Source organism: Elgaria multicarinata, chromosome 2, assembly GCF_023053635.1.
Source record: "Elgaria multicarinata webbii isolate HBS135686 ecotype San Diego chromosome 2, rElgMul1.1.pri, whole genome shotgun sequence".
Lineage (NCBI taxonomy): Eukaryota > Metazoa > Chordata > Lepidosauria > Squamata > Anguidae > Elgaria > Elgaria multicarinata.
Genome location: NC_086172.1, coordinates 119,736,154 through 119,808,242, shown reverse-complemented (window position 1 = coordinate 119,808,242; position 72,089 = coordinate 119,736,154). Strand labels below are relative to the sequence as shown.

The 72,089-nt window shown below is 43.2% G+C and overlaps 2 protein-coding genes across 2 annotated transcripts; one reads left to right on the top strand and one right to left on the bottom strand.

Annotated features, from left to right (window-relative positions):
* The first annotated feature begins 17,422 nt into the window (after positions 1–17,422).
* On the top strand, positions 17,423–36,420 carry LOC134393404 (astacin-like metalloendopeptidase). The gene is made up of 11 exons (XM_063118432.1): positions 17,423–17,494; positions 17,629–17,653; positions 19,986–20,126; positions 22,227–22,344; positions 23,782–23,960; positions 25,586–25,667; positions 28,290–28,417; positions 29,528–29,643; positions 32,887–33,112; positions 35,013–35,131; positions 36,193–36,420. Exons 1-11 carry the CDS (start codon positions 17,423–17,425, stop codon positions 36,418–36,420), a joined length of 1,434 nt encoding a protein of 477 aa, XP_062974502.1.
* Positions 36,421–44,286: 7,866 nt separating this feature from the next.
* LOC134393403 (astacin-like metalloendopeptidase) lies at positions 44,287–58,751 on the bottom strand. The gene is made up of 9 exons (XM_063118431.1): positions 58,703–58,751; positions 57,346–57,405; positions 56,211–56,351; positions 51,875–51,992; positions 50,713–50,891; positions 48,835–48,919; positions 46,925–47,052; positions 45,406–45,530; positions 44,287–44,589 (listed from the first exon to the last, which is right to left on the bottom strand). The coding sequence occupies exons 1-9, from the start codon at positions 58,749–58,751 to the stop codon at positions 44,287–44,289; spliced, it is 1,188 nt and encodes a 395-aa protein (XP_062974501.1).
* Between the last annotated feature and the right edge of the window lie 13,338 nt (positions 58,752–72,089).

Genomic DNA, 72,089 nt, shown 5'->3' with positions numbered 1-72,089 from the left:
CATTTTTCGGAGCTCCTAGTTCAGGCGGAGCGCTCCGGTCGCCATCTTGAAAACATTTCGCCATAGGATTGCATTGCGGCAAATAATCGCGGATAACTACGTTCTTTTTGAAGCTATCGTTCTGGAAATTCTTGTGCTCAAAGAGTCGTGGATGGGGGTCATTTTGAGACCACTCTCACCTCTCTGCATCGTGCGGGTCGCGTGCTATATTTGTTTGAAAATCGGGTCAACCGCGCGGCTCAAACGGCGTTTTCGGCTTTTCGCCCATAGGATTGCATTGAGGGAAAGACTCGGGCATAACTGGGTTAGTTTTTAAGCTATTGTTCCGAAAATTCTTGTGCACAGAGAGTCGTGGATGGGGGTCATTTTGAGACTACTCTCAACTTTCTGCGTCGTGCGGGTCGCGCGCTAGAAGTTTTTTAAAAATCGGCGGGAAAAATATCTTTTTCAAAGGGCTGAGGGGCAGAGTCAGCTCCCGGTCATGATGATCCCAAAGTTAGAGGAGGGCATAGGCAAAACAGGTAACTTGGGATTCTGGGAAACTTCTCTTTCTTCATCTGAACGGGCTTTTCCCCGTGTTTTTTAAAACAGTAGCCCCACCAAATGCACAAACACAACCTGAAATCATATACTAAGCCAAGAATAAGAGATAGAAACACAGCACTGCTACCCACCCTAACTTTGGGGAACAACTGAAAAGATGTGGTGCAAGGGGATGAGCTCCCCTAGGGCATCTCATCGTGGACGTGCCCCCACTCTCTCCTGCACTGGAAGGCCATTAGAGCCTTCCAAAGAGAGTAAAACGGTGGAGCAATGCCTATCATGAGTCGAAGTGAGCGTTCATTTCTTAGTGGTGGAGCGATGCCTGTTATGAGTTGAAGTGAGCGTTTGCTTCTTAGAGCTCTCGTGGTGAAGCAATGGCTGTCTTGAGTTGAACTGGCAGCTACTTCCCCCTCCCCCGGGCACGTCCCCCTATTGCTGGTAAAAGACAGCTATAGCCTTTTTAAAAAAATTCTTCTTGCTGTTTATTGAGCAACACTGCTTCTTTTAATTCCACCCCTCCTTTGTTTATTTATTGATTTATTCTATTTTATATGCATTACTGGCTTATCCTTGGCTCACTTCCTTATGCCCCCAGAAATGCCAGCTGCATGCCTGCCTGCCTTCCCTCCCTCCTCCCCTGCCCACCTCGCGGGGATGTTGTGTGTGTGTGGCTTTGACTCAGGGGAGAAGTCCTTCCTGCACTCACTTGGAGTTTTGGAAGTTCCAAATTTTGCAGGTTTAAGCCCCGCCAAAAAACAGGGGATGATGGGACTGCCTTGAGTCTCGGCGTGCATATGTATCCCTGGATAAGCTGTCATGGTGGTGAGTTTGAGGTTTTTTTTTAACGTGCAAAATTGACGGAGCTATGGAAAGGGGTGTTGAATTTTCATAAATTCCCCAAAAATCAGGGGATGATGGGACTGCCTTGAGTCTGGGCGTGCATATGTATCCCTGGATAAGCTTTCATGGTGGCGTGTTTGAGGTTTCTAACGTGCAAATTGACGGAGCTATGGAAAGGGGTGTGAATGGGGTGCCCGATTTTCAAAAATTCCCCAAAAATCAGGGGATGATGGGATTGCTTTGAAACTTAGCGTGCGTGTGTATACCCCCATGAGGTGTCATGGTGCCAAACGTGAGGTTTCTAACTTGAACAGAAAAAAAGTTGTATAATTTTTTAGCTTTCAATGCAAGCCTATGGGGGGGAAAAAACGGAGCTCCGGATCCGGATCTGGAGCTCCGAGCGGAGCGGAGCGGAAGTGGGCGGGGCGGGGGCGGGGCAGAGCAGCCCGATCCGGAAAATGGCGGATCTGCAAGTGAAGCGGAGCGGGGGGTCCGTGCACACCCCTAGCACCCAGTACATGCCACTGTTTAAGCTGCAGTGATCGTGCAAACTGGACAATTGTCTATTTATGAAAAAGAATTACATCCCATTGAAGTTTGAGTATTTCTCTCCCTTTCCCCCCTCCGCCCCATATCTGGGACATGAAAAGTCAAAATGACTTTTAATGTATCCTGTCATTTTGCATTGTAACATGTATGAGGAATGTAGAAAGAAGTTAATCTTTCCATTATTAACAGCCTTTTCTGGATGTAACCCCACACCTTTGGTATTAATTTGTTTAAGGGATGTGTCTTCCCATATTACTGAAAGGGTCTCTGAGTTTCTTATGACCTCAAAGCAAATTAGAAAAATAGCATTGCAATCCTCCTGAGAGAAGGAACTTCACAAAGCTGTATTTTGGCTTTATGTCACTTTTTATTTATCCCTTGTATGTTTGATATTGATTTTGCTGGTCTGCAACCGTAATAAATAATAATTGAATTTAATCTATCCTTTGTCATAGTGGATTCACTATTTTAACTCTTTGGCATGGTGAGCTCTGTGGATGTCACTTTCTACCCTTCAGTGTGATTACTGCCTTAAATTTGTGCGTTTTGCTATTTCAAGCAAAAGTGCTCTCATGATAGCCTCATAAGTCACGTCAATAGTTCTAAAAGCAAACACTTATATTCCTTTTAGAGGGAATATACTGGCATCTCTAAACCCGTGACTGATGAGGCATTTCCCTGTTGCATACATATATGATGGTTATTCCCTGGATACTTATTTTGAGTCAACATCACCAAGGGCTCTTGAAATATGCTTTTTAAAAAACAATCTCCCTGACGAGGCTCGCCTGGCACCAACATTGTTATCTTTTTGGCACCAGATCAAGACTTTTCTCTACTCCCAGGCAGTTAACAACATATGCTGAGTTGTTTTAAATGGATATTGTTGTTTTTATGCTTTTGATGGTTTTAAATTTTTGTATATTTGTTTTTGATGTTTACTGTTTTTGACTTTTGTAAACCTCCCAGAGAGCTTTGGCTATGGGGCAGTATATAAATGTAATAAATAAATAAATAAACAACACAGCAATATACCCATAATCATAAAGTGCTGCAACAGCATTACATTATGGAAGAAAAAGAGATGGGTTTGGGGTTATAATGATAAAATTGGATTCGGGAGGGGGGGTGTTTCAAAGTTCAAAATGTTAGCAAAATGAATGACCACATTCATCATACAAAACCATGTGCACTACAAAACGTGATAGTTTTGTACACACTGAAATGCAGAATAAGCTGTTCAAGCTGCCATATTCCACATACCAGACACTACACTGTCATAAAGATCACCATACTTCTAGAATGCCAGGATTGGCCTTTACATTTTCACACACCACTTAAGACTGTTTCTTTTAGTGAACACAGAAAACACAGCTAAAAAGCAAGCACACATTTAAGAGTAGAGATGTCACTGAGTTCAGAATATGAATTGATCTGGCATTTCCTCCAAGTTCTTCTCTGGCACAGAAGGGAAAACTAGTTTCTTAGGCCTCAGCTAGACTTATGGGTCTAGCGCAACGAAGGGGTGAGGATCTGGAGATATTTTTATCACAAGATCTCCCCCTCTGTTTACACATGGCATGTGACAGCCTCGGAAGAACAGGACATTGTGCCTGCCATTTTGTTGTTTTTTTCTTAAAGGAGACGAGTGCCTGAGTGCTCATGTGCAAAAGATGAGGTTTTTTTTATTTTTAACAATTTTTCCTGCTCCCCCCACCCCACCCCTGTGTGCAGTTCCTGGCTCTTCGCAAGTAATGGCGAGGAGCCAGAACAAACTGTGATGCCTGCCCACATGTTCCACAGGATCATGGATCTTGGGATCATCCCGAGTCTACAGAAAAAGTGGACTGAAAGGGTAGGGTGATATCCCGGGGAAAGGATATATGGACACACAGGGACGATCCCGGGATCGCTCTGGGATATCACCCCATCTAGCTATGGCCTCAGTGTGCAGGGTCGGGTGCCCAAAACCAACTCTTTGAGAGCACATGAGCCAAAGTCATTTAATATTAAAGCCCTCTCACATTAATTGCTATGATCTATATTACATGAGCAAGCTGTTTTTTATTTGGTGAGCATCTTCTAGATCTAAAGCTCTCTCTTGTTCCTCGATGTTTTTATTCAGTGGTGGTGGGTGGCAGAAGAATTCTAAATTCTCCACCACAGTTGGTGCTAGGAACTATAATTCCCAGCAGGCAACAATGTGCACGTGTATAGTACCATCAATGTGCCTGTACCAACATTACTAGGTAGGAGAGAATTCTCAGAAAACAGATAAGTCTCCCCCCAAATGTGCATTGAAACAGCTGGCAATTACTAACTAATTGGAAATCAAGGCAAGAGGAGTACATCAATCATAGAGAATGTTTCTTTAGCAATTATCGAGGCTCTGGGGTGAGATCAAACATACTCGTATCTGCAGTATCACACAGCTACATTACATTTCTATTGTATATTCAAATAAGGAAAATTGGTGTTCTTACATTCTCAGTTTACTAAAGGTTTCAGCAACGCAGAATTGAAATACTTGCTTTGCTTCAAATCATTTAGTCACTGTCTATACCAAGTTTTCTTTAAAATAAAATCATTAATATAATTATCTATTTTATAGGAGCAAGGATCTGCATTGACATCAGTGTTGGGAGTAGCAATACCACAAATATGTGTGACTTCTGTTTTTATAAGCAGTGGTGGATGAGTATCCTGATTAAGCAACAAGATTCAAAGCAACTGTTCCACTAAAAAAGAGGCTACGTTACGTGCTGGAATATTGCAAAACTAAGCCTACTGAATTGAGTGGATAAGGATGTAGTCTATAGCTCAGTCTATTCTTTGAAATGGGGAATGGACTGCAATAGTCAGGACTATGCTTTTAAATAGAGAACTAAGATACATATATCCTGAAACAATAGTGTGTTTGTTTGTTTTGAGGATGCAAGGAATGAACAAGGAAAATGTGTACTGAAAAGAGGAAATGAATGAGGAAAATGTGTACAGAAAAAGGGAAATGAAAGAGGAAAATTTGCACAGAAAAGGGGAAATGAAGAGCATCATCAGATGGGTGGAAAATCGCGGCCCCCTACCGTCACTTCTCTGCCCCCACTCCTGTCCCACAATACTTTCTCTTTCTTCCCAGAGAAGAAGGAGGAAGTAAACAAAGACTACGTGGCCCATTCATGGACTGCTTTTATCACTCTGCTTTTCCTGCACACAGCAGGAAATGATGGCACATTCTGTTTCCCCCCCAAAAAACAGTCAGATTAAAAAGGTAAGAAGGAGCAGGAAGCGGATGCCGTTGTCGTCTAAAGGATGTGCGAACAACCGTGAGTGGGCAGTAGCGAGAATGTGATAAAACACTCATCTGATGAACCTTGAATAAACAAAATGTGTGCAGAAAAAGGGAATGTGTGCATATATACACTTGGACCTCTAAAAATAATTAAAGGGGAAAAAATCAAAAGCTACCTGCTTACTTCCCAACAAAAAGGATGCACAATTAAGTCAGATCTGAGCCTTTAAATGGAGAATAACAAGCCTTACTGATCACACTTTCCTACCTTGTCTGATGATATTCCACAGAGATGACTGAAATTCATTCTTTATCCATTTAGCAGCCAAGATTTTTGTATTCACATGAGTTTATGAATCTCTTGATAGATATTTTGTTTTTAATTTTGCAAAACCAAGTGTTTTAACGAGAGCTTTGTTGCTAGGTTTTATCCCACTGGGAAATGGAATACCAGAGTTAGAACACTACTCAGACCAGGCAAAGAAAAATAGAATGCATTGGAAAACAGTGAAATTTAATTAAAAGAGTTTTGGGTGGAACATCTATAAAAATGCCAGTTACTGATGTTTTCTATTCAGAATAAGATATAATTAATAACTTAACAATACTTGTAATCAATTTTAAATTAAAATAGCCCCAACTGACCAGACATTAACCCTGCACCAGAGCGCTTGCTCCCTGTGCTGCGGGATATTGTGGTCTTCAGCTTGGACAAGCTCCATTCTGGGCAAGGGATATGAAGAAGCATAGGGGTGGAGGGAAGAGGAAAAAGGAGTACACCTCCACCAGCCACTGAATGAGACGTGGAGAACAGTCCCTGCTACCTCTCTATGCCAGCAACATCAACGAGCCCTTCAGCTACAGTTGGAATGAGTGTGGCAGGTACAACATTTGCCTGTTTCATTCACTTGGCCCAGCCCTAGGTACTGTCACCATGGATGACTACATCAGTAACTTTTTTAAAAAAGGGACACTGTTGCTATCCTGGTGGCCAAACTCAATGAAACGGACAAGAGTAGCCAAAGGAGGTGGAACTGTAGGAGATAGCAGGATGACGCAGTCCGTCATTCATTGAGAAGCAATCTGGGCCAACCTCAATCACCACTTTTGCTGTCTGGGGCCCAACCACAGCCATTCTTTTGGGATAAGGCGTTATTGTGAAGCTAGTCCGGTACAGGACATATTTACATTGCTGCTCTCTATTCAGTACTTGGAAATGCTCCGAGTCCTGGGGAGATGACAAATTTCCCTACTGCAGCATTAAGAACATGCTCGGGGCAGAAGGTGCTCCACAGCCTACCTTGGACTCTTTAAAAAAAAAACCCAACCATTTCCTTTTATGGATGCTATCCAGATCCATTAAAACCAACGTCAGCTCCTTCACGGAGGTGGATGACATCTTATACCTGTATTTAAGATGCAGATCTTTAAAAAACCTACATTTGTATCTTTATTTATTATGTCTCACAAACGTCCGTTTAGGTTTTGCTTTGTCTAAGGTGTAGCTGGGGGAACTGGGCCACATTGTGCATGAAGAGATTGCAACAGGAAGGGTGCTCACTCAAATAAAGAACACCGTGTCGTTTTTGATCATAGAAGTGAAATCATTTTTGAACATATAAAATTGAAGTCATATCAGACCAGCACACAGTGCGTGGCATAATCAATTATTTGTTTATTTAGGGTGCAATCCTATGTATGTTTAGACAGACAAAGTCCTAAATGTTGGGAGTTGTAGGACTTTTTTCAGTCTAAACTTGCATACGATAGTGCCCTTAAAATATTTTTATTCTACTCCTGGTCAAAAAGACTCATAGAGTGGCTTACACGCAATCAGTCAAACAAGGGAGTCCCTGGCTGCAACATTCTAATCTAAAAAGACACACAGGAAAAGGGGATGAGAAGGGAAGAGGGGGGGAATGTCTTTCAGCAGGACTGAAGGAATCATCCTGCTTTCCCTCTTATCTCCTTCTGGAGCCTGCTGGAATGGCTGCTGGTGATGACAGCTGAGGAAGGACAAGGCTTAAGAGGTGAGGTTTTTCAGTAGGGCTGTGCATAGTCCCCCCGATTTGCCTCAGAGGCTGTTTCAGAGCCCCCAAAATGGCTCCAATTAGATTCAGAGTGCTTTGGAGGTTGCCTGCCTTGCCTCAATGCTGAAGCTGAGGTGAGATTCGGGGCCCTGAGGCCTTGTGGGTCTCTGGTTGCCGGCCACGGAGCCTGCACCCAGGAAAGCCAGGAGCAAGGCTGGCCAGGAGTCCATTGGACTCCTGGCTCCCTCCCTCCCCACACCCTCCCCACTTCCTCATCTCCCCAACCCAGAGCCACTGCCACTGGGACTTACCCGCTTACCTGCTGCCGCTGCCATTGCTGCCTGCCACAACCAGGAAACGCAGAATCCTCCTGAGAGCCAGGCCACAATTTCAAGATATCTTGAGGGCTCTAGTTTAGTATATATATGGCCGCAAACTACAGCAAACACAATGGACCATTTTCCCTTTACAGTCGCTGTAGTTTGTGGCCATAGATATACAAAATAAAAAGATCTTGAAATCGCAGCCTGGCTCTCAGGAGGACTTAGTGGTTCCTGGTCGTGGCAGCAATGTGGTGATGTTATGGGTGGCAATGGCAGCAGTGGCAGGTGAGCAGGTTGAGGGAGGTGAGTCCAATGGACTCACAGCCAGCCTCATGCCGGCTTTCCCAGGAGAGTGGGATGGGGCCCCCAGCACCGCTCCAAAGTGGCCCTGAGGTGCCCCAAAGCTTTGGTACCGATCTGCTTCAGCCTCGGGCCAACCTGGAACTGACTTGGAACTGAGGTGAGGCAGACTGAATCAGTCCGTCTTGCCTCAGTTTTGTGGATTCGTCCTGAAGTGGTGCACAACCCTATTTTTCAGCAGGGCTGGTGGAACACCCCCACTTTGCCTCTCATCTCCCTGTAATCTACCCAATATGAAGGTGCTTGCCAACATACCTGAGTTATGCCCTGTTGCTGAAACCCTGTCCACTTTGAAGTTGCCGGCTTTTTAATTACACACATACATTTGGGGAATGATTGCATCACACATCACAATGAGCCATGAGCCGCACTTGCCCAGGTGCATCCCCTGAAGCTCCAGCACTTCTTCAACCTTCTACTCTGATGCCTCACTTATTCCCAAGAAGATGGTGCCAAGAATAACAAGAAATAGAGAGAGCAGCCTTCCCTCACCTGATACCCTTTGAATGTTTTGGACTTTGAATCACATCAGCACCAACCAGCGTGACTAATGATCAAGAATTTTGGGTGTTGCCGTCTGAAACATCTGGAATGCACCAGGCTGGAGAAGGCTGACACAGAGCATATAAACATGTAGAGTGAAAAAGAAAGAGTGAAAAATAAATCCTGAACTTAGAAGAATTGCAATTAAAGTTTATAGTAAATGAATAGAAATGTGTAATATTGTACACACACTGAGAAAGTTCGCACTTGCGTTCCTTCCCGTGCAGATGTCAGGAAGGAACACAAGTGTGGGTGCAAGGTGCCTTGTGGTGCCGTAAAGACAGGGGCATGGATGGACCCACAGTCTGGCACAGTAAAAGTCATCTTCCTCTGTTTCTGTGGAAGCACCCTCCAACCAAGGAAGTAAACATATCTAAATGCAAGCAAATTCAATGGAGGATCTGAACAGGAGATTAATATAAAAGCAGGAGTGCAGAGAACATGCAAAAGAATGGTGTTAAGAGGACTATGTGCCATTGTCACAGCAGTAGGCAATAGAGTGGATTGATTATACAGTATCTAGTGATTGCCAAGTTTACTAAACAAAACACTAATCTGTATATCTGCAATTAATCAAAAGAAGTTTGTGGAAAAGTAATGAAGAGGGGGGAACTGTAGCCTTTAGCAAACTACTTGGAATAAGGTACGGCAGCTGCTTCACAAAGATCTCTTTCCCAGCCAACATCGTTTCCATTCCAGGGTCACTCACACAAACTCCTGCTGGACTGGTTCCTGTTAGACCAAACCAAGTAAAGGCAACAGAATCACAGCTGCCAGGGGTCAAGCTGAACCCTGTCCCAAACTAACAGCCACTTTCGGTTCACTTGGCATACGGAAACCAAATTAAATCTATGCCAAAGGAATTAAAAAGGTAACATGAAATGTGTACAGCATAAGAGCATCTGAAACAATTTTTTGTGAGGACAGGAAGGGTGAAACCATATGAAACCACCAAAACAAATCTAGAAATAGAAGAGCTTATGGAATTATGTGGGTTGTTATGCCTGAACTGTATTCTTCATAGGAGTGGAAGAGGGTACCAATATGCTTTGACTGTCCCTCACTGGAGCATCCTTCCCCCCCCCCAAAGGATAACAGAAATAAACTCTCTGGATGTTTGATTTAAACACCACGTGGGGAAGGAATTCCATTTCTGGGGGAGAGAGTAACCATCTTTGGGGGAGAGAGGGGAGTGAGAGGACAAGCCCCACAGGGATATAGCTTGGTCAGGAGGAGGAGGAGGAGGCGGGCACCCACTCACCTTTGCGCCGGCGCTCCCTGGTTCTCCCGCCGCAGCTCAAGAGGACCAGCAGCTTGCTCAGGGGGTGGTGTATAAGGTCGCAATGACCTGCCCAGCCTTTTCCTGGCACTGACTCCTCCCCCCTCGGAATATAAACATGGAGCAAGGGAAGGACGATGGAGGGGTTTCAGCGCCATGGCGACCCAAGCTACAAGAGGAATGAGCCACTGGGTCAGGAATGCCTCTGGACCTCGCCATCTTCAAAGGGGATAGCAAAGGACTTTACAGAGTGGAGTTGCCAGTGGTGGTGCAGTCTTACAACTGCGTGGTAGCCGGAAAATGAACAGAAGCAAGTTTTCACTATCGCTGCATCTCCATGTCAGGGAAAATTGCTCTATTGATTTATTTGTTAAAAAATAAACAAACATGTAATGCGTAATATCCTATATGCTAAATTGTTTAACATTCAGCATATAGAAAATGATACTGACGCCAACCCTTGGCAGTTCGGCAGGAAAAACCAGGGTTTCAGCATGCATGTGGGAAGGGGGACATATTCATGTCTGCATTTAACTTTTGAGATATGTGGTTCTCTAGAATATGCCTCTGGCCATTAAGCTGCCATTTCTGGCATATTATGAGGCTGTGACTAGAAAATCTGAGCCTAGAATCCTACAGTCTTTTGAAAATTAACAAGCATATAGTGCAGCTTGCACAATATGCCACTAGAGTGCAACATGAGACTACGTTTTAGGTTCCTGTTACATGAACCGATCCTGGAACCGCATTATTGGGGGATAAAGGGAGTCACTTTGACTCAGGCAACCTGAGTAGGAGACACAAAGCCAGGCTGATTTTTTGTTTGTTTACATAATTTATATTCCAAACCTTCAATTTGTTCCCAGGGTAAGTAGTAAGAAACACTAAAATGTAGTAAGAAACACTAAAATGCAATTTTAAAAATAGAAAACAAAAGAAGTCATACAAACTAATATGTGACAATCCATTCAAATAAACAGTAAAATCAAGACTATGCTGAGTTATAAATGCTAACTAACATTAACAGTTCTTAAATGCCTGAGGAGAATTAGACACTTGTGTCCTAGGTATTAGAATAATAAAATTGTAGAGTTGGAGGGGCCTACAAGGCCATCGAGTTCAACCCCCTGCTCATTGCAGGAATCTACCTTAAAGCATCCCTGACAGATGGCTGTCCAGCTGCCTCTTGAAGGCCTCTAGTGTGGGAGAGCCCACGACCTCCCTATGTAACGGGTTCCATTGTCATACTGCTCTAACAGTCAGGAAGTTTTTCCTGATGTCCAACTGGAATCTGGCTTCCTGTAACTTGAGCCAATTCTTCCGTGTCCTGCACTCTGGGAGGATCGAGAAGGGGCACAATCCTATGCATCTTTGGATAGAAAAAGTGCTACAAATCCCAGGTTGCCCAAGTATGTCTAAACATGCATAGGATTGCACTCTTAGGTTTTTAAAGGGTTAAGACCAACATTTTGAGTTGAGCTTGGGAACCACTAGAGTTGTTCCAATACAGTGAGGAGATGTGAGAAAGATATGACCTACAGAAACTGGTGAAGGTGTCACTGAAAGCTGCAAAGAGAGAAGGGCATCCCACTGGCCTGGCTAGGCATGAGGACAGCAGAACAAGCCTGAACAGCAGCACTCACTTTGTTCGGGATCGCACTAAGCCACACAGGACCGTGCTGACTGGAGTATTCTCTCACAAGGAGCTGCTGCCACAGCAAAGGACTGCAACCAACTGAGGCCTGGCAGAGCCTGATCTTTCAGTGGCTCCATCCCTGCAGGATGCTGAATGTAGTTCTGGTGCCTGTTTCTTCAGTCTCATGTTCCTGAGTGGCTGACGAACAGGAGAAGTTGCTGGGAGACATCCGCAGAGCCAGATGAGGGGAGAGCTACATCTTCAGACTGGGAATGTATATAAGGGGTGCTGAGAGCTCCCCCTAAAGTGGGGTGGCCAGTGACCCATCTGAATCAGCATCCTCCTTAGGATAGTGGGGAGCCTTAGAACCAGGTACATCACACACACACACACACACACACACACACACACACAAACACACACACACTCACTCCACTAGTGGGAGCATTCTGAGAAGAACTCCACTTAGGTAACGTTCCTGTGAATGGAAAACAGCCTGGATCCAAGCCAAGAATAGTCCCATTAACGCTCAGCACCAAACAACTGGAAAATGTTTTTAACTACATGCTTGCTTGCTTGCTGCTGCCGCTGCTCATTGACTTGTGCAACAGGCACACAGGAAGGATAAAATGACTGCTTCAGAATTTTGCATTCCTCAAGATCCCTCCCATCTATGCAGCACAGTGTGACTTTGAGTTCCTAAAAGACACCTTGAAGGACCACATTAAAAGTACTAAGAAAGAACTTCAGTAAGGGCTCCATCATACCAGTGTTATAGTCTGCTGTCGAGGTGAAATGCATGCAAAGGACTCAGATGATGCTGACCATGTCCTGCTGTGATTGTAGTTCTCCCCCCCCCCCCTTAGTGACGTATTTTGGCACGTAGAAAGTCCAGTTCTTCCGGTAATGCGAAAGCACCCCATTCAAACTTCTAAGTGTATTTTATCCATCGTTTTCAATCTGATGTTCTGTGGGCATGTTTTCAAGGGGCGGTATTGCTGAATTTAAAAACACCAGCAGGTGTTTTTAAATTCCAATTCAAATCCTTTTCTCCTGCTGCTTCCTGGCTGCTGCTCCACCTTTTCTTCATGACTTGCTTTCGGGGGAAGCGAGAGAGGGGATGCCTTGGTAACATCACAGAGGGGTGGGGCTGCGTAGCTTCTCTCCCCTCCCCTTTCCCTCTTGATTGGAAGTGCATGACAAGGGGAACACAATGCAATGTGGTAGATTATAGGAGTTTTAGTTTATTAATCAATTGAACTCTATGGGATGCTTACATCTGAGTAAGTTTTAAAGCTAAAGAGATCAAAATTGGCACAGTGATAGGTATTAAGGAGTAGGGATGTGCTCCGCTTCTAATCGGACCGGAGAAGCAGTAGCGGAGCGGGGGGCTTCGCCTGCCCTTAAGGCGGAGGCGAAGAGGATTGGGGGGCCGGCGGAGCATGGCGAAGAGGATCGAGGTGAAGGCGGATCCTTCGCCTCGATCCGGAGCTCCGCCGGAAAGGTAAATGGGGTTTACCGGGCCCTGCCGCTGTCGCTGTCGCCCATGCGGCGACGGCAGCAGGGCCCGGTAACGCCCCCCGCCCTCCTCTCCCTTACCTGCCTCCGTCCGCGGTCCGTCAGCGTCTCCAATTGAGCCCGTGGTTCCAGCAGGAAGTCTGGGCCGCACTTGAGGCCCAGACTTCCTGGTGGAACCACGGGCTCAATTGAAGATGGTGACGGACCGCGGACAGAGGCAGGTAAGGCCCCCCTTCCCCTTGGTCCTTTACCGGGCTCTGCCGCCGTCGCCGCATGGGCGGCGATGGCAGCAGGGCCCGGTAACCCCCCCGCCCTCCTCTCCCTTACCTGCCTCCGTCCGCGGTCCGTCAGCGTCTCCAATTGAGCCCGTGGTTCCAGCAGGAAGTCTGGGCCGCACGGCCCAGACTTCCTGGTGGAACCACGGGCTCAATTGAAGACGGTGACGGACCACGGACGGAGGCAGGTAAGGCCCCCCTCCTCCTTACCGGGCTCTGCCGCCGTCGCCGCATGGGGGGGGACCAGAGCTCTGATCCAGATCCGGAGCTCCGAGCAGAGTGGGCACAGGCGGAGTGGGGGCGGGGCGGAGCGAGCCGATCCGAAAATGGCAGATCTTAAAGTGAAGCGGAGTGGGGGGTCCGTGCACACCCCTATTAAGGAGGGCTTTCAGCATAGCAAATTTGAATCCGATTGGGTCATCCATTGATTTTTTTTAATGATTTTTAAAATTTCCTCCCTCAAACTCTTTGGAGCTTATAGTCCCCCAGTGCGAAGGATAGTAGGAGCGTAGGAACACAGGAGCACTCTTCCATTCCTTTGATCACGTGAAGCTCATGAAAATTGTTCAGAAACTGGGGAGTGGGGGATGGCAGGAGAGGCAATACACAAAAAGGGGGAAGCAGGGGAGGAAAGTCATTCACCTGAGGCATAACGATACAGAAATAGGGGGGAGGAGAGGGAAATCCTTGTAATGGGGTAGAACGATACCCAACTTGGGAGTGGGTGGAAAGAAAGGGAGGAGAGGAGAGGACAAGGATGAATGGAGGGGGAGTTGTCCCACTTCCAACAACCAATAAACTGTAGGGGGAAGTACAAAGGAGATCAATGGGCAGAGGCGATGGCAAAAACAACACGGTGTGGGAGTGAACCTCAGAGGGATAACAGCAAGCACTACAGGAGAGGTGAAAAGACGTTTGGACTTACAAGCGCACAGGTGTAAGTTTGCAAGCTTTCATATGCTATTGAAACGAGGCTGGATAATTCGAGGGAAAATGGGTAGGTGTGATAGAGCTTTAAATCAACATGATAGGTCAAGCACATTATGTCCAAATGAGGGAAAAACAGGAATGGTGAATCAGAATCGGAGTCTGGGAAATGGGCTGGGACTGTAAACTTGAGCTTGAAGCAAAATTGTTTTGATGGGAATTGGAACTTATTCCTGAAAATTACTGATAATGTTAAAGCAGATGGGCAGAAAGTTGCACAAAGAATGTCCTTTTGGGGAGAGATGTTTGTTTATGTAGCCCTGGGTTACAGGTGCCTAACCGGCCACTCATTAGTTGGACAAGTTTCTAATGTTTTGAAATGCTTCAAATGGAATAAATGACTTATGTAACTCCAATTCTTAATTTCATCATCCATTTCAGCCCCCAGTCAAGCAGAGTTAAACACAGGAATTGTATTCCACAAACTCATCTGGCTGAAGTCCAAGACAGAGCTCTGAAATTCCTCTCCCCACCCCCAGTCCTCAGCTGTGAAGGGTGACCCATGTTGTGTTCAGTGCAGTGACCTGTTTTTTCTTTCTTCTGTTTTTCTTTCCTAACCATTTGAAATGGGCTGGCCTGCTGTTTTATAATGTGCAGCTGCAGAATTATGATTCTCTGTCTCCTTTGGATGTAATTTGTAGAGTCTCAGTCTGAGCCATGCGTCCTTATAACTTCTATAATAAGAAGGGTATTAATTCCTTGTCATCACTCAGGGCTCACCTATGGTTTAGTATGGATAGCAGTAGTACATCGTTCTAGTAAGTTTAAAAGCATAGATCAATGCCACTGCAATAAATCACACATTTTTTAAAAAAATCTTTCTTCCCAGTCTTCAACAGAAATGTGTCAGTATAATTGCAAACTAAAGATCCATAGCCTGTAAAGGGGGGGAATCTATAACTACCACTCCGAACATCAACAGTGTGCTAGGTGCTGTACAGGACACAGAAGGCTCATTCTTTCCCCAGGGTTTTTAAATTTTAAAATACACAAGCAAAATGGGACATTAACTGTGCAGAGAGGTGTGTGTGTCAGGGGGAGGCTTGGGAGAATCCTAACAATAAAACAAAAGTTAATATCAGAAGGGGAAATGGAGTGTTCCACCAGTTGTACTGAGAAATTTCATTTTTCCTCTTCCCCATTCCTTTTTCCATGTGTGTCATGTGTTTTTAGATTGTAAATGTGTGAAGCAGGGACTGTCTTCTTTTACTGATTACATGTAAGATAAGATGAGAGAAGGGTCACGGAAGAAAAATATTAAAGTTCTGGAACTTGAAGTGAGAGTGAGGCCTTAGCTAGACCTAAGGTTTATCCCAGGATCATCCGGAGGTCATCCCTGTTCATGTAAATGACACACAGGATATCCCGGGAGCAGGCAGAGACAACCCCGGGACAATCCCAGGATAAACCTTAGGTCTAGCTAAGGCCTGAAAATGGAAAGGAAGTAAACCTGGGCCAGATCGACACCTTGCGTCAAATCATGATCTTATCATGGTGACACTATACCCTTTTTGAGCATTTATATGTTGTAGAACAGAATTCTGTTGAACCACAGCGCTACCTAGTGATTGTGTAATGGAACATATAGAAAGGCAGAGAAAGAAAACTCCTAGAAAACAACACATGTAAAGGAGCCTACCTTAACCCTGCAGAGAATCTGGAAGCAAAAGCCCCGGTAAAGATGTGAGTTGTAGACATGCCCCTGAAGACAGTGATGGGGAAATTGTTCCATGCAAAGGAAACAACCTGCTAGAAGAATACACAAACAAGGAAGGGGGAGAAGTGTTCAAAGAATCCTAGCAAGAGATGAGCTTCAGCAGACTGGAAGAACTAGAAAGGAAAATAAACAAGAGAAGGAATGTGTCAGGGTTGGTGGCCAGCAGATGTCTAGTGGCTAGCAAGCATCAGAGCAGGTATGCAGGCAAAGAAGCACATCTGCCTGTTCTTAAGGAAGACATTTCTGAGATAGAGTTGCCAGCTTCTTAAAGATAAAATGGAACCTACTGGTTTCTTGTGGGACCTGAGCTGGAAGCTGCAGTATTAATCTCCATACATGTGAGATTAATACAGTGACTGAGGGAGAAAGGATCCTGATATTAAAATGGCAAGGAATGATTTTACCAGGCCAGGATCTACACTATTGCTTTTAAATGGTTTATAACAGTTTTGCCAACTCTTGGGGCCCATGACACACTCCATATACAGTTTTCAAAACGTTTTCAAAGTGTTCATCCTGCTTGGTGTAGATCTGGCCCAAATGTAACTTCAGGCATAGCCCATGCCCAATGCTTCTCCTCCTCTTTGTTGCAGAGGAGTGAACGGGGGTGGGGGAGGTTAAACCATCACTGTCAGTACTGTCTCCAGAGAGAAGAGAAGAATAAGCCACAGCCCAGTCAGCTTAGCAGTGAGGAAGAGCATCAGAAGCATGGGACTAGCACTAATAGCTAATTGTGGTTATCAGAAGATGCAGCCTCTGAGGCTGCAATTTGGTTCTGAGATGTTTATTTCTTATTACATTTATATCCTGCCTTTTTTCCTCATGCAAGGAGCTCAAGTGGCTTACAGTGTCCTCCACCTCTCCATTTTATCCTCCCAACAATGCTGTGATGTAGCTTAGGCTGAGAGTCAATGACTGGACCAAAGTCATGCCGTGAGCACCTTGGTTACCTCCTTTAGAGTTCTGACTGAAACCTAGAGTAGATTCACTGTCCCACTGACATCGGAGCCACCAGCCTCCACTGTCCTCCTGCCTATAAAAATGTTAAGAATGTGGGCTGTGGAACCTGAGTGAATAAAACAGCTTCCTGCTGTCAGCAAATGGTGATCAAAGGGAAAGGGAGCAGTTGCCTTGTCCTCCTAAGACAGGAGGACAAATGCACCCAGGCCCATTGAGAGGGCTCATGATCCTAATACTCAAAGCCAGTTTTTCTGTTTTGTTTTTAATCCACACTCATTTTTAGATTTCTCTCAGTTCATTTGCAGTCACCCAACACTTAGCTCTGCTCATATTTCAATGTTTCCTTGGTTTTGTAATGATAACAGTAACATAAAATGAGACTCAGCCAGCTCCGCTGGGAATTCTCACAGCTTGTTTGTTTCTGTTTTTTAAAATAAATAAATAAATAAATCTTGTTATCTAGCTGTTCGACACAGATTAAAGCCAGCACTTTTCATCAAAAAAAACCATCATCCAAGTAGCAAATAAGCAGAGCTCCTGAGAACCTACAAGAGCTTATGAAGAAAACTGGAGATGAATTTTCTAGGACTGTCAACCACTTTATTCCTGTCTTTTCACAGGTTTATACTTGGTAAACCTATTGAGGTGTGTTCTTGGTCCAAGTAAAGATGCTACCTAGACCTCTCTCTTGAAGAACTCACTTTCTGCATGCCTGTTGTAATTGCACACTTTAATGATAATTATATTTACACACTAACAAGACGCTCATTCTTTTGCAGGGAATCCACAAAAACAATGACACAGGTGAGCTTGATTTACAATTATTTTATGAGATGTTACGTTTTCAGTTCTGTACTAATGCCATACTAGTAGTATCCCCCCAAACTGTAGTACGTTGTTTCTGTTTTATGCTGTTGTAACTAAGAGGATAACTGTCCTGTGGAGGCTGGTAGCCAGAATACCCCCAAAATTGATTTGGATAGATCCTGTAGCATTCTGGCTGAAGCCCAGAATGGATGCACAGCCCCACCGGAATTTGAGCCACCAGCCTCCACTATAAAACTGTCAATCTTGTGCATCAGTCCCAATCTGGCCTTCTGGGTTCCCCAGATGACCACACCCTCTTCCTCTTGTCCCACCCCCATTCGTCTGACTAGCAATCATTCAGTGGTTTCCTGGCTGTTTTGCACATTTTTGTTCCTATTCTAAAAAGGGCAAAATGCTACTTCTGAGGCTTAGTTATTGGAAGTAATCTAATGTATGCTGTTGGTTTCCCCATTTTGCCTTTGACCCCAACCACCACTGGAATTTTGATGAATTTAGCTAGCATGCTAAGGAGATAATATAATAATCGAAGAGTTCATAGTACTTCTTATGAAGTTCTAGTAAACTTGGGTCTGCAGTGTAAGGGTGGCCATGGTCAGATCTACACCAAGAAGGATATAATACTATGAAAGTGGTTTGAAAACGATATGTGGAATGTGTCATGGGCCTCAACAGTTGTCTGTGCACTTCAATGCCATTGTGAAACAGTACTGTAGATCCTCTCCTTATGAAAAGGAGGACAGGGCTCCTGTATCTTTAACAGTTGTGATGCAGAGGGAATTTCAGGAGATATCATTTGTATGCATGCAACACCTGGAGAAATTCCCTCTTCATCACAAAAGTTAAAGCTCTAGGAGCCCTGCCCTCATGACCAGATACAAAATAGGGCCAGGCTCCTGCAGCTTTAGGAGTTGGGATAAAGAATGAATTTCACCAGGTGCTGTATGTATACAAATGACACCTGCTGAAATTCCCTTTTCATCACAACTGCTAAAGATACAGGAGCCCTGTCCTCCTTTCCATATGGTCAACCTACACAGTGTAACTTTCTTTTAACCCTTTGAATTGCCTTTTAAAAGGCAGCCTGGTCACAATCAGACCCAAATGTTTTCATGACCTAGTAATTGATATTGTTAAGCATTTCTTACTTCCCCAAGCCGCGAGAAGTGCAAGACAGTGCTACAGGATTTAGTCCCATACGAACAAGAGACTATTGGGAACTTAAGGTGCTTAATATTTTAATTCATTTAAAATTATTTCTAGATTGCCTTTAAGGGTGGAACATATATCTGCTTTATTTATATATATAAATACAAACACAGCATAGTGGAACATCACACCAGCAGGACCTGCTGCTGGTGCAATGGAGAGCTAGCGACGAATGGTCCTAGACTAGCTGGCAGCAGCTGGCACCCTAGGTGAACTATGCACTCAGCGCCCCCAAATATTTACATTTTTATGCTGTATTTTATGTTGTGAATTGTTATGAACCACCCAAAAAGCTTCAACTATTGGGCAGTATAGGAATGAAATCGTCATCATAATCTAATTTAACTTAGGGGGAAAGGAAACAAAAGCTGAGACACCATCAAATGATCAGTGGTTGGGGAAAGGAGGTGGGGCAGGGGCACAGATATCTGGGAAAGTCCAGAGGGCCAGATTTGGCCCCCAGGTCTGAGGATCTGCATGCCTGCTTTAGATGCTACATCCAATGTATAAGCTAGAACCTTTTTATAGGCATATTGCCAATGGGAGTTTGACATTGCCACATTCAGTTCATTTTTAGTTCTCTTTACTTTTACTATCTCCAATTTCACAAGCCTTGAAAGATTGCATAGCAAGAAGGTATTTGTGCTCACTTAATATAATTCATTTCTCAAAGGCCATCAAAGGTCTATTTCTATTTATCCCTCTCGTAACCTTTGATAACTTTTGATCTTGAAAAAATGGAAAACTGAAGAGTTGTTAGTTCTGACTAACTGCATATATAAAATGCTAATCTAGCAAACCCTTTATAAATGAAGAAGAGAAATATTCCTCGCTTTTTGAAACCCTGAATTCTTTTCCAAGTGGATGGGTATATCCCTAGATTTCATGTTTGCCTATATTTTTTTCCTATGGTTCCATGACTGTATATCTTATCCAATTCAGCGTATCACATTGATCACACAGTATCAATCTCTGATCAGATTTATCAACCCATGTTCAGTAGATCCAGGGAAGATGTAAACCTAATTGTTCTGTTGTCAAAACAAAGTTCTATTTAAACTTTGCAATCTCTTCTCTCCCGTTGCCACTTCCATCTTTGAAGGAGAAGCTGATTTGCAGCAGGATGATGTTGTCTACAGAAGAAGAACACCGCGCAGCGCCATGACATGCAGTTGGGGTTGCTATTGGCCCAGATCAGAAAATGGAGTGGTCTACATTCCAGTTAACGTCTCTACCGAATTTTGTATGTCACTTCTAAACTTCACACTATAGAAATTGTACCTGTACCTGCTTATTATAGATAATGAATATTCACCATACAAAAACCTGGTTATGGAACTCCCTGCATAGGTTTGATTAGCTCCTATACTGTTTGCATTTAGGTGTTAGTGAAAGATGTACTCGGTCTTGCTGGCTTTTAGACTTCTGTGAATGTAGCTGATAGTTATTTAATTCTGCTGGTGGTTGGTGTTGTAGTATTTGTGGTTGTTCTGTGGCTTTATTTGTGTTTTTAAGAATGGTTTTAATGTTGTTTCATTGAGATTGTTAGTTGCCCTGGGGTCCTTCGAGAGGAAGGGTGGAATACAAGAATGACAGGTAAAACTAGATAGCTGTTTTCCATAGATATCAATGACTAGGGTAGCATCCACTTTTTAATCTGGCCAGCAGTCAAGTTCCTGCTGAGCAAGGGCTGAGGAGAGCTGCCCCTAATCAGAGGGCAATCATTGCCAAGACACCGTGGTTCTGGAGTAAAGAGCAGCTTACAGTCAGAGTGAGGTCCTGCAGACCCAGGAGCTCCCAAGTGACAGCTGATCCAGTCCAAACCTCAATGGAGTCTTTATACCCCCAAGCATGTTTTGATGATTGCCAGAGCTCTGGTTTAAGGAGGGGGCACTCTGACATGCAGTCTGCATTCTTTCATTCTCTCTCTCTCTCTCTCTCTCTCTCTCTCTCTCTCTCTCTCTCTCTCTCTCTCTCACACACACACACACACACACACACACACACACACACACACACACATAAACACAGGTCTGGTGGCAAGGGTAGGCATGGCTGGACACTTAATGAGGGCCTATGTGTCAGCAGGGGCCCACTGGCAATCGCCAACTGTTCTTATCCCCCATTGTACCCTGCCTGTTCACCTGCCTCTAGGGATGTACAGATTGTGTAAAATCCATTCAGTCTGTGTTTCAAGGATTGTTAGGCACCTTTCCTTCCATTGCCCACTCATTGCCAGAATCAGGTGGGGGGGGGTTAGTTTCTGAGTTTTCTCAAATTTGCATGTGCACAAATTTCCACGTGCGCAAATGCACAAATTTCCCCAGAATGTGCAGTCCTCCAAATTGTGCATTTTCAAGCTTTAGCCTCTGGGGGAAATGCACATTTTGACTGTTTTTTAAAATTTTGTGTATTTTTCTACAATGAAATTTGCACAAATTCCTGAAGGTTAGGAAACCCAACTGCAAGACCATGGAACTCCACCCATTAGGGGAAAATCTTGTCCATTGCGGAATCTGTGGGGTCGGATTCATAAAAATACAAGTTCATTTGTTTCTATTGTGGATTTCTCCTACATCCCTACCTGCCTCATGCTCTGGCCCAGACAGCAGTGGTGGTGGTGAGAAGCAAGAGCAGTAGAAGCCACTGCCTGCTTGCTCAGTGTTTCTCTGCCTGTTCAGCAAGCAAGTGGTAGAAATGATGAGCGAGCAGATGAGGCACAATAACAATTAGTGACAATGTTGGTGAGAAGGTAGACTCACTGATTGAGGTGAGGGCATGGAGGGCGTATTGTCCAAGGAAGCTCCAAAACCTGGAACTGGCATTGCACACATATACACACACCCCTCGCACACACAGCCCATCCATCCTCCACACATGTACGTCTCGAACAGTTGTAGTGGCTCTTGAAGTTTCCTCTCCTCTAGCCTTTCCCAATAAAAAGACAGTACAGAGAGCACAGAGATCCTCAGCCGGTTTCCAGTGTTCTCAATATCTTTGCAACTAGGTCCTTTGCCATTACTTTACTACTTCAGCTGATGGGCAATATAAAAATGTAATAAATAAATAAATAAATATTATGCAATAAATGGAGCAAAGCTATGGTGGGTGATTCTTAAAATAAATAAGTGTATTAAAGCAACATCCACCATACACAGAGTTCGTCAGGATATTGGGCGGTATAGAAATGTAATAAATAAATAAAATAAAATAAATAAATATAATTGTAAATCCAGTAATGAAGGAACTTTTTGCAAGTTGGCAGAGAAAATTCTCTTTGAACACACTTAATACAGGTTATTTCAACGTATTCCATCATCTTCCTTATAACATTTTTTTTTAGCTGTGGAGCAGAGGCTTGTGATAGCTGAAGCTATGCAAGAATTTGTCACACTGACCTGTGTCCAGTTTATCACTCACACAACAGAACATGACTACCTAAATATTATCCCTGGAGATAAGTAAGTTTCATTTCTCCTTATGATATCTCCGAATATACTAATGCTTAGAAATAGGCTCCTACTGACTTCTGCTTTCATAGACCCCACAAACTGGATTTTTTTTAAAAAAAAAACCCTGACCCTTCTAGAATAAATAACAAACTTTTCTCCAATATACACTGTTTTAAAGTAATATGAAGAGCATATAGTATGTGGGATGAGCTCTCTATATTTTGTAGCCAAGATAAGCTGGCTTCTCAAACCAGCTTCTATAGTTTTACTGAACATCTATGCTGGGCATTAGATGTGCACATCTCATCCCATGGGATGTTTGCATTTTAAGACACGGATCTCAAGATAAATGTCTTTTTAAAATCCATTTATTATCAGTAATCATTCTTAATTAGTTTGGGATTTTGCTCCCTGAATGCTAGTACAGCACAGTGTTTGAGATGACAAACTTCAGAATAGCACACCATGTTGCAATCTATTTTACCTCCCTGTAAAAAAGGTGGAGGGATCAAAGAAGTGGTCAAATTTCATTTGGAAAATCAATGTATATATCACAGTTCAAACATGAAATAGGGTTCAAACATGAAATATAGAACAGTGTTCTGAATATACCTACCAGCTTTCATTTTAATAGTCTTCCAGGCAGGTAATGTAGTGCCAGATAGATAGATAGATAGATAGATAGATAGATAGATAGATATTCCCACTTAGAAAAAGAGTATTGAAGTTGGCATTGAAAATTGAAACTTAGACCATGGCTAGACCAGGCCTATACCCCGGGATTATCCCGGGATACATCCAAATGACACACAGGGGATACCGGGAGCAAGCAGGGATGACCCCTCCATTTGCCTGGGATAATCCTTAGGTCTAGCTAAAGCCTAAGAATGATGTCCAAAATATGTGCTCCAAATTTCATTCTGATATCTCAGTGTTCAAGAGACTTATAATATTAGAAACAAACAAAATGCTGAACAGGCCAGTCAGCCATTTAGGACTCAGCAGCTTCTTTTGGAGTAAGTCCCCTAAGAAACTGCAGTAGGAATTATACTTTTCTTTAATAAGTGTTTGTTGCTCAATATTACACATTATATTACTTGTATTAACAAATTTCCCTCCTGCACCTCTTGAATTTCTTCTTGTTCCTGCTTTGTGTTGCACTGCCCTTTTGGTGTGTTCTGTTTAGTTAAACCAGAGGCTTTAACTAAACAGCCAGCAAGGCAATTTTGGCCTCAATATTCTTCACGCTAACTTGGAAATATGGCCCACTAAATACAGCAGAAGTTATTTCTGAGTAAACATGCATAGGATTGCACTATTAATCTTGTATTTGCAATTATTTTCAGTTAAACTCATGCTACAAGCCCATGTTTGGTGACTTCTGAAGAATATGTCGTATATATTTTAATTAGATAACACTGCTTTTTTTGCTTTCTGTGTTCTCAGATGCTGGTCTTACTTTGGGAAGATTGGCGGAAAGCAGCAATTGGGCTTGACGAAATATGGCTGCATATATAAAGGATTAATTCAGCATGAGCTCAACCATGCACTGGGCTTCCTACATGAGCAAGCCCGGAGTGACCGAGATAAGTATGTCAAAATCAACTTGGAGTATATTACAGCAGGTATGCACCCGCTAGTGCTCAAGTCACTAGTTTAGCTCTTGCTTGGTGTCTATCAGGGACACAAAATCTCAAGCCTAGGAGCTAAATCCATCCTACCTGGGTTCCAGTACAGCCCTCCGAAATTCCACAGGTGGCCATGCTTTCCCCTCATCCCCTGGGCCCTTTCCCCCAACCTCCTCTCCCCTCCTCCAACTACTCTAAAAGGTTGAAATGCCTCTTATCTCCTAAGGCTTGCTTACTGGCAGTAAATGCTTTCAGCTACTATATGGTGGCAGTGGAGCTCGTGGCTCCACTCCGTGGGGCTGTCTTCACAGTGTAGAATTGGCACCGCTCTGCTGCCAAACCCCACAGTTCCACTGGTGTAGGGTGGCAGCAAGTTATACAAACAGAGTGAGGCAGTGTGGTCTTTCTGGTGGCCATTAGGCTCGCCCGGCCCGCCCATCCCAGGGCTTCCGACGACCAATGGCAGGGCACCTTCTGCCCCCCAGAGCAGCACCTGACTGAGGACAGACAAGGAAGGCCTATGCTGAACTCACTTGAGCAGGTTAAGTCTCTGACTTTTCTGCTTCGCATCTTCAGCTCTTCGCCCTGGGGTGGCTCTGAATCGATGGCTGCATCATGTAAGCGACACAGCATGGGCTCGGACAACGTATAGATAAACCAGTCAGAACCAGTCAAAGCAACCCAAGATGCTGAATCTAGTTGAGCTTGGATTCAGCAACTTGGATAGCTCCTTTAGAGTTCTGACTAGTTCTGATTGAAACCAGGAGCGGATTCACTGTCCGACTCACATCTGAGCCACCAGCCTTCACTGTATGGAAGTTTGTTTGTCTTTGGCCCTGCCCCTTCTGCTTTGAGCCCTGCCGACCACTGGAATGTGTCTCCCCTCCAGCTTCTTTGGACAGCGTGTGCATTCAAACAATGTGAAAAAATAAACAACTAAAGGAAACAATCATCATGCAACATAAAGCCATTCAAGTTAGAATAAAGGAATAGCGTCAAATGGAAGTTACATAGAAATGTCTAATATATTCACTCAATTGAAATTTAGTAATGATGTGTAAAGTACCATTTCCGCATCTTTTCTAAATACCTGCAGTGAAATGGGTTGGATTCCTTTAGGCAATGCATTCTGGAGTACTGAGAAATCCCCGCTGTGGATCCTCCACATTTCACTTCTCACCACAAAAAGAGCTTAAACAAGATTATCTTTTCAGATGTTAATGGACAGGAAGGGGAGAGAAACTCTCAGAGGTACTGTGAGCATAGGCAAAATGATGCTTTATAGCCCTCAGGTGCACCGGCTGATATTCTTCCACAGCCTTTCTTTGGACCTGGCCTTTTGCGCATTAAAGCTTAAAGAGAGTTGGAAATTCACAAGCACTTTGGCAATTAAGGCTGCAATCCTATGCACATTTTAGACAGAAAAATGTCCTACAATTCTCAACATGCTGGGACTTTTTGTTCTTGTTGTCTAAACATGCATAGCATTGCGTCCTAAAATGTTGCTATATTCTCAATTGTTTTCTTTTCAGAAGACTAGTGCCAGTACAAATGATTCTTCTCTCCTCTTCTCTTCCTGTGTCTTTGTTAGTTTCTGATGCAATTAATCTCATATTTTACAGGAGAACAGGGGAATTTTGAGAAAGTGAACTCCAGCAATCTGGGTCTTCCCTATGACTATGGCTCAGTGATGCACTATGGCACGTAAGTTATGTTTGGGGGCATCTTCCCAGTTGGAATTGCTAATAACTGTAGGGAAGGGTTCATAATTGTTTACAAATTAGGGTCCATCCTTTAAAACTAGAATCATTTTAGTCTGGGGTTTATGGATAATCTCTCTCTCTCTCTCTCTCTCTCTCTCTCTCTCTCTCTCTCTCTCTCTCTCTCTCTCTCTCGTGGGGGTGTGAAAGATGTACAATTTCTGCAAAGTTTGTGTGCTCCAAATCTCAACAACCCATTTCACAATTGTCCTTCAGGGAGGGAAATGCTAGCTCCATGGGCTTTTGGCTGAGAAGCAAAGAACAAATGATAGCTGTTTTCAGCCACTGTTGTACAAAGTGCATAGCTTTAGGAATAAATCTTTGCATCAGAATAAGCCTGGGCACTCCGGGACCACATGAATGTAAAGTGCTGTGTATATTTGCTCTCTTTAACTGGAAGGCTATAAAGTAAATGGAGGGAAAATATGGAGACCTTGATTTGTCTGAAAATTGTTTAGCAATTCTTGTGAATCTTCTTCTTCTTCTTCTTCTTCTTCTTCTTCTTCTTCTTCTTCTTCTTCTTCTTCTTCTTCTTCTTCTTTTTCTTCTTCTTCTTCTTCTTCTTATTTATTTATTTATTTAGCGCCATTAATGTACATGGTGCTGTACAGAGTAAAACAATAAAATAGCAAGACCCTGCCGCATAGGCTTACATTCTAATAAAATCATAATAAAACAATAAGGAGGGGAAGAGAATGCACCAAACAGGCACAGGGTAGAGAAAAACTAACAGTATAAAAGTCAGAATCTTCTTCTAAGGTGTAGACTAAGAAGCAATCAGGCACTTGATATCAACCAGCATTTGGTATCATCCAGTATCAGGCATCTACCAGGATGTATTGATGTCAGTTCATCCTTGTACCTCTGATCAGCCAGCTAGTAGGACATACCCAGAGACCTCTCTTGACATATAAGTGTGCATGTATCCCTACAGGATCTACAATATAGGAATCAAATGGCTTTGGAAGTGTAGCTGCAATCTAAGAATTAAGAAGGATTTCTCTCTCTTATTCCCTCTTCTTCGTAAGTGTCATCAGGCAACACCCATACTTTAAATTAAATCCAAACAATGGTTGCTCTTTCCATCTGTCCCACTAGAAATGGCCAAGGAGCTTACATAAGCAGACTATTTCTGTTGCAAGGGGCACATGATAGGCCATTGAATGAATGAGATGTCGATCAGACAACTATTTGCATTGTCTATTCTGTATTTGCATGAGAGAGATCCTTATTCTAAAGATAGCTTAGCAATTTACTCTCATCTGGTCTCTGACACTCTTCTCTGTTGTCCTGTTGAGTCTTAGAATAGTACTGATGCTATTAAGAAGATTGCTAGTTAATTGAATGACAAAGGCTTGAAGGGATTACAAATGGATTCTACCCAGTTCTGTGAATATTGAATTTCTCCACATTTTTACTTTAATGTTAACACCTCTTGCTCAGAGTGCATTTTTATTATAGTGATTGAAGGGGACTTTCAACCCCCTGTGCATAGAGGCGTACATCTAATTCCACCCGGTAGCATACTGTTTCTGGTAACATGCTTAAAATAGCATGCCATTCAAAAACAGCTGCAAATATACTGAAAATATTACTTTAGCTGTGCTACTGGAAATGAACACTTTGGATATGCAATTGAAATGCATGGTCACTAGGCCAGCAGAGGCAAAGTAATAAACTCAGGCCTAGAGACCTGAAGTTTCTGTTGGGAGAGGGTATCCCTGAGAGAAGTATTTTCTTTTCTCCATTTCCTCAAAGTGGGAACTTTACTTTCTGTTTTGGAGGAAGAGGGTATAAAAGAGTGAGGGAGCCAGCCAGGAGACAGACCAGGGCCAGATAATGTCCACAGCTCATGGATAGAGCAGATAGAAGGAGCTTAGGGTAAAGAACTTGCATTTTTGTGACTTTTCTTTTCTTTCAATGTCTTTGTAGCACTTAGCTGTATTGACTAAATACCTTTAGTTGTCATTTGCTTGTTTTACTTTACTATAAACTGTTGTGTTAGGTGACAAGTGTCTGGCGTATTATTCACCCCACATCTACACCTAAACCTCACATTATTGGGAAGAAGGTGGGTCTCCTAAGGAGGCACAGATGCTTAAAGAGTTGCTCAGGGAGTCTAGATCATAGAAGGAACCCTGACACATGTAGAAAATTGCAGACATTCTGCTTTGTAAATGCATTGTGAAACTGCCTTAAGTTAAGGAAAGACTCATCAAACTTGAGACCAGAAACAACAACCAGCAGTTTCTGATTTAATACCAAAAATAAATAAATAAATAAATAAATATCATTGTCTATTTCTGATTTGCCACTTCTTTGCACATTATTGGACATCCATTTAGGATATTTGTCATTGTCACATTTGTGAATTTTTGTTGCTAAACACATATCTCTTGCCTCTATATAGACAACCTGTGAAGTTTTTCTTGTTTATTTTGCTGTGCTTTCCCAGTAATTAATTGTTTTCCAGGGTGATTGCCATGCAGTTAAGATTTAAAATATTACATTATAATAGAATTACTGGATGGGATTCACTGAGCACATCTGTTCCTGTTTCCTGCAGATACGACTTTACTAACACTGCTGGAAAAGCAACCATTGTCCCTATTCCTAATGCATCTGTACCAATTGGGCAGAGACTAGGGTTGAGCAATCTAGATGTGAAAAAAATCAACAAGCTCTACAGCTGCAGTGAGTACTAAAAATGCTACATGGTTCATTTTCCATCTTGACACAGTGATTTTGTAAATAACATTTGGGTCAGCTAATGCTAATCCCAAATTAATTAGCACTAATGAGATAGTTGGGTCTTTCCTGAAACCTTAGTCAATGTGCTTTCTTTTCCAAAAGCTTTGCCTGAAAAACCACAATTTACTGTGCACATAAATGGACATCAATGCAGGAAGGGTCTAAAATGGTACTGATCTTATCATTTATAGCATTGACTGTGTTACTATAGGTTTCCAATTTGAAAAGAAACTGTGCAGCTCTGACATTAAAACACACTAGCCCAATAAAAGGTGTGGTATCTTTATACAATGACCAGCGCCTCATTTCATAACTACTTAACTCTTCAGAGGTGGCAACAACAGCCGACCATACCATCTGACATATGTATTGTTATGCACCCACACACACACTTCTGTGAATGGTGAGACGTTCCAGATCCTCAGGGTTTACCCAGATTTGGTTTCTTGTGGAAGGAGGTCACTGGAGTCTTATTGGGGGGGGGGGGTTGTGTGTGTTTTTGGTCATGTTTGCCAAGATCCACAGTTGGGCAATATCTTATCAGGACCAACCAAAATGCCACAAAAGTATGCATCTGTTTGAATTCTATAAAACTCTTCATCAGGTGATCGAAAAAGCAGGGAATGGGGATGGAACAGAAAAGTCCGTAAATTTTGATTGGTCCAAAGACACCCATGTCGAGTGGGGACTTGAACCCAGTTCTCTTGAGTCCCAACACTCTAACCACTATACCATATCCTTCTGAATATACCTCAATTCATCATAATGTTCAGCATTTTGCAAGAAGCATGTATGTTGGTTTTAAGTAAGCATCCTGATTTGCAATTGATACACTGTTTACCTGGGCCACAGGGCTGGGGTTGGGGATATTGTTAACAGGTAATTTTGGTCCTATTGATTTGAGTTGCTTCGTTCTCTTGCTTACAAAGAACAGTTGAATGAACAATTTATCTCCCATGAATTTGGAAGCCATAGATAAACAGAGGAGCTTATGTCTGAATTTTCCCTTTGCATATCTCTTCTTCCTCACGCCTGTTTTGTTCTGTTATCTAGACAGTTGTAGCACTGTGCTATATAGCCCAAGTGGGAATTTCTCCTCGGGCAACTACCCACGTTCCTACCCCAATGATGTCACATGCCTGTGGCTGATCCGAATCCCACAAGAAAAGGTAAGGATGTTCAAATCTGGTCCTGAACTGATGAATAAATATTATATACAGTAGAACCCAGATGTCATCAAATGCACCCGCAGGTAATGGAAAAAACATTTTCCTAGTGCTATATGTAAACTTTTGCCGTATGGTCCGAAACTAATTTGCACAACTCTGATCTTCAAATTAGGTTCAGGTGACTTTGATTCAAGTGACTCTCTTGCCAAGAGCCCAGATACGAAACATCTTTACGTATATCAAGAATGGCAAACACTTTTCACTTAGAGGGCCGCATTCACTCATGGCTAACCTTCCAGGTGCTGCCACGTCAGCAGTGTGCAGGACCAAAGCAAAAAGTTTGCATGGTCAAAGAAAAAGTGGGCAGGATCACACCACACTCTTTCTGATACATATACACATGGATCCATACACATCCATGCTCTAGACACCCCCATTCATTCATTCACTCTCTCACACATTCAGATTCCCACACTCCTGCCCCACAGCAACTCAGCTCAAGAAAAGCTTCCACTGAAGCAAACAGGAAGCTTTTTTCAAGCATAATTGCTGGGTGGTCTAGGCATCTTGAAGGAGACTGCAGCATGTAGAGAGCTTCCATCTGCAGCTGTAATCTCCACAAAGATATATTCTCTCTCTCTCTCTCTCTCTCTCTCTCTCTCTCTCTCTCTCTCTCTCTCACACACACACACACACACACACACACACACACACAGCAATTATCCCCAAAAATAGGATCAGCACCTTGAATAGCTCTATTATTATTATTATTATTATTATTATTATTATTATTATTATTTCCTGCCTTTTGCCCAATGCTGGGCCTCAAGGCGGCCTTACAAAGTTTTAAACGTGCATTTGGGGGGGGGGGGCACAAACAAACAAACAAAATAAACATTTAAAATACACAACAAAATTATAAGACATTAACATAGATGGAGGGCCAGATTATTCTCCAAAGGCCTGCTGGAACAAAAAAGTTTTAGCCTGCTTCCGAAAGCCCATCAAGGAGGGAGCCAGCCTAGCTTCCCTGGGAAGAGAGTTCCAGAGCACTGGAGCAGCCACTGAGAAAGCCCTCTCCCATATTCCCACCAAGCACGCCTGTGAAGATGGTGGGAGTGAAAGAAGGGCTTCTCCAGAAGATCTTAAAGCACAGGCAGGCTCATAAGGGAGAATACATTCTTTCAAATAACCTGGACCCAAGCCATATAGTTCTGACTGCAACCCAGAATGGATTCACAGCCCCACCAAAATCTGATCCACCAGCCTCCAGTGAGTCCAGCATATCTGGAGGGCACCAGGTTAGGGAAGACTCATCCAAAAGAATGAAACTAACAGCGACACTAAGGTGAAAGGTCTACTTCTTGAAACACTGTGGAAAATGCATTTTAGTATTGGGACACATTGAGCATTTATCCAATGTTCCTTTACGATCTTGGGCTCATGAGCCTGTGAAATATAATTAAGAACATAGGAAGAGCCATACTGGATCAGACCAAGGGTCTATCTAGTCCAGCACTCTGTTCATACAGTGGCCAACCAGCTGTCAACCAGGAACCCACAAGCAGGGCATGGGTGCAACAACGCCCTCCTGCCCCTGTTCCCCAGCAACTACTGTATGTAGGCTTTCTGCCACCGATCTTTGGCTCACTTGTGTTGCAGTTGTAGTATGCGCATTTTCATTCCACTTTACATTACAGCCCTCTGTACCAGCCATTCCTCAAATCTGGAGAAGAACAGCTTGGGAAACTTCCACCCACTTGTTGTGAGCTACTGCAAGTTAAAACCCCAGGGCACATGTGCATGTGTTTTGGGAAGTGCTCAGGGCTCTTTCAATACCAACCCTTGTTAGAATCTACTTCCAGGAGTATCCATAATTGGGACTATTGAAAACAAAATCAAATAAGGATAATACAATTCTTTTCCAAGTAAATTTGCATTAGAGATTCTTTTCTGAAAGTAATTTTCACTCCTCAGTGTTCTGATTTGCCTTTTAAATGTTTGTCGCTTCTGTTTTGAATTACCTGATACATTGGTTCTCGCTGACAACAGTTATTGACAGAGTGCTGTGCTCTGCACATTCTGTGCAAGGAACTAATTGCATTTACTGCTAATTTTGATGTAGCTTTTGCAGTGAATAGCATATTGCTGTTCTGGCACTTCGTCCAGTTATTGGTATGACTCATTAAAAAAAGAATAGCTGGATTAATTTTATTATTGCAGTCCAGTGTGTGTGACTGGCCACTAATGCACTAGAAATCAGGAGACAACACAGAAACATTGTTTGAAGGCCATATGTTGCAAATATGAACAGAAAGGGTTCAGTTCTTTGCGGCCAACCAGGACATGACCTGATGTTGAGATGGAGTGAGGAATTTTAATGAAATGGAGAGTGGGAAAGTGGGAAAGGGCAATTAGAAAATGGAATCTCCTTTCTTTATAGAACTGCACACCAATATGCAGAAGTATGGAATTTTGTCTAGAATACACCTTATATCAATCATGATGATACAGCAGGAAACTGTTTCTACATGATGAGTGATCCCCATTGCACTGAATATAATTACTTGTCATTTAGACGTGAGGCGCAACGACCTTAGGAAGAGAGGCGTCGCACCTGCCATTTTTTATTTTTAAAGGAGAAGCAGCGCATGAACGCTCGTGCGCTGAAAGTAGGTCTTTTTAAAAATGTAACTTAATTTCCCAGCTCTCCTCACCCTTCCCTCGATGGGCGCAGCCCAGCTCCCGACTCCGCACAAGGAATTGTGCGGAGCTGGGTCAAACCGTGGCAACGGGCCACACAACGGGCTCAGCCCGAGACCATGGAAAAATGGGGAGGGCTCTATCCCAGGGCAAGGGAGGGATGATCCCTCCCTGATCCCGGGATCCCCTGTGTGTCATGTGGATGCACAGGGGTGATCCCGGGGTTCGCCCCGTGATAAAGCCTGATCTAGCTAAGGCCATAGACTGGATCCATTGTGTTAAGCATCTCTATGTCACCAGTTCATAATCCTGGTTGCTACAGATGGGATCATGATATGAATTCGACATGGCAAGTAGCACTTCTAAACATTACAGCCAAAATGGGGATTTGTTACCATGAAGCACTCTTTTTCAGCAGCATCTCTCAATGGCAAATGTCACATGTTCAACATCTTTTGGTTCAAGGTAAGAATGGAAGATTCACAACAAATAAGAATCAGGGCCAAGCTAAGTGAAAGTGTTTCTTTTTTTCTGCTTTAGGTCTTTCTGAATTTTCATGTCTTGGATCTCCAGCCCTCCCCAAACTGTGCATCTGACTACATCCGAGTTTACGATGGCATCAGTAGAAATTCTCGTGTTCTCATTGACAAGTTTTGTGGGGTAGGGCAATTGCCCGCTGTGGTGGCTTCTCGGAGCACAATGCTTATAGAGTTTGTGAGTGATGGGGATACCACAGCAGCAGGTTTTTCAACCTCCTATACACATGGTACGAAGTACGAACAGCTTTATGTCTTACTGTTTAGTGAAATTATCAATGTTTGTGGCAGAAAGCAACATCTACATGTGAAACCAAGCATTGGTAGGAGAGTTCTTCAAAATCGTCCATAGTGTACTTTAATCTAGGTAATTCTACCAAGGTTCCTGTATTATCCAAATTCTTTCAATCCATTTGCGCTCAGATCCCGCCCCCCCCCCCCCAAAAAAAACCTCCTAAAGTCAATGGACCTCTAACTAGGGCCATAGCTAGACCTAAGGTTTATCCCAGGATTGTCCAGGGGTCAAACCTGTTCATCTAAGTGCCACACAGGGCATCCAGCGCTCAGGCAGGGACGAACACTGGATGATCCTGGGATAAACCTTAGGTCTAGCTATGGCTTAGGTGCTCATTTTGGCATCTCAGGCATGCTCAAAAGTAAGTCCTGCTGTGTTTGAAGTGGCCAAGATTTAAACATCATTGCTCATTGGAAGGATAGCAGAATTGGGGTGGAATTCTCCCCTCATCCTATTGCTGCTTCTTGACATCTTCATTAGTATTCCACTCAGATGTGATTCCTTAGATTGCATCTACCTACCGATCATGGGGCAGTTGCAGAACTGGTCGAGCTCTCCCTTGTCAGGAACCACTTTTGCTAGAGTTCTCTTTTTTCCTACTTCTCTTGGTGCTTTGTTCCTTTCAAGGCAGAATAGGGGGTTTATATACTTGTTATATTTGTATCTTATCCTTCCTTCAAGGAACTCAGTGGCCTCCCAAATATGGAATGATCTCCCCAATGAGGCCCACCAGGCACCAACATTGCAGTCTTTTCAGTGCCAGGTCAAGACTTTTCCCAGGCATTTAGCAGCATGTGTTGAGTTTTAATTGATCACAGAACTATTTTTTTAGGTGTCTGTTGTATGTTTTTGTGGTTTTAAAATTTGTATATTTTTAAAAATGTTTTAATCTTTTGTAAACTTCCCAGATTGCTTAGCCTATGGAACAGTATAGAAATGTGAATAATAATAATAATAATAATAATAATAATAATAATAATAATAATTCACCAATAGCTGGCCATCAAATTCAACCTCATCAAACAACCTACGTCATACTATACTCACTCACCTGAAACAATCTTGGAAAACGTAGATCATAAAATGTACTGGGACAGAACAATTCATACAGATAAGGCAATACCTTGCAATCAACCAGACATAACAGTTATAGACAAAAAAGGAAAACACATTTACCTCATTAACATAGCAGTACATTAGACAAAAATGTTGTAGAAAAGGAAGAGGAAAAGAGCGGAAAATATACACCACTGGCCATGGAAGTTAAAGAACTATGGCAACAGGAAAAGGTTGCAATTATTCCGTTAGTCACATCAGTCACTGGCATCACATCAAAAAACTATACATAGAACCTTCAGAAACTGGGCCTACCAAAATACATCCACACCAACATCCAGAAAGCAGTCATATTTAAAACATGCTCAATAGTCAGGAAATTCCTGAATCACTGAGACAGCATGACTTGGCAAAGTCCGTCATGTCTGTCTAGAAAAACAGCCACGAGTGAAAAAAGAGATCATCATCATCAAAGCTGTGAGGTATGTTAAGATAAGAAAGAGCTTCACAGTGAGCTTCATGGTTGAGCGAGGGATTTGAAAATTGGTTTCCCACATCCAACCCCAATACTCTAGAAGCTACACCATGCTGGCTACCCACACTACCTACACTGGCTACCTACAGTATCTCAGCAGAGACAGGACTGTCTTCTGGGCAGCCCCATACCAGAAGAGCATCCATTGCAGGATTTCCTTCATTTATAGGTTTGTTTATTTTTATTTTTTATCACTGTTAGTTTTCTTTTATTCCTCTGAAGCTTTTCTTTCTTCTCATCACAGTGAAATGTGGAGGAACTTTCACTGAGGCTTCCGGAGCAGTCGTTTCCCCAAACTTCCCTAGAAGATACCCCCCAAACCAAGCTTGCCTGTGGATTATCAGCGCTCCAGTAGGAAGCAGGGTAAGAGGTCAGGAGCAGGAAGAGATGTCAAAAATTCACTGCCTAATTACTTTAAATTAGCTATGGTCCATAAATCTTCTCCTATATGTCAAGTGTCATCAAAGTGTGAAACTGGAACCTGCCCCAAATCTCAGCAATATCCTGGGCAAATTAGCCCATTGTTCATAATTATTGAGCAGCCACGACTCTCAAAATATCATTGAACAGAGCTGGTACCCTATATACCAAGGGTGGGTAATGTGCAGCATGCATATTCCAGTGTGGTGTGGAGAGCCAGTGTGGTGTAGTGGCTAAGGTGTTGGACTGGAAATCGGGAAATCCGGGTTCTAGTCCCCACTCGGACATGGAAACCCACTGGGTGACTTTGGGCCAATCACAGACTCTCAGCCCAACCCACCTCACAGGATTGTTGTTGTGAGGATAACATGGAGGGGAGGAGGATTATGTACGCTGCCTTGGGTTCCTTGGAGAAAAAAAGGTGGGATATAAATGTAATAAATAAATAAATAAATATTCCTCCCTCCCTCCCTTTTTGGCGGTGCCCAAACTGTTGCCACACCATTAAACTACAGATGAATTTTGGTGGCTTGCAGTGGCAAGAAAAATTGTGCGTTATCCACTTTTAAAACAAGGCACAAGGCATGCAGGAAGCCCAAGGCATGCCTCATAGCACAAAATTATCCCTGGGTGACCCAATGCCCAGTGGAATGCCCTAGGAGCATACAGATGAGCTGCTCTTTCTCAGGGGCATTGAAAAGTCTACTTCTAATGGTTTGGAGAACGGTTCAGAGATCACATTTGCTCCTCTGGAAAGAGATATATTCCATCATGAAATCCGGCCTGCTTGAGAAATTCATTGTTACGCTACGAATATGACAACGGATTTGCTGCATCTGTAGAGCATTGGACCAGATGACCTTTGAGGTCCCTTCCAATGCTATGATTCTATGAAATCCAAATGCTTACTGGTTTGGGCACATATTGTAGTGTTGATTTTAGATAAGTTACTTTCTCAAAAATGCTGTGCTTAGAAATCTGTCCTCTTTTTTTGGGTTTCTCAGATATCCCTAACTATGGCCTCTTTTGAACTGGAGGACATTGACAAGTGCAGATATGATAGGCTTGTCCTTCGTGATGGCGGCCAAAACAGTTCTCCACTTGTTGGCACGTTCTGTGGAAACATGGAGGTCCCAGCTTTCATTTCTACTGGAAGCTTTCTACGTATAGAATTTTACACTGACATTGCTTTTGAATTTTTGGGATTCAGGCTGGACTACTCAATCAGTTAAGTGCTGTTACTAGATCTTTTGGGTGGCAGATGGCACATTTTTGTGTTGATCAAAGTGAGAAACAATGGGTTGTATCCAGGAACTGTTTTCCACAAGAGGACAGGAGCTTCCATGACTGAAAAGACTCCACCCATGGAAGGTTCCTCTGCTCAATTTTTGGGGATCCCCCTCTCTTGACACATACCACACAGCGCACCCCATTCAACATGGTCTTTTGACTCTTTATGTTGCATTTTCAGGTGGGGTGGGGTGGAGAGGCCGCTGTGGAAGAGAGAGGGTGAGGAAGTCCACTTCGACCTGCACAGATGATCCAGCTTAAATCTGGATCCAACCCATTGAGTTGTATTACAGCATCATTGCCTTGACTGAGGGATAACTGGGTCATTTGTGTAACCAGAAGTTTGGTTAAATGGAAATACTCTAGTAATCTAGTTATATTGACATGATGCACAGACTAATACTCACATCAAGCTTAGGCATGGTCAGACACCTGCCAAGGGGCCACATTCCAGAAAGGGGGCACTGACAAAAGCCCTGAATTTGCTCCTCCTTTTGAAAGCTGCTTGTTCACCTGCCTCTCACTCTGGCCCAGACAACGGTGGTAGTGAGGAGGAGCAGTAGATACTAGTAGCAGGTTGGTCATTGGCTCTCTGCTCATCAAACAAGTGAGTGATAGCATTAAGCAGAAGTGGACAGAAAATAGATATCCAGATGTTTTGGACTTTAACTCCAATGAGCCCCTGCCAGCATAGACAATGGTCAGGATGGTTGGAGTTGAAGACCAAAACATCTGGAGATCTACCTTCTTCCCACTGCTGGTGTAGAGGGTGAGAAGTAAATGCTATATTCTATTGTCAGTCCTTCTCTGGTGGTCAAAATGGAATGGTTGGGGGCCTAAGAAGGAAGGACAGCTGGGAAAATCAATCCAAGCCTGGAAATGTTACATCTATGCTGCTTCATTGTAGGTTCACTCTGTATTAAATAAAACACCCTGACTCGAGAGAAACAATCAAGTGTGTTACAGTAGATATGATGAGTGAGAAGTTGAGGAGCAATAACAGTAAGAAGGTAGTTTCGCTGAGGGATGGGGCCCATTGAGGAGGTGCTGCACTCAAAAACCAAGAGCTGGCACTGGCACAAAGTGATGCAGGATGAAGAATGTCAAGTAATTGAGGCTGCAAATAGCCTGGACATTGATGTGAGCCTTGAGCCCATGCGGTGCAAGTATCTCCCACACTGTCTGTGTCACCTGTAATGAGAACTCTGGACTATGCATAGGCTAACAATACAAAACTATGCCCTAGTTCACATCACAGGCTATATGTGCTGTGCAGAGGAATAAGCTGAATCTCACTCCCCATGTCTTATGAAATATGAAATTACCTTCATACTTCTAGTCAGATGAAGCCAATTTGCTGGTCTCAATGTACTTTCATTTGAACATCAGTTAACAAGTGCAGATATCAGGTGCTAGTACTGAATGAACTGATAGGCAGCAGAATTTAGCTCCATCTTTTGTTCTTACTGTCTGCCACTTACATCATCTTTTATGCGCCAAATTTATTTAATGGAACTGACTTGTATCTAACACAGAATGTTCTATTCTGAGTGGCAGAACCTCTCCAAAATCTTTCCAAGCCATACAGCCTGAGATGTCAGAGACTTAACTAGAAACCTACAAAATGTAAAGGCTGTGCTCTGCTCCTGAACTACAGATTTCCCTTCTACCAGGAGTGCACAGCCTTTGCAGCCCCAAGGGCCATATGTGATGCTGACTGGAGAGCCACATGCATGCTCATGAACACATAAGCACAAATATAGACACAGATGTCCTTGCTAGGACTGGGCCCTGGGGGAAGTGACTGGTCAGTCAGGCGTTCAAGTAAGCTCTGATAGAAGGAAACTATGACTGGAAAGGCAAGGGTCACAATTGGTAGGCAGCTATGCTGGCTGCATAAATCACAGCATAGCAAGGCATAGACTGATAGCACCTTGGGCAGTGCTCTGCCGGAGCTGCTAGGTATGGAAGGAGCTGTCATTCCAGCAAGGGGCTAGCAGCAATTGAGGGGTTAAGTAGGTCAGTTCAGCTCAGGTCCCTTAGAAACTCCACCTCCCACTGGGTATTGACAGCAGTGTTAAAGGGCCTGTGCTCCTCTTTGGAGCCTTATGCTCCTGTGTGGCTGAGGGATGCGAGAGGCTTTGGGAGACTCTTTCTTGGAGACTGAGGCTGATGGGAGGGATGTGTTCATGGGTCCAGGGAGTGCATCAAGGATCCCAAGGGTCCTGCCAGTTGACTGGTTTCTCATTGGGCACATCATCATCTTTGAGGTGACACCATGGCTCCAGACCTGGGACCATGGAAGGCTGCAATTGAGGCCTGGGGGAGGCAAGTTGTATAGCTTTATTCCCTACTGCTGAATTGAGAACATGCAAAAAATTTCCTTGAGAAGCATTCCTGTAAACAGCAAACCATGCTTTCTTGGGTCTTTACTCAGGCCCTATATTAATTAATTAATACATTTCTATACTGCCCAATAGCCGAAACAATATTTCTCTGAAGATCCCTAACTGTAGTGCACTCATGCGTAGTGCACCAATACACCAAAAAGATTTGGATCATCAAAGTATTGTCAATATTTACGATTTGATGATGGCTTCAGAACTGAGCCATAATTGGATTCTTCATGTGGTACGACAGCAAACAGCACTGATATTATGTGCTGTGTCTCAAGCATAGACCATTTCAATCCATCAGCTTAGTTTTCAGGAGCATGAACACATGAACAAACTCTATCTGTCATTGCAGTTTTGCCATCGTGAAGAACAGCCTACATGAGAATTGCCTTCATCTGGAATTGGCAACAAGAAAGAGAACTGAAATTGGGACACCAGTTTGTCATTGCCTCTTGCTGACATTGTGCTTTGTTTGGTTTTAAAGATTGATCAAGTTATCCCAGTAATTATATTAATAATATAAACGCAGAATCCTGAGCAGCTGAAGCAGACAAAGGAAAGAATTTGATGCTGCCTCTCTCCTAGTGCTATGTTTACAAGCTGTCTGGTGGCACCAACTTTGAATGAACTTTGCAACAAGATGAAGAAGTAAAGCAGAGGTGGGCACCTGGTAGGACTCCAGATCTTGTGGGACTGCAGCCCTCATCATCCCTCACCATTTACTATGCTGGTTAGGGCTAATGGGACTTGCAGTACAACAACCTCTGGAGAGTCGCACGTTTCCCATCACTAAAGTAAGGTTTAAAATTCCCTTCATTTTTGCACAGTACTTTACATCCAGATTGCTTTGCTCTGCTAGCATTTCCAGTGTGCATGACTTGTATTCCTCATTTAGGTTCACAGGCCTTTTTCAATAGAAAATGTCACCTGGACCCCTGTAAGTCCAGGTGTTTTATCCGTAGGAAGTGCCCATATGGCTGTTTTTCAAGCTCAAAGGGATGTACTTCGCACTGAGGTTTTGCTATACAAATGAGATAGAAAGTTAGTCAGACTTCATGGGCTTCATACTGCTCAGCAGCATAGATAGCCTAACAATCACCAATCTGTTAAAATTAGGGTCAGTGTCCAATTACTGCAATCTGAATCTATTAATGAGTTCTAATTGGTTAATCAATAAATTAATTTAAGTTGGCTTGCATTTGCATGTGAATAAAAGCAATTGTTCTGAATGGGAAAAAAGCACATCACAGACCACATCTAATGCTGGCAAACCGTCAGCTCTAAGCGTGTTACGCTAGCAGAAATGACCACTAGCACAATTTGAAACCAGGGGCTTGCTGGCACAACAAGCCAATACTATCACTTTCAGAGTGGGTCAGGTCAAGCGGAGCTCCCTTCCACGAGAAACACTGACTTGTCCCATTCTGGCATTGGTAGTTTGGGCTAATTTCCAGTTGCACTAGCAGATGTTCCAGCTAGCACAGTGGCAGCATTGGATACTGTGCCTCATATTATCTTGTACAGGCAGGTATCACAGCAAACACCTTCAAAGGGGGCATTTTGTCTCCTATGTGAGAGAAAGAGGAATGTCTTCTCAGATGATTTTTGAAAGTACTTGTATTTACTTCTCTCTTTTTTTGCAAAAAAAATGACAACCCTCCTGTAATTGATCAAACATTGTTTGTATCCTATGCATGCTTGCTTGAAAGTAAGATCAACTATAATCAACAAGGCTTACTCTCTAGCAAGTGTGCATAGGGTTGCTGCTTTAGGGCACACTCCTATACCTGTTTAGACAGAAAAGAAGTCCTACAACTCCTAGTATTCCCCAGCCAGCATGATTAATCAACTCAAATATTGTAGCACTAAGGCTCAAAGTTAAGTAAAGCTAGTATTCTGCAGATTCTTATTGTCTACGGTTTTTAAGAACTCAGACTTATGTTAAGCAGTTTCACAAGCATCGTTATCAGTGCATTTCAATCACAAATATGTCACTTGTATATCATTTGCAGTATGAAATAGAAGTTCTATTAATGTCTAGTCTCAGGTCTTGTTTTTGAGACCTGTGCCTAGACCATTAATGGAACTTGTTCTGAAGGTGTCTCAGATTAAGCTTTGCCCACCTCTTGATATTTGTCCAATGCTTGTCTATGTTCTATATTGAGCATGAACACCAAAAACATGCTGCTGATTCCTAAATATAATAAAATAATCATCAAATAAAGGCAGAATAATATTTTTTTGTTGTAGCTTTATTATGATGTCCACTTTCTGTTACATAGCTTGACCGTGGGATTTGAATTTTAAGGCATTAGTCATGGATGCAAATCTTATTCCATTCCTATTTAAAATGCACTTGTGGGTGGCTGGTAAATGATAGCATTAGTTTATTGATTGATTTATAACATTTATATATTGCTCAATTATCTAATACAGATTCCAGAGCAGTGAACATAGATATAAACAGTAAAAGAAAGATTAAAAAAGCAAATTAAAATTATGCAATTTAAAAAACAAAGGAGCCAGAAAAACAGTGGCTAGTCAGTTGGAGAAGGCTTCTCAAAACAGACATTTTCAGGAGGTGCCAGAAGCAGCCCAGTGCTGACGCCTGCCTGACCTCCAGGGGCAGAGAGTTGCACAGAGAAGGGGCCACTACACTAAAGGCTCTTCACCTGGCAGATTTCAGTTGGGCCACAGGTTCATGTGGAGCCACCAAGAGCATGCTCTACGACGACCTCAGTGATTGGGCAGGTTGGTAAGGGAGAAAGCACTCTCCTAGGTAGCCTGGTCCCAAGTTATTTAGGGCTTTTTCCCTACCCCAATTCCAACTATGAGCCTGGAAAATAACAGGACTCCTACATAAGTCATACCAGAGTTATGTGTTATATGTCATGTCTGAATGAGTTGCCCTGAATAAGTGGACTTCTTTCCTATTACCCTCCAAACATGAGCTGTGCTGATCAATCTCTACCTATTGTGCCTTCCCTCAAGTAGGGACAGAACCGCGAGAGAAGCACAGACACCCTATAATAAGCCAGTCCTTGTGTGAAAATTCTGTGTGCCTGTGCCAAAGCCCGGAAATTGCCATGTATGAAAGCCCTGTATGTGGTTTGATTGTGGTTGTGAGAACATCACAGCTAGATTATAAGCAGAAATACTTTCAAGGAAGCCGACAAGATTAGTCTGTTAAGTAAGAGTTACAATGGGAAGCTCCGGGTTAAAGTCAGGCTGCCCAGAAAGAGCAAAAACCCTGTAAGGAAAACGTGTAAGATCTATAAGAATTGTATGCCATCTAGGTTGAAGTTAAAAAGATTAGTGACCTTGTGCCAAGAAAATTGGCCATTCTTCACCAGAGATCAACCCACATTACCGTGGCCTGCTGAGGGTACATTTGAAACAGACAGGCTCACGCACTTGAAAAATTATTTAGAAGGGGGTGGAAAACCCCTCTTAAATAGCATACTGGTGTTTTTAGGAAGATCAAATGTCCAATTTGTGAGCAGAAAGCATAATAGCCAGCTAGAAAAATAGTTTGAACATGCTAAAACAGCAGTTGGGACTATCAGCCAGTCAAGTGGCTACTACACCTTTGCCACTGCCTCAGCATGACCACACACTGTTCGCAGGCATATCTCACGTTATGCCTGGATGGCCGGGTCCCCAGAGGCCCCATGGCATGTGTTATGATGCCCCCGTAGATCCCCTGGAAGACATTCTACCATGTATTTCAGCATTAAGGCAGCCAGCCCCTTTCCCTGTATACCATGTCAGCCCTACATGGAGCTTATTGCAGTAATCCAGTCTTGAAGTTACTAATGTCCGTACCACTGTGGCCAAGCTATCCCTGTCCAGAAGAGGCCGTAGCTGGTGAGCCAGCCGTAGCTGGTAAAAGGCACTCTGAGCCCCACGTGGGCCTCCAGCAACAATGGATTTCTTAGATTTTGGTAGCTTACTTCAAATGGTCCAGTCTTCAAATGGTCCAACTTTTATAGTATTACATCATTGTTTGTCCTGCAGCCAGGGCAAAACAGCAGCCAATAACAATTTAATAACAGTGAATAATAGATAAACAGGCAGGCGCCAACTTTGTATTCCTTTCGGCGCCTCCTGAAAACGACATTGTTCCAGGAAGCCTTTTCTTAATGACTAGCCATGGTTCACAGTTCACCTTTCATTTTGCTTTAAAAATCTTGTTTAAGGTATTTTATTCTGTTTTTATTGATTTTATCTTGTACACTGCTCCAAAATTTTGAATGAGGAGCGGTATATAAATATTGTAAAGAAAATAAACAAATAAACATTGGGCCTTTGGCATGATTTACAAGGCAACAACTGACTTTTCTAGCATTGGCAAATGTGTTTGTGCAGGTTACAGAGTACAGGATATTTATTTTAATAGACTTTCAACCTCCCAGGCATCCAGAGGTTTTAATGTGGGGTTCCATAGGAAATACTATAAATACAAAAGGTGGCCCAGAAAGTTATTTAAATGTATCTTCTTCTCCCTCTGTGTGTATGTGTTTGTGTGTGTGTGTCACAGAGAAGCAGGAACTCTTGAATGCTTCGGCCATGCCTATCAGTAATGTGTGATGAAGACCATATATATGTGTGCATAAATTACACACATTCCTTCTCTCTCAAAAGTAAGGACACACATCACACTGTGTGATGGAGGCATAGGAACCATTATTATTATTATTATTATTATTATTATTATTATTATTATTATTATTATTATATTTGTATCCTGCCTTTTGCCCAATGCTTTTCCATTAAATGAACTTAAGTCAGCCCAAAGAATATCAGTGAAACAAGGCTTAAACATCTATGGCCCTTTTTACACCTAAGGGTTATCCCAGGAAAATGGAGGGATTGTCCCTGCCTGCTCCCGGGATCCCCTGTGTGTCATTTGGATGCACAGGAATGATCCTTGGATGATCCCAGGATATAGGGCTGGTGTAGACATGCCCACTGTCACATTTCTTGAAACCCTGCACCTGTGGGCATTTGTCCCAATCCTCTTAGGGGCCATATACATTGAGAAAAAGAATTCCCCACTCATATTCCTATCTTGCCCACACATGAATGTTGTGCTAGTGATTCCCAGTCCAATCAGGCAGCATGGGCTGTATATGTATTGCTGTGGGCAAATAAGCTGCAATTGCCTTAATCAACTTTTCAGGGGCAGGAGGGTTGGATTTAGTGTTCCCCTACTAGCTTCTCCACACCAAACAGCTGACTGGAACCATCGTGGCTTATTAATGGCCTATGGGAATTATTTTCAAAAACAGCTCAGAGTTGGCTTTCAATGGGTGTTTTGGAATACTCTTACAAACACATCATTTATAGGGTATACATTAGAAGCAATCAGACCTAAATCTTACCTATAAAATTCATCTGGAGCTGCCCTTTTCAGATGAAATCTGAAACTCCAGAGTTAATCCCATTGGTTAACTGCCAGCCACGTGGGTATACAAATGCAGACTTAGAAGTGTAAGAGGCCCTGAAGCCTGTGCCTTCCACACTGTGATCACTGACAAATTCTATCAGCATAGTATTTTTAGACGAAGTTAAAGTTGGGGGTATCTTTATTCCACAGGTCTTGTCCAGTAGCACCTTGTCCGATTTGCTGATCCCATCATATACCTTCACATAGTCAGCTGTACAACCTTCAGAGGATTGCAGGTCAAACACATCAAATGTCAAGGAAACCAGCTAATGGGTAGAGAAAATGGAAGCATCAAATGTGTTTTACTATTCTCTGATTCATATATTCTCCATTAGAACAAGGCCTAACCAAGCATAACGTTTTGAAGTGGACAGTAACTTAGCTTATCTGAGGAGTATGGGAACTGTTCTCACCATCCCCTTGTAGTGTACAGTAGTGTGTACTTGCTTGGGCCCAGGGGTATAAAGTTGTTCTTTGTGAGATAGTGTGGTGTAGTGGATAGAGTGTTGGAGTTGAGCCATCCATCCATTAAACTTCCTATTTGTCCTTGGCCTTCATCTCAGAGGACCGTTATGCCAATAAAATGGGATAGCCTGGCATAATTCCAAAAGGAAACTTTCATGTTCTGAAAGAATGATGGGATGTTTAAGGTGTTTAAATTCTGCAAGATAGTCATTGTTTGTCATAACCATATCTACCCACATACACACATCTGCATACATTGGATCTGATCCAGAGAACTGTTCACATTGTAGAAGGCTGCAAGCCACTTCACTCTGAGCTCCCCAGTCTGGGGACCAGAAGAATTTCACACTTCTGGTCCCCAGACCATCTCTCTCTGAAAAAGGGATTCCTATCTGAAGCCTTCCATAGCACCAGCTGAAAAGTTCCGGGTGTTCTGAGATTTCCCCCCTTGTGACTGGGGCTCAACTATGTAGTGGGTATGGGGTATTATTTCCATATTTTCTCAATGGCAACCCTGCCATATAGTTACCTCGTTTGCCTAGCGAGAACCTTATTAGGATATAGCTAGAAAAGAGTGCATAGCTGTGCATTACAAGGATGGAAGCATGGGCAATCACCTTTCTGAAGGGGTTTCCTGGGAGTCGAATAAGCCAAAGGCAGTTGGTATCACTTTGGTACTTTGATGGATAGTTGGCAGAGGTCAGTAAACCTTTGGAAGTGTGCAACACAGTACTACAATGACCTGATGGAAGAGCAGTAGCTGTATTAGTACAATGCCTCATCACAACAACAACAACAACACACAACAGAGGCATCTACCATAAACACCCCTGTGGGAAGGATTCCAGTAGAGGGAGGGAGGGAGGGAGGGAGGCAATCAAAATAGACCTCACGGCTTGCTCCAACTGGATCCCCGTCCCTCCATAGGGCCATCTACCACAAAGAGCCCTGTGGGAAGGACTCCAGGAGAAAGGGAGGTAGATGAGGACGATGCCGGACACCTGCTCCTTTTCCAGTTGGACTCTCCCTGCCCCACAGGTCCATTTCCCACCAACTGTCCTGAGGGAAGGATCCCTTTGGTTTTTTTTCTTGATGTGTTAATGTTGTTTATTGTAATTCTATTTTTGTTGTTGCTGTTGTTGTTTCTTGGTAAGATTTGTATCCTGAAAGGCGGTAGATAAACTGTGATAGATCAATCAATCAATCAATCAATCAATCAATCAATCATCATTTGTCTAGCACTTTCAAGTCTTTGAAGTGTTTCACATGCATAGCTAGCTGGATCCTTACAACAACCCTGAAAGCATGTAAGATAAGTATTATAAGGTGAGGAGAGAGACAGTTTCTTCTGCCTGTGGGGTAAGTTCTGTTGCATGAGGGGAAGTCCATCACACAACATTGGATATATATTTACTATTAACATTTATATACTGCCTTATTGGCTTGTTTGCTAAAATGCTATTAAGGTAGTATGCCCCAGGCCTCTATGCTAAATGTATCTTTGCTTTTTTCTCTCTCCAGGGCAGGATCTACACTATTGCTTTAAAATGTTTCATAACAGTAGTGACAACTGTTGGGGCCCAGGACACCCTCCAGATACAGTTTTCAAAATGTTTTCAAAGTGTCATATCCTGCTTGGTGTAGATCTGGCCCTCTCACACTTCTTTCTCTGTCCACGGCTTCTGCCTTCTCCATTCTCTTCCTTCAGCTTCCCTGACTCTGGGTTCCCTGTCTCTTAGCTCAGTTCTTATCTGCTGCTCAGCCTGCATGATACCAGTTCTCTTCTGCCAATTGCTGCAAGAGGCTTTACTACAACAACAACAACAACAACAACAACAACACAATTCCATGGCACATTATAGTTTAGAGAACTTGAAGGTAAAGAACATACTAGGCATGCTATTATGTTATACAAAATAGTGCCACTTTCTAGACACGGTTATTCAGGAATAATTAAAGTGCCTTAGCTAGCTCCTTTAGAGTACTGACTGGTTCTGACTGAAACTCAGAGTGGATTCACCACCCTACAGACATTAGAGCCACCGGCCTCCAGTGAGGTGAGGTTGGGACAGCAAATCTGTCTCTAATATTTTTCTCTGTCAAAACAAGTGCTCCTGTGGAGGGTGAACTACTTACTGCAGTTATACAGCCTGTTGATTTTGGCCACATCAAGGTTACTCAGTCCAGTACTGTGTCCGATAAGTACGGATTCATCTGGAATTGGAATAATAGTGGCCTCACCAGAGGTGTTAGAGAATTGTTTTCTGCAGAAAAATGAAACACATTTCCTTAAATTCAGTGGCTTCTTATATGGTGAAGGTATGGACCACAGTTGGCATTGCTTCCCCCTTCCCTTCCTTTGTTGCCATTGTTTCTGGTATCTGCACAAACTCCAGGGTCATTGGCCAGGCATGTCTATAAGCAGGAATTTTACTGCTCCTCCATCAGATTCCCAGGGAGAGGCACCCCTATACTTCCGGATGCTTTTAGCATACAGTCTCCAGTCCAGTTGCCTCCGTCAGCCTTTCTTTTTTTTAATTCTTCTCAGCCTGTTCAAACGTCATGATAACTTACCTACTGTGGATTGCATTTTTGAGTGATCCAAGGTGTGTTAACATGTCATGGGAGGCATTTCTCTGTCCACCCCCACAGTGGGAGAAGTAACCACCCACATTGCAGTGTTGATAACTGGCCCTGGACATGGTTTCTATGTTGTGTGGCAGGACCATCATCATTTGCTTCAGCCGCTCCACAGCGAAATCCCTTGGCCATAGAGATGGCCGCTTAGAGTGGCTGCCAGTTCTGGTGGCACTCTAGCCAGCGCGGACTTTTTCTATGGTTACTGTTGCATAGTGATGGCTGGAGCAGCTAGTGTAAGCCTTTCCCCTCTGCACTGGCCGCTGGGATAACTGGCGGTGGGATTGCATTTTTGAGTGATTGCAAGGTGTGTCAACATGTCATGGGAGGCATTTCTCTGTCCACCCCCACAATGGGAGAAGTAACCACCCACATTGCAGTGTTGATAACTGGCCCTGGACATGGTTTCTGTGTTGTGTGGCAGGACCATCATCATTTGCTTCAGCTGCTCCACAGTGAAATCCCTTGGCCATAGAGATGGCCACTTAGAGTGGCTGCCAGTTCTGGCGGCACTCTAGCCAGTGCGTACTTTTTCTATGGTCACTGTTGCATAGTGATGGCTGGAGCAGCTAGTGTAAGCCTTTCCCCTCTGCACTGGCCGCTGGGATAACTGGCGCTGGGAGGATATTACTTTATCCACGTGGGTCCCCCTCATGTGACAGACCGCCTTGTAGTAGTTTTCCCCTTCTTCACATGAGCATGTGAGCAAGCCCCCCTCTTTTTCTACCCCTCCCCTAAGTAGTGGTGCAGTGGGTACATTTTGAAGTTCAGATGCTCGTTATGACACTCCCCGTAGCCACGCCTCCAAAGAACAAGGTCGTTGCACTGATCTATATCAGCCAGCCAGTTCTAACAGTATTCATCTCCACCAGGAGCAGGACTTTTGTAAAGCTAATGGGTCTTCATCTCCCATTCAAGACCAAACCCCTGGAAAAACCTTTGCATGGCAACAAGAAGCAATATCTTACCCAGCTACTATAAGAATTGCAACTAAGCTCAGAAGAAACAAAGAAGTCTAGAGGGTTGAGGGGAGAGAGATAGCATCAGTATCCCTGCTAAGAAAAGAAGCCCTGGCACTGCGTCTCCACAACCCCTGGTTCCACTTCACCAAGGAAACCTCTAATCAGGGGAGCTCAGGATAGCTGTCCCACCTCTCTTTTTCTCATTCAAAACATTTAAAAGATTTTTGGAGTGAAACCACCTTTTAAGGAACATCCGCCAGTCATTCTTGCTCATAAACCTCATTTTCAAACCCTAGATTTTAAGCCAGCATTGCTCGAAGTCAAATCGTGATAGCCCTATGCACAGCAATCAGCAAACTGACAACAATGTATTTTTAAAAAAGAGGATTGCCAGCCCTATTTATAAACACCTTCTGCTTGCGGGAAGAACATTTCACATCAACTTACCTGCCATAATGCATTATTGAGGCATAGTCGTACTCAAGACCCAGGTTGTTCGACTTTGTCTTTTTCTCAAAGTTACGTCTAGCACCTGTGATGTATAATATTAAGCATTCAGAGGGGAGGTGGTAGTGGTTTTGGGGCGTTTCCTCCTAGCAAATGATGGCAACTGTTATCATTGATAAAACCAGCATTTTTGTGAAAGCAGAACCCAATTAGAAGATCAGGGATGTCCTAGATTGGGGTGTCCTACACAACAGCTGCTAGGGTTAAAAAAGCAAGTATTCTACATTAAAAGATGCACTTTTGTGTAACATGTCAATACTACATGCATATAATTTGTATACTATTTCTCAGGTTACAAAATTTGAAAATAAAGTGAACATCTGTAGAGGAGCTAAAAAGGAATAGACATTTGTTCTTGTAGAATCATGTAACTATGTCCACAGAAGTCATTGGTAGGACTCATAATACCTCCAGCAGTTATTTAGTACGAAGACTTATCTACCTGCAAATACTGTATCTTAATTGTCATATTTTGCTCCAAAGGAACCTGGAAACTTGGTTAGTCGCCTCAGAATCCCAAAATTTCTCTGGGGAGAGGGAATGACTGTAAAACCAGTTCAGGTATGCAGTGTAGATATGCCCCCAACACTTCTCTAATTTTCAGCAATGTCTAAAAGGGTTTTACTTGTTTTATTTCTTTTGCATAAGGAAATCTAAACAAATCACATTGGAAGGAAACAAACCATATTGGAAGGAGACAGGTGAAAATAAAAATCCAGTATTGGAATTCTGTTAAATATGGGATTTCTGGCAATGATATTATGCAACATCCTCAGGCTCTTCCTTTTCTCCCATCTTTCCCTTTTATCCTAGCTAGATCCTACTGCTGAAACCACATCTCAGAGAAGAGTATTTGCTGGAGAGGGACTAACATCAAGGGCTTGAGCATTTCCACTTGTCTCACACCACCCATCACCTTGGACCCTGAAAAAACTGCTGTCTGAAGACCAGTTCTAGAAGGGGTGCTTGGTAGAAAGAACTTGAGTAATGTCAAAACCGTGGGTAGATGGGGCTTGAAGAAGGACTGGCAATCTCTACCTCCCCAGGTGAGAAATAGTGAAGGAACTATGTGAGAGGATGCAGTTAAGAGCTGGAAGGAAGGTTGCCACAAGTGAGAGGCATGGATGCCAATCTGTGCTGGTAGGCTAATTGTGGAGAACCGTCATGTGAAATGGAAATGTATTTATATTTTTTTAAATATTACTGTATTGTGCTTTATTCTCTCTCTTGGGCCTAATCTACACCAAGCAGGATATTGCGCTATGAAAGTGGCATATGAAAGACAGGAGCCACACTACTGCTTTTTAGCGGTATTGAAGTGCACTGACAACGGTTGGGGCCCATTGACACATACCCATATACTGCTTTCATACCGCTATATCCTGCTTGGTGTAGATTAGGCCCTATTTAGGGCTCAGTTGTTGGATCAGTTTAGTTTATCTGTATGATTTTATTGGATATTATATATGTTGATATTTCTACTATGTATTTGACTGCCAACATTATGGTTATTTGTAATTGTTTTTAATATTGTTATATTTCTTGCTGTTCGATAACTTGTAAATTATATCTATTGTTCATCTGTTACGTTGTGAGATGCTTTGGGCACAATTTTGTGGGAAAGCGGCATACAAATACAAAGAGGAAGATGACACACTGGTGTCTGCTTGATTTCCCGCTCAGCCATTTTACTGAAGCTATGGATAGGGAAAGTATTATAGGCAATCACAATACATGATTTCTTGACTCTGCCTGGTCAAATAGTTATATTGTCAATGAAGTGGCTCCTGGATTACAGCATAATACAGGTATACATACGAGGACTAATGTATTGCCACATGATCTTCACATAGTTGTCTCTGTCACTTCTAGTATGCTCATGGATAAGACCCAGTGAATGTTCCAACTCATGCTCTATGACTCCCATCCACAAGCACCATGGCTTTTTCAAAGACAGTGTTTGGGCACCTCCAGTCCTTCCATGAAAAGACCAGCAGCTGAAAGAGACACAATTTGCCAAAAGAAAAAAGGTACTTATGAAGTATGATAGCAATCACAAACATTAGATCCCTTCAAACCACAGATGTCACAAGAGTATGAAAAATATACTTATTAATGTAATGTAAAGAATAAATGCAATCAAGTCAAGACTCCTCAGGAAGCCCACAGTCCCCATGAAGGTTCAATACTGGCACAATTTGGTATATTGATATAGTAAGCATGGAGTCCACACTGCATCGAAGCAGTATTCAGTAGAACTGTGCACAGGTGGCCTCTTGAAATTTCCCACCCTATTTGTGGGCAGAGAAATGGAAGGGACACAATTCTCAAACAGTTTATTGGAGGTGGAGTTCACAGTTAGCAGTGACTGTAGCACAGCTCCTTCCTTCCTTGTGTTGTAGTGGTGGTGGTGCTACCTCTGGAAGTGGCAACAGCAGCAAATGTGTTGGCAGCCTGGCACCATTTTACATTCTTCACCATGCCCATGCATTCAAGGGCACTGTGGGGAAGGTGAGGAGAAGGAAGCCACCACAGAAATGGGAAAGAAAATTAGGCAGTGGCAAAGGGGGTAGTGTGCGCTTTTTCTTTCTATTCTACATCTCTCCATTGTTTTACAGCCACCCAGGCTGCCTGCACTTTCTAATCTGAAAAAGCTCTATGGGACCAATTGCCTCTTGATGCCTTCCCCTGGAATTTAGTTGTAGTGTGGGAAGCTGAGGAAGTGAAAGACAGCACAGTCACACACACTTCTCGGCCACCTTATAAGTAAAGTAAGCACACAGTCACTGAACCCAGCCCATGAGAATTCCTCTAAAATTTTCTTTGAATTTCTTTTCGAAAGCAGTTAACGAGAACCGTTAAAAAAAGTGGAAGAAATTTTCAGCACAGCTCTAGTATCTAGTAGCAACCATCAGGGGATCCACCATGAGCGTAAACCATGACAATCTCTATTGGGAAGTAATACCATAGTGGGACTTACCCATCACCAGAGATAATATTTAAATAGTCATTTTCTTCTTTTCGCTCCACAAAATCAATGCAAGTCAATGTTTCAAACTCGGTCATGGATTTTTGAATCTTATCTCTGTCTTTTTGTGCTGCAGGGAGGAAAAGAGTTTAACTACTTCAGCCTTCCTGCTTACCAATCCCAAATATGTTTATTCAGAAGTTCAGTGGGTTTTACTGCCTAATATACTGACTTATTCATTCAGTCTTAAATGTATGGATGCACTATTAGGGATTCAGGTGATATAATTTCAGGAATTGACAAATTCCTAATGCTTTCTGAAAACTGGAATAATAATGTGTAATGTGATTTAGTAGCCATATCAGAAATCATTTCTCTTTGCTTAAAACAGTGTCTGAAAGAACTGATTGGAAATGGAGTAGTTCAGTTCCCAAGTTGCCAAGGGGAAAAATGCTGTTAATTAGGGTGACCCTATGGAAAGGAGGACAGGGCTCCTGTACCTTTAATAGTTGTATAGCAAAGGAAATCTCAGAAGGTGTCATTGGTATGCATACAGCATTTTGTGAAATTCCCTCTTCATCACAACAGATAAAGCTGCACAAGCCCTGTCCTCTTGACCGGAGACAAAAGAGGGAAGGGCTCTTGCAGCTTTACCTGTTGTGATGAGGAGGGACTTTCACCAGGTGCTGCATGCATACAAAAGATACCTGGCCCCCATCTTTATGGAGGCACTTTGGCACTGCCTGGCGCCTTGCACCCGCACTTGCCTTCCTTCCTGGCATCTGCACGGGAAGGAAGGCAAGTGTGATTTTTCCTGCCTTGCGCCTCTTGAAAAGTTTAAAAATACTGGGGCGGGGGCAGGAAAGGAACGGGGCCGTTTCTCCCCCACTTTTTTTAATTTAATGAGCTCTATCTGCGGAGCTCCACAGATTCATATAATTAGAAATAAAAACAGGGGAAGGAACGAGGCACCCAGACGAGGACGCGATAAGGACTGGAGACCGAGCAGCGTCTCCTTCCTCTGGCTCTCCATTCCTCTCCACCCACCCACATTTATTTTATTATTTGTTTCTGCAGCACTCTGTAGATAGAGATCATAAAATTTAAAAGGGGGGAAGGAACGGCACTGTTCCTCTCCTCTCCCCCCCCCCATTTTATTTTACTTTTTTAGAAGTGCAGGGCCACCTCTGCTGTCAAAAAAGTCGGGGTAAGCGCCCAACTTTTATGGAGCGGAGTTTCCAGGGTTTGCCCCTGGACGGCTTTGCAATGTAGATGACTTGCCGCTACTGCAAACCCTGGGGCAAACCCTTCGCGTAGACATGCCCCTGCTCATATTTCCTTTTCTATACAACCGTTAAAGATACAGCAGCCCTGTCCTCCTTTTCATATGGTCACCCTATGTTTACTCAGCCAGTGGTCTGAGAAAGAGGAGAGGCCTCGTAGGCCTCTTCAGTCTTTGAGGGGCCCTCCTGGCCTAGTACCTGGTCAGGTGTACTATTTTTTCCATTTGGAGGATAGATATGAGGACAGACATTGGAGGTAATCAAGGATGTGACCACAGAATAGAGGGAGAGGACGTGTGCCTACCTCTATTCCACTTGGAAGAATATGACCACTGGTGTTCACGGAGACTAGCACAGTTATCCCCAACTTGGTGCCTACAGGGACCTCCAACAGCACCCATAATGCCCTCCACTATCTGCTCCCTTCAAAGATTTATTTTTAATAATAAAAAAACCTTGAAAAACATTAGAGTGCCAGGGTCTCATTCCTAGGGTGACCATATTTGGGAAACCAAAAAAGAGGACACCTAGTGTGTGTGTGGGGAAACAGCTTTCTGAGTCCTGCAGAAAGTACGTTATTCCCCCGCCACCTTAAAGAACCCGATTGGAGTGGAGGAAGGGAAAGGATTTCATTCTGCACCACCACCATCCACTCCTTTTCTATAATGTCCATGAATGACCCACTTTCCCCTTTAAGACCTCAATTGGAGCTCAGGGTGGGCGAATGATGTGCCTCAATAAAGCATGTCATTCCCTCCTGCCATGCTAATGGCAGCCTTAAAGAGGAAGGTGTATCATTCCAGGACATTATTGAAAATTATAGAAAATCCCCCCTGACACCATGGAAAGAACAAAAACCAGGACAAATCCGGGGAAATCCTGACAGTTGGTCACCCTACTCATTCCTATCTCACTGTTTTCCCTCCCCACTCCTAGCCTCTAATCATGTTTCTTCTCTCCCCCTTTACCTTGCTATTTCCCCTTCCCTCACAGCCTCTCGCCTCTCTATTACTCCCCCTCCATCATTACTTTTGACTAGCCAGGCCCTTACAGCAGCCATTATGTGTCTAGCTCCATCCTCCAGAGGAGCCATTTTGTGTTGGTGCCCACAACAGTTTCTCAAATCTCCTACCTTGATTCCACTCAGAAGACTATGATCAGGGTGCTCATAAAGGTCCAAAAAGGTTGGGGATCCCTGGTCTAGCATACTGAAGATACATGTTTGCCGCCTCAGCAACAACTAGGGCCTGATAGCAATCATAGTATAGACTTTTTTTCTCCCTTAAAGCTGCACCCTTGGGTGGAGAGGTTTGGAGTTTGGAGCTACCTGACATCTCTGAGCACTAATTCATGGGAAGGGGAGGCAGGGGGTGGTGAGGTCTTCCCTGAGCAGGTGTCTGGATGCTGATGCCCTGCATTGCTGAATGAGGTCAGCACCCTTTGCCCATACAGGACGTTGCTGGTCAGTCAGCTGTCCCAGGCTTCCACTGCTATAGCGCAATGCCTGCAGAGAAGGCTTTCCCCCCTTGTGTTGTTGTTGTTTTTTACAAAAAAACCACAAGCTATTAATATGTAAAATATACAGACATTACAGTTAATTGCTTACATTGTCTCATTATGGGTGGTGGTAATGACACTATATATTATGGTTCACACACACCCTTCCCCATTTATCATTCAGTGGTGGTCCCGGCCCTGCCGTTAGGCAGAGCAGAGCAAGGCAGTGGCTTCAGGTGGCAAATACTGTAGAAAAATGAGCCACAGTGATGGAGGACAGAGCTCTGTGTGTTATTCAGCCTGCTCTATGCCCCCTAAGCTCCCTGCTGCCCTCAGATGTGGTGGAGGACATTGTCCCTTTGCCAGTGTCAAAGGAAGATTCAACTCCCAATTTGGTTGGCCTCTGCACTCATTGTGCCTTTTTTCTCAAGCAGCTAAGAGCTCCATCCAATGAGTGTTTTATTGCATGCTCATTGCTGGGCATTCATGGAGTTTGCTCAGGTCCCTCACATGATGTTGTCTGCCTCCCACGCCCCTTCTGGCCTTCCTTGCGTGACAAAAAAACCCCTCGTTAAGTCCGAAGTTTTTTAAAACACAGAATTGCTGCTCTCTCCTGCTTTGTGCAGAAGAAGCAGCGCCATTAGAACAGCGGACTCCATGGGCCTCCTGCTCGATCTGTACTTCCTCTTTTGAAAGAGGAAGTAACTAAGGAATGAAAACACAGGCGGAGAAGTGACGGCAGGGAGCGTGTTTCCCCCTGGTGTGATGGAGCTCTAAATGTATTGGGTGCTCCTGTTCTGTGAAGGCAGCTACATAAGAAGTGCCCTGCTGGATCAGACCAAGGGTCCATCTAGTCCAGCACTCTGTTCACACAGTGGCCAGCCAGCTGTTGACCAGGGACCAACAAGGCAGGAAATGGTGCAACAGCACCCTCCCACCCATGTCCCCCAGCAACTGGTGCACACAGGCTTACTGCCTCGATATTGGAGGTAGCATATAACTATCAAGGCTAGTAGCCATTGATAGCCTTCTCCTTCAGGAATTTAACAACCACCTTTTAAAGCCAGCACAGATTCCTTGTGCTGGCAGCCATATTGATAGCTTCAAAGAGAAGAAAATTTTGCAAACTGCTGCTGACAACTCCAAGATCTGAGTTAATTATTGTAAGCACACTCCTATGTGAAGACTGTTGCCTAAATATTATGGGTTCAATTGAGACTCAGAGTAGACTCATTGAAAACAATGGGACTCAAGTTAGCTTTGAGTAACTTGCCCCATTTATATCATTGGGTCTATTCTAAGGCAGGATCTACATTACTGCTTTAAAACAGTTTATAACAGAAGTGACAACTGTTGAGGCCCAGGACACACTCCATACACTGTTTTCAAACCATTTTCAAAGTGTCATATCCTGCTTGGTGTAGATCTGGCCCTAAGTCTGGATCCAACCCTATGAACCTATGGGGTAAGTAGACAACTCGAGGCAAAAAAATGTCTTTAACTAGTAAAATCCAGAAACAATACATTATAGGACGGAGTGGGGATAAGAAAAAGGAAAGCAAACGCACCAAAATCAGAGGAGATGATGTAGGGGATCTGAACAATTCCATCGCTGGATTGGGGCCAGTAACAAGCATCAGTTGCACAGAACATTGCGCTGCGGCTGCGTCTCACTGCAATGTCACCTTCTACCAAGTTCTGCTGGCTCACTGTGCAGGCAAGAGAAAGAGCCAGAGAATGTGACTGGAAAATGGATAACCAGAGAGAAGAGAAGTGGGGAAATCTATATAGGAGAAGGAAAGTGAAGGGGCTTAGAGACAGAGAGCTCAGACTGGGGAAAGCAATACATCCTGGGGTAAAGTTCTTGCAGTCTGAAGATGTGGAAGGAAGAATATCAGAAAATAGTGGGAGAAGCAAGGTTTGATCTACGGTAAAAGACTCAGAAGGGGAAGAGGTGGAGAATAATGTATTCTTAGGGCCAAATTAGATGTGACCTTAAATGCATCTTTGCATTTAATGTGTACTTTTTTAAAAAATGCAAATAGCAGCAATGGGCAGGGAGGGCAGAATAATTGTTGAGAATTTAGCAGGCACCAAGGGGGAATTTAACCCTTTCCTCCCTGTTGTGGTCCTGAGGACAATCCCTCTTCTGAGACTTATTAGCTTTTAGGGAAGTAATTTGCAGCAGAGAAGAAATGGGTTAAGTTCCTCCCTCTATCAGTTCCTTCCCCACTTCTGCAATGGCTGCTTTTTGTGTGTGTGTATATGATAATGCATCCATCTAGTTTGGCCCCTAATATGAATATATATTACAAGACTTCCATGCATACATAGCATTTCAGTAATGCGTTTCAAATTACTTAAACGAAAGCATCCACTTAAAAACAAAACAAAAACCTGTACAAAACCATATAAATAAATGGGCACCCAAAGTTATGGCTGGAAATGTCTGCAGAATATTACCATTTGAAATATGATGGGTATTCATAAGCAATTCAGATTTTAATGGGCATGAGCTTGAGTCTCCTAAGGGTCTCTGGCTTTTCTGAGTTTGCCAAGAGGAATGCAGAAGTGGCAGATAAGTGATAGAATTGAGCAAACACAGAAAACACCTGGAAGATGTGAAATGGTAGAGGGGTGTTGTTGGTTTTTGGCAGAAAGGGCAGGATATTAAAGAAAGACAAATTGTTTTCTCACAGTTACCTGCATTAGCGTTCAGAATCAGGCCAAAAACATTATCCACCTCAGCATCTGGTTCAGTCTCTGCAGAGAAATCAATGGTTGCCAGCTCAGTTCAGGGTTTTCAAGGAATATATACAACAGCCTTGCCCAACTTGGTGCCCACCAGATGTGCTGGACTTCAACTCCAGATACCATTGATGAGAACTGTAGTCCAACACATCAGGAGGGTGAAACCTGATATAAAAGCTCCAAGCAGAGAAAGCCCAAGGCACTGGGTTGCCTGGGGCAGAGAAGGTGCCGCCTCCCACCCCACCCTGCCACCTTGTTCTGTTCTAACCAGACTGCTACAGTTGAATCTGACTCCACCACTGGAGGGCCAGCATCCTCCACTGCACAGCGGACTGGCTTGAAGCAGGTTGGGGGGGGGGGGGGCAACCACAGCTCTGTCCTCCAGCACCTTGTTGCCAGTGAAGGCTGATGCTCCAATGTCAGCGGAGCAGGGAATCCCCTCTGAATTTCAGTCAGGGCCAGTCAGAACTCTTTAAGACTTTAGAGTTCTCACTGGTTCTGACTCAGAGTGGATTCAACACCCCAATTACATTCAGGGAGGAAGGAGGACATCACACCTCGACATTTTTTTTTAAAAAAAAGACATGCAAAAGTAAGTAAAAAAAAAAAAGGCCCACCCCCACTCCACTCCACCCCCGATGGCCCTGGACTCTTCCCATACTAGCTCCTTCCCTCTGATGACCCCCATTATTCACAGGGAACAGGGAAGAATCCAGAATGGGCGGCCACACCACCTGTGGTCCTTGGGATCATCCTGGGACCATGGGAAAGAAAGGGTATGGCGATATCCCAGGGAAATGCAAGATCTTCCCTCCCTGCTCCTGGGATCTCCTGTCCATCATGTGGACGGATAGGGACGATCCCGGGATGATCCCAGGGATATCGCCTGGTGTAGACATGCCCAAGGCCATCTAGCCAATGTCTTGGTACCTTGATTTTATCAATCCAATTTCTTACACTGCTTCTGTTTTAATTTGCTGTATGGTCTATGTTTTATTGCTTTCTAGTTTTCAGTTTCTTAAACTGCTTTGTTATGTATTTTATGACAGGACAATGGAATAATAACAACAACAACAACAACAACAACAACAACAACAACAACAACAATACATTGAGGATAAAACTATCAGTGGCTACTATATGCTTCCTCCAGTATCAGAGGCAGAATACCTACATACCCCAGTTGAGCAGAATGTTGGACTAGATGAACCCCTGGTCTGATCCAGCATGGATCTTATGTTCCTACGTTCTTAATTTGAAGCAGAAGCACCCTCACAGTTCACCAATGCCTGCCTGAACCCCCACTTACCAAATACAATACACTTGGCAAGGATCCAGTATGAATTAAAACCAAACATACTTATACATTCATAAAGGGGCAATAATGTCTCTCAAGGTAACTTTATATTGTGTTGACTTTCTCCCAGCATGATGGCAAATTTGATTTAGCCCAAAAACGTATCAGCAAACCGTTGAATGTCATTCTAGGAACTGCCTAGTCATCCCAAGTAAACCATATAGAACTTTCATTATCAACACATTCCTGAGTTTCTAAAAGGTCTTTGCACCAGAGCACAGAAAATATTAGGCTTGGTATATGTTAATCTTGAAATAAAGGTAGAGTCAAGAGATGTATGTCTTATTATTTAATCTTATAGTAAATGTATGCCTCCTTGAAGGAAAGACAGGTCTAACCATTTATATATCCTTTATAACAATTTTACTGTAAATTTATTAGTTAGAATACATACCATGTTCACCTTGTTCATCTTTCTCATCAGAGATCTATAATAATAATAATAATAATAATAATAATAATAATAATAATAATAATAATAATAATAATAAGCAAACTAATGCATATTCCTACAAACACAAAGAGGATTTGTTGGACAAAGATACATTTGCAGAGATTCAAATCCCCTACTCACTAAGAAAAAATTGAAAAGTTTTTCTTGAATCCAGAGAAATGTTTTCGTATGTCAGATGCCTTTCCCCATCAGCTGCTCATAAATACTATATATTCCTGTGATAGTTCAAATGTGTCTAATTTGACACTTTTAAGGTGCAATCCTATGCATATTTAGACACAAAAAGTCCTACAACTCCCAGCATTCCCCAGCCAGCAGATGCTGGGGGTTGTAGGACATTTTTCTGTATAAACATGCATAAGGTTATTATTATTATTATTATTATTTATTTATATAGCACCATCGATGTAGATAAGTTGCACCCTTACTAGATGAACACAAAGAACACCAAATTCATCCATTTAATATGTAGTGATCAGCTAAGTGCCAAGTAGGACAAATCACAATTGCCTGGTCTATTACTATTGTCATGTCTATTGACTTCATTCTCCCTGGGAAGAGCCAGGGCCAAAGCATCACTCCTGACTAAGTTGCCCCTAGAATATAATAGGCTCAAGTGTTGTTGTTGTTTTACCTGAATAGGATTCCCTTGAGTGAAATAGAAGAGGAATTCAAGGAGGACAATAGCAATTTTCAGATGCATCTTCAAGTTAGTAATTTCTTTTTTGCTGAAAGAGTCTTTACTCTCTCTGTCTCGCTCTCTACATCAGAGAGATGTAGTCCAGTAAGTGGGGAGGAAGAGAGATTAAGGAGAGAAAAGGGGGACGCAGAAAGAGAGAGAGAGAGAGAAATGGGAAGGAGAGAGGGACTCGTTTTGGCTCTGGCCCAGCTCACCGGTAACTTCAGCTTGCCTACCACCAGTGTGTCATCCCCCCACAACAGCCTACCCCGAGGGAATGCAACGTTATAGTCACATATATACCTGCTCTATACATTTACATACTGACAAAAGGATTGCCCACTGATTGGTGCTTGAGCAAAGAAGCAATGCTGAATTTTGCACGGAGTGAGAAACCCCTTAGGAATGGCTTCAGGGTTGTGACTTTTTAAAGAACTGAACAGCTCAATATTACTGAATTTAGCAGGAAGTGTTTAAACTGTATTAAGAAGAAAAACAGGATTCCAACATTAAAATGCTTGGATATTAAGTATCTCAACCAACACACCAGTTTATGCAGTTACAGGTTTAGGTACTAATTACAGTGTGGGAATGGATGTTATAATTTAGTACATCGATGGGGGGGAAATCCTGTGTTCAGCAATATATCAAAGTAAATATTTATGTACTCAAGTCCTATGATCTCTGCTTCTAGAGAGAGGGCTCCTAGCTCTGCCAGTCTAAATGCATTGTGCAATTGCTCCCTCTTAAATCTGTTTTTGTTTTTGTTTTTATGGAAAGAAAAAAGACAGAAGAAGGGGGTTTGAAAACATAAGTAGCAATATCATTTCCAATTCCATATATTCATACTTACATTCCATACTTAATCAACTGCTCAGTGACTGATCATTGATGCATGAAAGGTTCTGCCATAATGTGTTCATCTTTAAGAACAACATGACTCAATATTGTTCTTGCTGCAACAAATTCTACCTGTCTGGAAGTGACTCATACACATATAGCTCATTTTAAGAGGACCTGATGCATTAGGGACCTTGATCATGCACCAGGTGGATCTGGAAACAAATTCCATTGATTTCATATGTGTTCTTCAATTACTAACTTAAAATTCATAAAAATTGTTTCCATTTTTAAAAAACCCATTTCAAGATGATATAGTGTTACGGGGACCTTAATTTTAAACATATGTCCTTATTGGAAGTAAATTCCATGGACCCGATTCCCTATGTGTGCTTCAGTTACTAGTACAATAAACATTCATAAAGCAGAGTTCCAATATTTTTTTTTCTTTTCAGAAGTACATGAAGGTGTCACATGCCTTTTATTTAATATGTTCCTGGACCATAGTCTTTCCTGTTCCAAATAATACTGATGACACATGATCCCAGGAGTTTTCCTTTCCCTCTCTCATACAACCTGGCATCAGTACATTCAAATTAACATGCTTTGGCATTCAGTTAGAAAAACAGTGGTTATTCTCTATATGTTAAGGTCCAAATATGAAACACTATGTGTTTACTGCATGCTCTCTGTTTAACTCTGATTTCAGAACATAAAGGAACACTTTGAGCAGGGGTTATGGGAGTTGTAGTACAACAACATCTGAATGGCCACAGCTTTCCCATCCCTGCTCTAAGTTCAAAATCCAAAGAGTCAATCAAAGTGTTCCAAACACAGAGGATAGTTCCTAAGATCTCTACTTCCAAATGCACCCTACCTAGTGTCACCTGATAAGCTACTGTCAAAAGAACCTAAGAAGAGCCATTTAGTCCAGCATTCTGTTCACATAGTGGCCAACCAAGTAGGAAACCCAAATGGTAGACATGAGTGCAACAGCACCCTCCTGCCCATGTTCCCCAGCAACTGGTGTACATAGGGATACTCCCTCTGATACTGAAGATAGCATATAGCCATCAGGACTAGCAGCCATTGATAGCCGTCTCCTCCAATTGCCTTTTGAAGCCATCCAAACTAGTCACCGTCACTATACGTTGCGGAAGTGAATTCCATAGTTTACCTATGCACTGTGTCAAAATATAGGGAAATGTCTGATGATGTCCCTAACATGTAAGAACATAAGTTGTTGTATACTATAAGAAACTCTTTGGATCCAGACATATAACAAATATAACATCGAAGAGTAAATCAGATGTGAACTGAAACAAATGGTTTAGAATCTTGGATAATCATTCCCCCACCCATAGAACCGACGCAGAAAACATTATGTGCTACTTCCTAGTGCACATGTATTTATTTCTAACAATATTTATGTACCACCTTTCAACCCTCAAAAGGGCTCCCAAGGCAATTAAGATATTAGTCATGACTATAGCAATTCTCAATTGTGTCCATCTGATTTACAAGTTATCTGTTTGCCTCCTTGGCTCAATTTATGCTGGAATTACAGAATATCTGGGTGATGTTCAATCTCAAAAAAGAATTGAGTGGGAACCTTGAATTGACTCAGTATAAACATGGCAACAATTTTTTTTATGAAAACATTATGTGACTGTGCTGCAAGTTTGTGGGTCAAGCTCACAGCCAGGCTGGGTTTCCACAAAGGTGCCATTTGTATGAGCATCAATGGTGCATACCTATCCATAGCCTCATTCTGGTGATGAACAAGGCACTTCTTTGAGACTCTGGGTACCATTATGCCAGTTCACATAAAGGTCACCTCCCATGCAATTCTGGTCAGTCCAATCCTGTGAGTCCAGAGGCAATTGTGCAGGGTCTCTGCCCAGCCAGCCATCTTATCTTTCTGCCTATCCTTGTCAAGAGTATACTGCTCTTCTTATCTCAGGCCCTTCTGATGTTTTGCTGCAGGGCCACAGTTCAATGGTCAGTTCCTTTGGTTTCCCTGGCATTTACCCCTCCAGATCTGTTTCCTCACCCACCCACTGTTCCCATTCCAAGGTTCCCACTTTTCAACAGCAGCTAGCATCAACAACAGTACAGGAACTATGAAACAAAACAAAGAAAATATCAGAGAGGTATATTGATAAATTTTACAGGCTTAAGGACAGTCAGAAGAAGAAAGCTTTGGAACAGTGATGAAAAGCCAACAATGAAGGTGGACCTCTCTAGGAAGAGCATTTTCAAGTCTGGGTGTAGCTAATGAAATCTCTCTCTCTCTCTCTCTCTCTCTCTCTCTCTCTGACGTGCCTTCGGGACACAATTCAGATATTGCTAAGACATGTAAGAGGAATGTGAGACATACCATTCTTGTGTCCCCAACCCTGGGACCCTTGGGAATAGAAATCTGGTTCCACATAAGACTTAGGTGGTAGTTATTTATTTTAGTGTTCTTTTTATGCAGGCAGCCGCAGGCAGACTGGCCTTTGCCTTGCCAGTCTTGAACAAAACCTGAGATGAATTAAGGTCATTTAGAAATCCTGGCCTGGATCAAGGATTGGGCCTATCACAAACGCTACAGCCACTAACTTCTACATGAAGTCATTGGGTATGGTCATCTGGAGTTTTAGGGTTGGATCCCATCACTATGCTGATCATGACCAGCTCTCTATCTCGCCTTTTCAATGGATGCCAAGGAAGCTGCAGAAATCCTGATCAGATGTCTGGGTGCAGTGAGGGACTAGATGTGGGCAAACAAACTGAGGTTCAATGCAGACAAGAGTGAGGACATGTTGATTAGTAGCCAGGCCAATTCTGGATTGGGAGGACAACGTGTTCTGGATGGAGTAGCACTACAGATAAAGGAACAGGTATGTAGTTTGGGGGATGCCCTTGGATCCATCACTACTTCCAGATGGTTAGGTGGCTGCAGTGGACAGGCATTCTTTCAACCAGCATCAGTTGGTGCTCCAGTTGCATATCTTTGGGGACAAGGTGGGTCTGGTTATAGTGATCCATGCCTGAATCACCTGTAATGCTCTCTATATGGGGCTCAGAAAATGTGATAGTTAAGACTGGCTAGCTCTTTATAGGCCATATAACACTGGTCTTGAAACAGCTACATGAGGTTCAGGCTTGTTTCCAAGCCAATTCTAGGGACTGGTTCTTACCTGCAAAGCTCTAACTGGCTGGGGCCAGGATATCTGAAAGATGGCTCCTCCTATATGAGCCAGCCCAAAATTTGCATTCATCCTTTGAGGCCCTGTTACATGTCTCACTTCCCAGAAAGGTGTTGTTAAGGTTAAGAGGTATTGAAACAGGGCCTTTTGTGTGGCAGCACCCCATTCATGGCACTCTGTCCCCAGGTAGGTTAGGTTAGCCACCTCTTTATTGTCCTTTAGACATCTGATGAAGACAATATTGTTTACAAAGTTTTTAATAGTTACTGCTGCTCTCTAGTTCTGTTCTATAATCTGGTTTTATTGTACAAAAATAGTTCAGTTTTTTTTTTTTGGTAGCTTATTTTTTTATTGTTTTTATTTGTACATAACCTCAAGCATTCATGGAGCAGTCAAAAAATAGTCATCGTGATCATTCATCATAGATGATGATTTTCCCAGCTTGGGCCAGATCTACACCAAGCAGGATATAGCACTATGAAAGTGTTATATAGAGGTAAGAGCCATACTACTGCTTTATAGCAGTATTGAAGTGCACTGACAACTATTGGGGCCCATTGACACATGCCATATACTGCTTTCATAGTGTTATATGTAGATGTGTCATGGGCCCCAACAGTGCTCAGTGCACTTCAATACCGCTATAAAGCAGTAGTGAAGATCCTGCCTTGGTGTGTGTGTGTGTGTGTGTTTAATTTCATTGATGCAAATATTATGTTTGATTATTGTTTATGAAGCACTAGCTGTATACCCTCAGCTGGTTTCACTGAATATTCATGGTGACAGCTGGATGGGAACTATAATTCAGGGATCAAAATGTTTAACACCACAAGAGGAAGCCTTGAGATGAAAGCAAGGCCCAAGGCAAAGGAGTGATTCAGACCTCGCATTCCAAGTCAATCCCTAACGTAAAATACCCTGCAGCTCTAGCTATACATTTAGGTGCCATAAAGATTGGGGCTTGGTTTGGGGCCAAGAATAATAGAGAACAGGCAGTAAATGAACACATAGGAGAGCATTCCTAAGTAGGGTGGGGAGCAAAGTAGCAGATCCAAAGCTGCCCCTTACCCAGTCCTGCCCTGACCTCCCCACCTCCACCCCGAACTCCCCTTTTCTGGGCTTACTGCTGGTGGTAGATTTACACTTGCAGTGCTTTCTGCAGGCATAATTGGGGCCTCTGTGGTGGGTATGGTGTCTCCACTCCATCCAAAGCCCCACCATCCAGATATACACTGTACAAAACAGAGAAGATGTCCTTTTGCTTACATTACAAATTAAGGACACAATCCTATGCAAGTTTGGACAGAAATGTCCTACAATGGCAGAAATTAGTGCAACCAGTGGTGGCACAAGTTGTCTCAGTGCCTAAGATGGAAGGAGCCGTGCTGACATTCTCCCCACTACCACCACTTGCCTGGTCCATATTATTGCCCACTTACCCCCAGCCTCTCCAGAGAGCTACCCAGCCCTAAATGCCACACTGAGGAGTGGTTCCTCAAAGCGAGGCATTGTGAGGTGGCCCTGAAGACTGCCTGCCTGATTGCTCATTCAGAGGATTCTCCCAGAGTGAGAGATCATGTAAGTGGGCTCTCCAGAGAGGCCACCTGCCCACTTGACCTCTCACACTATGGGAGTCCTCAAAGCAAGAGATTGGGCAGCTGGGCAGGGAGCTCTCTCATCCGGACTTTCACTCTGAGTCCTCTCCCAAAGTGTGAGAGATGGGTAAGCTTCTCCTCCAAGGAGCCCTGCTTGCTGCTCTTCCACTGTAGCATTGGCTACAGTGGCTGAGCAGGGCTGGTGCAGCGGTGGCAATGGCAGTGCTCGTAGATGCATGCTATAATTCACCACCCCTCGCAATCTACCACCTGAGCAGGGAATTCACCCTGCATCATGGAGGGACAGCCCTGAGTACAACAAAACATTGTAGGGTGCAGTTTCTAGCCAGACATACTCTTTAAAGGTATTCCATACCCCCTTCCAGATTTCTGTTTTCCACCAGGCATCAAACAGCCAGCTTTCTGTGGCTACTGAGTGTGCTCATTAGGCTATTTTGGGGTCCCCTGCCTAGATTTTCCCTGCCCTAAAGATTGATTTGTATTTCTGTAAACCTTGGGGTTGCCCCAAGCTTGCTGATGCCTCCATCTGGTATGTGGTTGGTGCTGCCATGGTTACCATAGGATCAGCACTTGGAGAATGTATTTGCTATAAAGGGTGCTACAAGTAGAATTAGGCCAGATCTACACCAAGCAGGGTATGCCACTTTGAAAATGGTTTGAAAACTGTATAGGAATGTTTCCTGGGCCCTGACAGTTGTCACTACTGTTATAAACTGTTTTAAAGCAGTAGTGTAAATCCTGCTGTAGTCATAACATAAAACATATGAATCTAGCAACACTGGTAATAATGTTCTCATATTCCCATGTTCTCTATTAGAACTAACTCAAACACTATTGTGGCACATTGAAAGCTAAAAAAAGTCATTGCAGCACAGTGGAGGCTGGTGGCTCTGATGCCAGTGAATCCGCTCCTGGTTTCAGTTAGAACTCTAAAGGAGTTATCCAAAGTGCAAAGCAGTGACAGTGCATCTTGGATAGCTTTTTTCAGAGTTCTGATTGAAACCCGGAGTGGATTCTCCACCTCACTGATATTGGAACCACCCACCTCCATTATTGCAGGACATTATTTCATGGTCTAGAGACTACTCATAAAACACAGAAAGTGTTTTACAGTATTTCTATACTGTATTTCAGTGAGTTAGAGCCAGACATCCTGAAGAGTGAGGTCGAATGGGCCTTAAGAAGCATTGCTAATAACAAGGCAGCAGGAGACGATGGTATCCCAGCTGAACTGTTTAAAATATTGCAAGATGATGCTGTCAAGGTGATGCATGCCATATGCCAGCAAATCTGGAAAACACAAGAATGGCCATCAGACTGGAAAAAATCAACTTATATCCCCATACCAAAAAAGGGAAACACTAAAGAATGTTCCAACTATCGGACAGTGGCACTTATTTCACATGCCAGCAAGGTCATGCTCAAGATCCTGCAAGGTAGACTCCAGCAATTCATGGAGCGAGAATTGCCAGATGTACAAGCTGGGTTTAGAAAAGGCAGAGGAACTAGAGACCAAATTGCCAATATCCGCTGGATAATGGAGAAAGCCAGGGAGTTCCAGAAAAACATCTATTTCTGTTTTATTGACTATTCTAAAGCCTTTGACTGTGTGGATCATAACAAACTGTGGCAAGTTCTTGGTGGTATGGGGATACCAAGTCATCTTGTCTGCCTCCTGAGGAATCTGTATAACGAACAAGTAGCAACGGTAAGAACAGATCACGGAACAATGGACTGGTTTAAGATTGGGAAAGGAGTATGGCAGGGCTGTATACTCTCACCTTACCTATTCAACTTGTATGCAGAACACATCATGCGACGTGCTGGGCTTGACGAATCCAAGGCTGCAGTTAAAATCGCAGGAAGAAACATTAACAATCTCAGATATGCAGATGACACCACTTTGATGGCTGAAAGCGAGGAGGAGCTGAGGAGCCTTATGACAAAGGTGAAAGAAGAAAGTGCAAAAGCCGGGTTGCAGTTAAACCTCAAAAAAACCAAGATTATGGCAACTAGCTTGATTGATAACTGGCAAATAGAGGAAGAAAACGTGGAGGCAGTGACAAACTTTGTATTTCTGGGCGCAAAGATTACTGCAGACGCTGACTGCAGCCAGGAAATCAGAAGACGTTTACTTCTTGGGAGGAGAGCAATGAAAAATCTTGATAAAATAGTTAAGAGCAGAGACACCACACTGACAACAAAGGTCCGCATAGTTAAAGCAATGGTATTCCCCGTAGTAACCTATGGCTGCGAGAGCTGGACCATAAGGAAGGCTGAGCGAAGGAAGATAGATGCTTTTGAACTGTGGTGTTGGAGGAAAATCCTGAGAGTGCCTTGGACTGCAAGAAGATCAAACCAGTCCATACTCCAGGAAATAAAGCCAGACTGCTCACTTGAGGGAATGGTATTAAAGGCAAAACTGAAGTACTTTGGCCACATAATGAGAAGACAGGATACCCTGGAGAAGAGGCTGATGCTAGGGAAAGTGGAAGGCAAAAGGAAGAGGGGCCGACCAAGGGCAAGATGGATGGATGATATTCTGGAGGTGACAGACTTGACCTTGGGGAAGCTGGGGGTGGCGACAGCCGACAGAAAGCTCTGGCGTGGGCTGGTCCATGAAGTCACGAAGAGTCGGAAATGACTGAACGAATAAACAACAACAAAAAACAATTTCTATATTTATTATATATATTTACTATATATTTTCTATATTTTCTATATATTTCTATATAGAAATACAGTATTTCTATATTTACTATTACATAAATGCCAATTATTAATTCACTATTTACTATCTCCTCTTGGTGGCAGTATAAGACAGATGATATAAGACAATAATGTTCTTACCAGTATCACATTTTGCTATAGCTGGGAGTTTTCTTGCTTCAGAAAGTATGTGTAATGTTATGTCAGACGAGGAAGAAATCAAAAGAAACCCTTTGAGTAGCTTGGCTTACTGTCTGGGCCTAGATTGGGTGGGTTGTAGCTGAGTGGTGCAAGCAGAAAGGCCCCAGTTCAACCCCTGGCATCTCCTGGCAGGCCTAAAGAAGAATCCGGCCTGAAACCCTGGACAGTTGCTGCCAGTCAGAGTGGACAATACTGGGATAGTTAGATGGACCAATGGTCTGACTTAGTATAAGGCAGTTTCCTATGTTCCTAAGTTGGTTGTATGTGAAAATGTAGACACATATTGGAAGATAAATCCAGTCTGAAGCAGGGCACCAGGCAGGCACTTCTGTGAAGTCAAGAGGCACTTGTACAAAACCTCAAGAAATTTGTATTGCCTTTGTTTTCAGAAGTCTGTATTTTGAAACCTTCTGAAATCCTTCTGCTTTTAATCTTCTTTTGCACATTTTAGCACATGGTAATATTCCCATGACAATTTGAACATTGCAAGGGCCTCAGGTAGACATGGCCTATTTGGATTAATATGCAATGAATAATAACTGAGCAATGAATAATTAGAAATGATTTAAAATCTACAGTTGGGTTTTTATTATTATTTTTATTATTATTATTATTATTATTATTATTATTATTATTATTATTATTATTATTATTTTAATATCCCACCTTTCCCCAATACTGGCACTCAAGGCAGTTTATAAGATTAAAACATATACTATTAAAACATATAAATGTAAATTTACAGAAGTTAAAACAGAATTAAACCCAAAATAAAATTCAAAAAATTAAAAAGCAGTAACAATTAAAAACAAAACAAAACATCCAATACATTAACACAGGTCCAGAGTATTTCCAAATGCCTGATGGAACAAAAAAAAGGCTTTGCCTGCCTCCAAAAGTGTAATGAGGAGGAGCCAGTATAGCCTCCATGGGAAGGGAGTTCCAGACCCTTGGAGCAGCCACTGAGAAGGCCCTCTCCTGCGTACCCATCAGGCATGGCTGTGATGTTGGTGGGACCAAGAGAAAGGCCAAAATTCCTCAAAAGTGTGCAAGCGTTTGAGTTCTCCAGAACCCTTCATTAACCTAGTTGGTACAAAAAGAAGGATGAGGGGGAAGACAGAAAAAAGTCCAAATGTTTGGTCAGCTGTTGTGGCCAGAAAGTCTGCAATTCAGACAGACCCAGTCTTAATATGGAGATTTGCCATCTGAATGAATTAGTCAGTGGTAGGTGTTGCAGGCATCAGATTACACCTAGCCATATCTTTCGGGATCGAAAAGCAATGGTTGATCACTGCTTATCCACTGCGGCAGAACTGCACATAAGTTTAATAGCTTGTTGATGCTGTTAGACTCCACCCACATATGCTTGAACTATGCAGTTTCTTGTGCAGTCCATCATGCGCTAATTCCCCCACTCCATCCCATGTATAAACTGCTTTAACTGGCTGTGTGTGCCATGGGAGGAGCAAATTTGAATGGATGAGAATGTGTTTTAAACTGAATCACGTCGGAAAGTATCTTCATATAGATGGGGCCAATGCCTAGCTGTAACTGTGACCTGCCTCCAGTTACAAAGGAACAATTTGTTCTTCATCATCATCATCATCATCATCATCATCATCATCATCACAATTTTGAGAGCATTTCACCTCCGTGCTGGAGCCCTTTCCCAATATTTTCAGATACGAGCGATATGGAGGGAAATAGGGGAGGAAACGTAGTCAAAGGTAGGCATGTGCTCCGCTCCGATTAGAAGCGCAGAAGCAGGAGCGAATTGGCCTGCTCCACCTTGCCCAGAGGCAGAGTAGAAGCAGACCGTGGACCCCTAGAAGTAAGGCGAAGAGAAGCGTCCATTTTCGGAGCGCTCCGGTTTCCGCGGTCCGCTTCTATTGCCATCTTGAAACATTTCGCTCATAGGATTCGATTGCGGAAAAGAAAGGGGGATAACTGTGTTGTTTTTGAAGCTATCTTTCTGAAAATTCTTGTGCTTGGAGAGTCGTGGATGGGGATCATTTTGAGACTACTCTCAGCTCTCTGCGTGGTGCGGGTCGCGCGCTAGAATTTTTTTAAAAACCGGCGGGAAATACCTTTTTCAAAGGGCTGAGGGGCAGAGTCAACTCCCGGTCATGATCACATGATCCCAAAGTTGGAGGAGGGGATAGGCAAAACGGGTAACTTGGGATTCGGGGAACTTCTCTTTCTACTCTGAATGGACTTTTCCCAGTGTTTTTTAAAACAGTAGCCCCACCAAATGCACAAACACAACCTGTGAAATCATATGCTAAGCCAATAATAAGAGATAGAAACACAGCACTGCTACCCACCCTAACTTTGGGGAACAACTGAAAAGATGTGGTGCAAGGGGATGAGCTCCCCTAGGGCATCCCATGTGGACGTGCCCTCACTCTCTCCTGTACTTGGAGGGCCATCAGAGCCTTCCAAAGAGAGTAACCCGGTGGAGCAATGCCTATCATGAGTTGAAGTGAGAGTTCTATTTCTCAGAGCTCTCGTGGTGGAACAATGCCTATCATGAGTTGAAGTGACAGTTCTACTCCTCAGCTCTCGTGGTGAAGCAATGGCTTTCATGAGTTGAACTGGCAGCTGCTTCCCCCTCCCCTGGGCACGTCCCCCTATTGCTGGTAAAAGACAGATATAGCCTTTTTTTAAAAAGTTCTTCTTGTTGTTTATTCAGCAACACTGCTGCTTTTAATTCCACCCCTCCTTTGTTTGTTTATTTATTTATTTATTCCATTTTATATGCATTACTGGCTTATCCTTGGCTCACTTCCTTATGCCCCCAGAAATGTCTGCTGCCTGCCTGCCTTCCCTCTCTCCTCCCCTGCCCGCCTCGCAGGGATGTTGTGTGTGTCTGGCTTTGACTCAGGGGAGAAGTCCTTCCTGCGCTCACTTGGAGTTTTGGAAGTTCCAAATCCATTTTTCAAGTGTGGAAGAAGATTCATATTAGGTTGATGATCTCTACTCCCCAATTCATGGCATGTTGGGATTTCCTTTGAAATGCCCCCCATTGAGATGTCTGCAGGTTTAAGCCCTGCCAAAAAACAGGGGATGATGGGACTGCCTTGAGTCTGGGCATGTGTGTGTCCCCCTGGATAAGCTATCATGGTGGCGAGTTTGAAGTTTCTAACGTGCAAATTGACGGAGCTATCGAAAGGGGTGTGAATGGGGTGTTGGATTTTCATAAACTCCCAAAAAATCAGGGGATGATGGGACTGCCTTGACTCTTGGCGTGCATCTGTATCCCTGGATAAGCTATCATGGTGGCGAGTTTGAGATTTTTAACGTGCAAATTAACGGAGCTATCGAAAGGGGTGTGAATGGGGTGCCCGATTTTCACAAATTCCCCAAAAATCAGGGATGATGGGATTGGCTTGAAACTTGGTGTGCATGTGTATACCTCCATGAGGTGTCATGGTGCCAAACTTGAGGTTTCTAACTTTCACAGAAAAAAACTTGTATACTTTTTTAGCTTAATGCAAGCCTATGGGGGGGGGGGGGAAACGGAGCTCCGATCCGGATCCGGAGCTCCGCAGTGGAGCAGAGCGGACATGGGCAGAGCGGGGGCGGAGTGAAGCGGGCCGATCTGAAAATCGCAGATCTGGAAGTGAAGCGGAGCGGGGGGTCCGTG

Excerpts from the sequence above, each read along its gene's own strand:
- LOC134393404 (XM_063118432.1), top strand. The coding sequence starts at position 17,423 with ATGAATTTTCTAGGACTGTCAACCACTTTATTCCTGTCTTTTCACAGG. Across the intron at positions 20,127-22,226 it reads TAACGTCTCTACCGAATTTT|CTGTGGAGCAGAGGCTTGTG; the intron begins GTATGTCACTTC and ends ATTTTTTTTTAG. Across the intron at positions 22,345-23,781 it reads AATATTATCCCTGGAGATAA|ATGCTGGTCTTACTTTGGGA; the intron begins GTAAGTTTCATT and ends CTGTGTTCTCAG.
- LOC134393403 (XM_063118431.1), bottom strand. The coding sequence starts at position 58,751 with ATGTTTGGTTTTAATTCATACTGGATCCTTGCCAAGTGTATTGTATTT. Across the intron at positions 51,993-56,210 it reads CATCATCTCCTCTGATTTTG|CACAAAAAGACAGAGATAAG; the intron begins GTGCGTTTGCTT and ends TCCTCCCTGCAG. Across the intron at positions 44,590-45,405 it reads CAGGAAACCCCTTCAGAAAG|CTGGTTTCCTTGACATTTGA; the intron begins GTGATTGCCCAT and ends TCTACCCATTAG.